The sequence below is a fragment of the Hibiscus syriacus genome, unplaced genomic scaffold (genome assembly GCF_006381635.1).
Source record: "Hibiscus syriacus cultivar Baekdansim isolate YM2019G1 unplaced genomic scaffold, ASM638163v2 tig00113021_pilon, whole genome shotgun sequence".
In the NCBI taxonomy this organism is placed as follows: domain Eukaryota; kingdom Viridiplantae; phylum Streptophyta; class Magnoliopsida; order Malvales; family Malvaceae; genus Hibiscus; species Hibiscus syriacus.
The window spans coordinates 7,757-79,845 of record NW_024063437.1 but is presented as its reverse complement, the minus strand read 5'-3'; the positions used below and the strand labels follow the sequence as shown (position 1 = coordinate 79,845).

At 34.1% G+C, this 72,089-nt stretch overlaps 2 protein-coding genes and 1 pseudogene across 2 annotated transcripts; all 3 read right to left on the bottom strand.

Annotated features, from left to right (window-relative positions):
* Positions 1-13,078: 13,078 nt before the first annotated feature.
* Positions 13,079-15,060, bottom strand: LOC120185215 (annotated as a pseudogene).
* A 22,809-nt stretch (positions 15,061-37,869) lies between these two features.
* On the bottom strand, positions 37,870-39,903 carry LOC120185216. The gene is made up of 4 exons (XM_039189506.1): positions 39,803-39,903; positions 39,032-39,292; positions 38,446-38,604; positions 37,870-38,345 (listed from the first exon to the last, which is right to left on the bottom strand). The coding sequence occupies exons 1-4, from the start codon at positions 39,803-39,805 to the stop codon at positions 38,100-38,102; spliced, it is 669 nt and encodes a 222-aa protein (XP_039045437.1). The 5' UTR covers positions 39,806-39,903; the 3' UTR covers positions 37,870-38,099.
* Positions 39,904-42,622: 2,719 nt separating this feature from the next.
* Positions 42,623-42,967, bottom strand: LOC120185220. The gene has a single exon (XM_039189508.1). The coding sequence runs from the start codon at positions 42,965-42,967 to the stop codon at positions 42,623-42,625; it is 345 nt and encodes a 114-aa protein (XP_039045439.1).
* Between the last annotated feature and the right edge of the window lie 29,122 nt (positions 42,968-72,089).

Genomic DNA, 72,089 nt, shown 5'->3' with positions numbered 1-72,089 from the left:
TTGGCACTTCTTGCACTGTCTGACCATGAACAGCTAAGCCCATCAACTGTTGCGGCAGGGGTCGTCATAATGGCTTCTATGGATGCCAATCAACATGTATCGTACCACCAAGTCATTGACGTAAATCTACATAAATATATGTGGATAAATTACATATTTAATTACTCATATATTCTCGTGGTTATATTTTGGTCATCTAATTATTTTATTTTTCAAAATCATGTCTAATGTCACGTTTTGGTTCCGTTTTTATCACCTGCCGTTAAAAATGTAATGGTAATATTGGTGTGTCATCATGTAGTAATACTACATTATCATTGAAAAAAATTGCCAACAGTTCTGTTTTTTCTAACTGACTTGTGATTAAAATGGAAATGAAAATATAATGTTAGGTATAAATTTAAAAAATAGTTAGATGATCAAAACAGAATCACAAGAATAAGTAAGTGACTAAATACACAATTTACCCTATATATGTCGTACATTAAGAATAAGACTGTTGAAAAAGGATGTAGAAGGTTCGAATTGCCTCATAATCGTACACGATATCACCCAAAAGCAAGGCACATCGGCGGTCTGTCACATTTTTGTGTCACTATCTTAATTTGAGCATAGTTCTCCTTAAAATGGCAAATATACTCGTAATGTTTCGCATTGGCTTAAACTAATTATTCTATATTCTGGTTTTAAAATCTACAAACTCACCACTCCAAATGCTTTGTCAGATTCATATGAGAACCAAATATGAATATAAAATGATTAATCTTTTTGCTAAGCTTCATGAAATATTGATTATTGATAATGTTGACTAAACAGAGGTTGGACTGGTTGGTAGAGTACATAAGCTAGTATAACGGCAAGAAAGGGCCCTGAACAGTGAACATACCATTTCCACTCTTTTCATTCCTTCACGAGTATTTGCTTGGAAGGTGGGTGGCAAAGACCTCAGCATAGCCTGATCAAACCACGGATTCCAGTCCATAATTGAAACATTATTTATTTCAAACCTATTATTGGAGGAAATCTCTTCATAATTTTACTTGAAGTTCATTTGAAGTTCTATTTTTTTACCTTATCCAAGAGAAAATTAAATTAAATTTTCTTTCAATTCAATTTTGATTTGAATTTTTATGTAATTCTTTCATTATAGAACAGATACAATTCAGGGTTCGTTTGTTTCACTGAAAACATTTTCCGCGAAAATGAAATCGGTAAAATGTTTTACAGAAATGTAAATCATTTTCCAGAAAACATTTTACAGTGTTTGGATGGTACATTGTAAAATGTTTTACATTGTTTGGTTAATTTTTCTAAAAACAATTTTCAAAATTTGTTTTTAATAAAGAAGATATACATATTGGATATGTTTTATTATTTTTTTTAAAGGTTCATTTTTTATATATAATTATATTTTGCAAAAATCTGTATTTTAGATTGTAGATACTCGATTTGTCCGGGGCCAAGTCAGAGCAGACCCGAAGCAATGAGAGCCCAAATAAGCCCAAACCAACTGGAGGCCCATCTCAAGCCCAATGAACAACAACTGCATGTAAAAGTGGAGAGAAATTGGGGTCGGTTCTTAGCAGTTAATATAATCAAATAGTGGAGGGATTAACTACTGAAAACTAAAAGAAATTAACCACTAAAAAAAGGGAGATATCATCAATTTTAACCGGGGGGACAAAAAAAGGATCACAGAGAGAAATATCAGGGGAAACTGAGAGCAAAAGCAAAGAAGACCTCCATTTTTGTTTACTTTTACAGAAAATAGAAAAACAGAAAGAACATTGTACTGGATTTTACTTCTATTTTGGATATCAAAGAAAATAGAATTCACTTGTTTCAACGAACCAACACAATTAAAAGCAAATTCTTTCAAGGTTTATTTTCTTTATCATTATGTACAGTAGCATTTCCTTCGCCAATTTTCAATTTTTATTTTTTTCTCGAATAAATCAATAAATAAATTACATTTTATATGTCTAAAAAGTTCCTTAGGAATCATAGCTTTAGGTTTTCATTCGAAATAAATAATAAGGAAATAGGATAGGGATTTACTTAGACTGTTCGAACGCAAGTAAGGGCGTACTGACTCCATTTTTTTCTTTGGTGCATGTTCTAATATCAAAAGAAGGATAAGATTAGGCTTTGTAAAATTTTCGAAACAAAACCAAAATAATAAGAAGAGGATGGGTCTAGATAGTTTACCTAGCAATGCGTCGTTGTTTGGTTTTGAACTCGTTGGCCTTAGAAGCTTGAGGGTGCACGGGGTCTTAGTGTCCTGGAGGTTTTAAAATGGTGATAATAAGAGAGTTTAGGGTCGATTTAGGTTTGTTTCTGGGTTAGACGGTAATCGAAAGTGACGATCGGGGTGTTTGGTTTTGGGTATCACGGCGGTGTTCATGGGTATGGAGGAAATAGGGTCGGTTTGTTTTTTTTTTTACTTCCGTGGTTGTCGATATTGTCATGTAGAGAAGATTCAGGCCTCACCAGAGTGGAGAAGCCAGGCGGCCTGCAATTATGGTGGTTGAGAGCGGCGCTGTGCATGGCCGAGAAAGAGATGGGCAGTGTATAGAGAAGGATAGAGGCGAGAAAGAGCAGGTAGCCGAGAGAAGAGTTAACATATTGTTGCTTTAGGTTTTTTTAAAGCTTAAACCACGCTTAGTAAAACATAAATGTCACTGCCATTCTTGTTGGGTTATTTGTTTGTCTAAGGTTCCTTCTTTTATAATATTTTTCTTTTGACCATCAAATATCTTAATTCTATTTTAGACTATTTTATTTTTTAGATTTAATCATTAAATTTAGACTTCTTTTAGTTTACTCTATAGTTTATTAAATATGTTTATTCTTAGTAATTGTGTTTTGATTTGTCATGTTTTACATTTACATTCGAGACCATTATAGTTTATATATGCATATATACACGATTTCTTTTTTATCATTATATGGGTCAAATTTAATATGGCATGTTATGTTTATGTTTTTATATTTGAGTCACATTTGTACATTATATGTTAATATGCATAGTTTATGACTTTTAATTAAAATATATGTACATAATTTTTTGTATGTAACATTGTATGCTATTTTTAATTTTGTTTAATTAATTTTGGCATGACATCTTTTTTTGCATAATTTGTATGATACCCTCATGTGCATAACTCAACTTATAAATACATAATCGGACTAAGGGTAGTACCCTTTTAATTTAAAATTGTCTTGAGTGGCTTGTCTTAACTGATTAGAGAGCCGTTTTGACTATTTTAAATTAAAAGTGTATCCCGAAAGTGAAACCAAAAAAAATTGATTCGTCACCTAAAATTTGGGAACTAAAGAAAAGGAAATGTTCGTTTATTTAAATTTATCGAGAAAATGTTGTTATAGCTTTTAAGATCTAGTCTCGATATTTGTAAATAATCGAACACTCTTTATCTTTCTAAAACGACTTGGTAATTTTAATTTAATTTATTTGAGTGCTTTTCAATATTATTAAATTCAAATCTTTGTTTTATGGGATCAAAAGTTAAATTAAGTTCGAATTTGTAAAGTTCATTGCAAAGACGTTAATTAATCGACTAGGTACCGATTTAGGGCGCTGTGGGGGTGCTAATCCTTCCCCACACGTAACCGACTCCCGAACTCGATTTTGGTAACGAATACCTTAACTTGTTGTTTTAATTAAAATTAATTTTTATTTAAAATAAAAAATATTTTTGGGTGCCCAATCACACCCTAATCAAAGATTGGTGGTGACTCTTTGAATCGTATTTTTCGATCGTAAAGAAAATCCAAAATTTTCGAAACAAGAGTTTTTTAAAATCACATTTGTTTTTAAATTAAAAATCGATTGAACGAGATAAGTTAATGTGGTTTTCAAAATATCACTTTTTCACCTTTAAAGAAAAAATCGTTTCGACAGCTTGGCGACTCCACTGGGGACTTTTTTTTAGAGAGTCAAGCTGACAGTCGATTAATTAATTGTCTTTGCAATTGAAAATTATAAATTCATTTTGATTTGGTTTTTGATCCCTTGTTTGGTTTTTAATAAGTTTTGTTTGTATTTTGGTTTTTTTTAATTTAATTCGATTAACAATTAAATAGTTGTACTGATTTGTTTGCTAATGATTTCAGATTAATTGTGTGAATTTAGGAAATTTTGATTGTTTTTATTTTGTTTTTGCTTTTCCTCACACACTGCACAATTGCATTTTCATGACATGAGCTAAAACTCCGCTCCGTCCTAATTAAGTAGGAGTGAGAGACTATGCCCTCATGTGGTTTTCACCTCTGTATGGGATAGTGGATTGCTCCTAGAGCTCACGCCTTATGGTCCTCGTGATGGTAATCACCTCCGTATGGACATAAGGTGGTGTGTTCCCTCGAAATTGAACTCGATCCCCTAAAGCCTGTGATGGGCTAGGATTAAGGGTTCGATAGCCCAAGGGGGCACCGGCAAGGACAATTCGAGAACCTATTACTTTATAACCGAACCCAACATATAGTGAACATAGAGCCTAAACTTAGGTTGAGTCAAACCCGAACCTTAAGAATCCCGTGAGTAGGGTACACAAGGAAAAGCTTTTTTGAGTCATTTATTTTCGTTTTTCGAATAAATGCATGCGAACTAGATATCATGTGGTTAGGTTTATTTTTCGAACAAGCATGCGAATTAAATATTATGCGGTTAGGATTTCTTTTTGAATAACAAAACATGGGGGTAGATATCATGTTGGGTAGGATCTGATAAAGCATGATTGGGTAGCCAGCATGTGTGGGTAGGATTCTTGAACAAATTATTATCCCGACTTAATTGCTTTATGCTTACGAACTGATCTTTTTTTTTTCTTTACTTTATTTTTTTCTGTTTTGCATTGCACCATCCATTTCATGGTGTTGATTTAGGATCGATGTCCATATAGAAGGCCAGTAATATGGAACGAATGGTTCAAAGAGAGGTTGAGAATAATGCAGATGTTATACGGTGGTCGGAACAATCCCAATTGACCAATGGGGACAGTGGGATGCCTGGATATGTGTCGGAGTTATTTGGTTACACTCACATCAACGTACGTCAAAATGATCTGAGTGAACTAAAAGAGGTATGGGGAAGATGGGAAGCAGCCAACAAAGAGATGTTTTATCAGTTTTACGGCGATATTCCTTATCTTCTTGATGTTCCTATCGACTGAAATCTGTTTAGAGCATTGGCGCAGTTCTGGAATCCGGCTTATAGCTGTTTCACATTTGGTAGAGTGAATCTGACACCAACAATAGAGGAGTATTAAGCTTTAGTCCGTTGTCTGAGGTCCCAAATAGATAGAATATATATCAAGCTACCAGTCACTCCTTCATTTAAGAAGAAATTACTATTGATGACCGGAATGAGTGAAGATTGGGTAGTCATAAACATTAAGAAGAAGGGAGACAGTGAGTGCATCTCTTGGGCTGCTCTGAAAGAAGTAATTGATCATCACTCTGATAAGAGAAAGAAGTTTGACTTGTTTGCTTTAGGGATTTATGGGCTCGTTATTTTTCCAAAGGTGTTAGGATATGTAGACGTATCAGTCATTGACCTGTTTGAAAGATTAGACAAGCATGTGGATCCTGTTCCAGCCATTCTAGCTGAGATGTTCCGGTCTTTGAGTTCATGTAGACACGAGGGAGAGGACGAAAAATTTGAGAAAAAGGAGCACACGTGAAAAAGAGAAAAAACATAGATCATTTGCTGGAAAAGCCGAAGAACACAAGAACAAAAGCATGGGGAAATCGTTCGTTTTTTTTTTCCAGAACAAAGCAAATATAAAAGAACGTGTAAACAACTAGCAAATTCAAATCTTAGTAATACTAAAAAATCCCAAGCATACCTACAGAACCAGGAAGAAAGTTATGGAGGACAAACCTGCCCAAATTGAGAAGGCTCAATTGGAGTTACACGATAATATCAAGAAAATGCAAGAAGACATGCTAAATGCGTAAAAGGAGATGTTTGCCAAGTTTGCGAGTATGTTGGAATGAAGAAATTCGGAACATGGAAAAATCCCTGTGCCAGGAGCTATAACTGAGGACCCACTTTATCCTCCAGGGTTCACCCCAGAACAATCTCAGAACGTTCAAGTGACCCCTGTTCATGTCGGGAAGGTGCATATTAATCCAGTCGGTGCTTCTATTAACGTACAACCTGGATCTAGTTCGTATCAGGAAGAACATCAATATCATCAAGTTCCGGACCTTGATGAAGAAGCTAAGAAGGACCAAAACAATCTGTTGGAAGAGAAATGAAAACAGTTAGAAAGAGAAATCAGAGCCATGAAGGAAGATACCAGTGTCTATGGATTCGACGTGAAGGAATTAAGTCTAGTTTCGGATTTGGTTTTGACTCCAAAGTTCAAGGTTCCTAATTTTGAGAAGTTTGATGGCACCAGGTGTCCCTCTATGCATATCACGATGTTCTGTAGGAAGATGACCATATACATAGGGGACGATCAATTGTTGATACATTATTTTCAGGAAAGCTTAATTGGTTCGGCAATCCGGTGGTATAACCAGCTGAGTAGAGCTAATATTAAACCGTGGAAAGACTTGGCTATGTCCTTTCTTGAGCAATATAAACATGTGAAAGATGTTAGGCCCAACAGGATGATGTTGCAAGGAATGGAAAAGAAGTCTAACGAGAGTTTTAGATAATATGCTCAAAGATGGAGAGATGTAGCGGTGCAAGTCCATCCACAATTGGAAGAGGAGGAAACAAATATACTTTTTGTCAATACCTTAAGGGCTCTTTTTTCTCGCATCTTATCGGTAATCCTTATCGAAGTTTTACTGATGTAGTTACGGCGGGAGAAATGATTGAAATGGCGGTTAAGAGTGGAAAGCTCGAGGGAGGAGAGTCTAGTAAGAGGCCACCAATGAGAAAAAAGGAAAACGAAGTCAGTAACGTGAGGCAATATGATTTTAATAACATCACTGTTTCCTGTCCTCAAGGAGTAAGGTCATCAACACAAAATGACAATAGACAAGGGGCAAGGGACAAGAGGAGAGAGATGTCTCAATTTGACCCTATCCCGATGACTTATAAGGAATTATTTCAGATTTTGTATGATCGGCATGTAGTTTCACCGTATCACGTGACACCAATGCAACCTTCTTTTCCCAAATAGTATGATGCTAGTGCTCAGTGTGAGTACCATGCCGGGAATATCGGGCATTCCATTGAGAATTGTATTGTGTTTAAGAAGGTTGTCCAAGCTTTGAGAACGAGGAATGTCATCAACTTTGGTGACAGTGAACAGCCGAATATAGCTCAGAATCCATTGACAAGCCATGCAGGGGGAGGAGTTAACGCAATTACTGAAGAAAAAAGAAAGAGAATTATAAGGAAGGTTAGTGAGGTGGTATCACCCATGAGTTGGGTATGGTGTCAGATGGTTAAGGTAGGATTGTTGAAGCCCAGTTTGATGGGTGAACAGTTTAACAGTGGAGAGGTATGCCAGTATCATAATAGTGAAGGACACAGTATTCAGCAATGTCCTGACTTCCTATCTTTTGTACAAGACATGATGGATAGTAAAGAAATTGAGTTCTTTAAAGAGATTGCTTCACCAAGTGGGTAGAAGAAGCTTCTTATGCAAATGTTACCCAGTCTACAATATGCAAATTCTTAAAAAAATGAGATTATTTGTAGATATGGTTTGCCAGAGAGGATTATCTCTGATAATGTGTTGAATTTAAACCATAAGATGATGGATTCGGTCTGTAACCAGTTCAAAATAAAACATCATAATTCCACCACTTATCGCCTAAAGATGAATGGGGCAGTAGAGGCGGCTAATAAGAACATCAAAAGGCTCATAGAGAAGATGATTGAGACCTATAAGGATTGGCATGAGAAGTTGCCATTTGCTCTGTTTGCCTATCGAACTTCTATACGGACGTCAACTGGGGCAACTCCATTTTCTCTGGTATATGGGATGGAAGCTATCTTACCTATTGAGGAGGAAATTCCCTCACTTTGGATTTTGTCAGAGTTGAAGCCCAATGAGGCAGAATAGGTACAGGCTAGGTATGACCAATTGAATCTGATTGAGGAAAAGAGATTGAAAGCTATTTGTCATGGTTAGATGTACCAAAAACGTATGATACAGACACATGGTAAGAAAGTTCGCATTCAAGAATTCCATGAGGGAGATTTGGTGCTTAAAAGGATTTTACTTGTTCAGAAGGATTTCCGAGGAAAATGGATGCCTAATTGGGAAGGACTGTATGTTGTCAAGAAAACCTTTTCTGGGAGAGCTCTAGTCTTAACTGAAATGGACGAATCAGAATTACCCTATCCAGTGAATTTCGACGCTGTTAAGAGATATTTCGCCTGAAAATGAAAAATTAAAAATTAAAAGAAAAATGAAGAAAGGAAAAATGAGAAAAAATGAAAAAGGTAAAGGAAAAATGAAAAGGAAAAAAACAATAATAAATATGAAAAAAGAAGAAAGAGAAAAAAGAGAAAAAAGAAAATGAAAAAAGAAAATGAAAATGAAAAAAGAAAATAAAAGAAAGGTTCAATATGAAAATCTGAAAATGACGTCTTGAAACCAAAGGAGGTCTCAAGTTGAAAACTCGCAAAGGGAGACTTGAGTTTTGTTTAAATTCAGAATTCGTGTATGGTGGAGGTTCTGAATTGATTTTGGAAGTGGAAAGAGCTCCTGATATGGGTAGTAACAATGACAGTTGGCAATCAGAGTTGAGACTAAAGATTAATGAGTCTCGATTGAAATAGCCAAGAGAGAAATTGAATGCACATGAGATTCAATATTGGTTTAGGGCATCCAATGATGAAAGATTTGGGAGTTTAAAAGTAGCTTCACACTCTTAAGCATCATCACAATTTTGGAGATCCTTTCGACAGAAGCTACACTCGAGTCATTCTAACGGTGTGTCAGTTCAAAAGCATTTGCATTATTGATATTTGAATATGCCTACTCTTTTGTTCTTTTGCTTTTCCCAGTTAAAAGTTTACCATGTAGTTACCTAAAAATTCTCTGCATTTATATAAATAAAGAGATGTATTTTCTTGTTAGTTTCCTCTTTGCAAGCATCTTATTTTGAAAAGTTAAAACATATAACTTAACTTGAAGTACATGGGATCATTTTGTATTATTGTGCAAAAGGTTTTGGAAAATGCAGGTATTCTGAAGCTGATGATGGTTTTAACATGTAAGCTTGTGTGGTTACGGGAAACTAAAATCTTGAAATTCATAGAAAATCTCAGCCATGATAAGAAGACCCAAAGAGATTGTCATTGATCAAGAAGTTGGTCATGAGTACTGGTGGGTTTCAAGAAAGAAACGAGTCGAGGTCCTGTTAAGTCGAGAGATATGGAATTGAGATTGTTAGCTGGGGTGAACTGGTCAAATGTTCTGTACCCAAGATGAAACCGAGTTCCATCAAGATCAAAAGGAGATAGAGTTCCTTCGAAGAAGAAAATGCATCAAATTGCATAATTGCATACATTTAGGCATGAATAGGATCATGACACTCATAATTGCATGATGACTTAAGTATCTACAGGTTTCCCAGGGATAGTTCAAGATTGAAGATATGGAAATATCAAGATGAGGATAACTAGTTTTGAGATCTTGAAAAGAATGATGTTTAGATGAAAACTGAGCCAAAGTAGATTCACGTATCCAATGGCTTCCAGTCAAGTTTTCATGATGGAGATGGATTTTCAGAAATTTTCTCAAATTCTAAATTTTTGAATATAATATTTTCAAGCATATGTTCATGATTGATAATGTTTGATTTTCAGGTTTGACTTTCGAAACAAGTCAATCTTAAGCCTTCACGGAAGAGTAGTGAAGCAAATCATCTATAAGCCTTCACGGAAGAGTAGTGAAGCAAACTCATTTTATGAAGATCGAGTTCTATACTCTCTAAAGGAATAGAGAGTGAACCCATTTGTTGAAGATTGTTCGAGTTCTATACTCTCTGAAGGGATGGAGAGCGGACCCGTTTTATTAAGATTGTTCGAGTTCTATACTCTCTGAAGGAATAGAGAGCGGACCCGTTTGTTGAAGTTTGTTCAAGTTCTATACTTTCTGAAGGAATAAAGAGCGGACACGTTTGTTGAAGATTGTTCGAGTTCCATACTCCCTGAACGAATAGGGAGAGGACCCGTTTATTGAAGATTGTTAAAGTCTTATACTCCCTGAACGAATAGGGATCATACACATTTGCTGAAGATTGTTCGAGTCTTATACTCCCTGAACGAATAGGGAGCGGACCCATTTATTAAAGATTGTTCAAGTCTTATACTCCCTGAAGGAATAGGGAACGGACCTGTCATTCGAAGATTTTTCAAGTCTAATTTATCCCGAAGTAACAGTGGAGTGGATTAACTTCTTGAGGTTTTCATGACCGGACAAATTCGATCATCTTTTGATCTTTGCCCAATTATCATTACATGAAAATGAGCAAAGAGCGGCAGCTGTAGATACTCGATTTGTTCGGGACCAAGTCAGAGCAGACCCGAAGCAATGAGAGCCCAAATAAGCCCAAACCAGCTGGAGGCCCATCTCAAGCCCAATGGACAACAACTATATGTAAAAGTGGAGAGAAATTGGGGTCGGTTTTTAGTAGTTAATATAATCAGATAGTGGAGGGATTAACTACTGAAAACTAAAAGAAATTAACAACTAAAAAAAGGGAGATATCATCAATTTTAACCGAGGGGGGGGACAAAAAAGGATCACAGAGAGAGATATCAGGGGAAACTGAGAGCAAAAGCAAAAAAGACCTCCATTTTTGTTTACTTTTACAGAAAATAAAAAAATAGAAAGAACATTGTACTAGATTTTACTTCTATTTTGGAGATCAAAGGAAACAGAATTCACTTGTTTCAACGAACCAAGGCAATTCAAAGTAAATTCTTTCAAGGTTTATTTTCTTTATCATTATGTACAGTAGCATTTCCTTCGCCAATTTTCAATTTTTATTTTTTTCTCGAATAAATCAGTAAATAAATTACATTTTATATGTCTAAAAAGTTCCATAGGAATCATAGCTTTAGGTTTTCATTCGAAATAAATAATAAGGAAATAGGATAGGGATTTACCTGGACTGTTCGAACGCAAGTGGGGGCGTACTGACTCCATTTTTTTCTTTGGTGTATGTTCTAATATCAAAAGAAGGAAAAGATTAGGATTTGTAAAATTTTTGAAACAAAATCAAAATAATAATAAGAGAAAGGGTCTAGATAGTTTACCTCGCAACGCGTCGTTGTTTGGTGTTGAACTCGTTGGCCTTAGAAGCTTGAGGGTGCACGGGGTCTTAGTGTCCGGGAGGTTTTAAAATGGTGATAATAAGAGAGTTTAGGGTCGATTTAGGTTTGTTTATGGATCATACGGTAATCGAAAGTGACGATCGGGGTGTTTGGTTTTGGGTATCACGGCGGCGTTCATGGGTATGGAGGAAATAGGGTCGGTTTGTTTTTTTTTTTACTTATGTGGTTGTCGATAGTGTCATGTAGAGAAGATACCTCACCGGAGTGGAGAAGCCAGGCGGCCTGCAGTTATGGTGGTTGAGAACAGTGCTGTGCGTGGCCGAGAAAGAGATGGGCAGTGTGTAGAGAATGATAGAGGCGAGAAAGAGCAGGTGGCTTAGAGAAGAGTTAACATATTGTTTCTTTAGGTTTTTTTTAAAAGCTTAAACCACGCTTAGTAAAACATAAATGTCACTGTCATTCTTGTTGGGTTATTTGTTTGTCTAAAGTTCCTTCTTTTGTAATATTTTTCTTTTGACCATCAAATATCTTAATTCTAGTTTAGACTATTTTATTTTTTAGATTTAATCATTAAATTTAGACTTCTTTTAGTTCAGTCTATAGTTTATTAAATATGTTTATTCTTAGTAATTGTGTTTTGATTTGTCATGTTTTACATTTACATTCGAGACCATTATAGTTTATATATGCATATATACACGATTTCTTTTTATCATTATATGGGTCAAATTTAATATGGCTTATATTTGAGTCACATTTGTACATTATATGTTAATATGCATAGTTTATGGCTTTTAATTAAAATATATGTACATAATTTTTTGTATGTCACATTGTATGCTATTTTTAATTTTGTTTAATTAATTTTGGCATGACATCTTTTTTTGCATAATTTGTATGATACCCTCATGTGCATAACTCGACTTATAAATACATAATCGGACTAAGGGTAATACCCTTTTAATTTAAAATTGTCTTGAGTGGCTTGTCTTAACTGATTAGAGAGCCGTTTTGACTATTTTAAATTAAAAGTATATCCCGAAAGTGAAACAAAACAAATTGATTCGTCACCAAAAATTTGGGAACGAAAGAAAAGGAAATGTTTGTTTATTTAGATTTATCGAGAAAATGTTGTTATAGATTTTAAGATCTAGTCTCGATATTTGTAAATAATCGAACACTCTTTATCTTTCTAAAAAGACTTGGTAATTTTAATTTAATTTATTTGAGTGCTTTTCAATATTATTAAATTCACATCTTTGTTTTATGGGATCAAAAGTTAAATTAAGTTCGAATTTGTAAAGTTCATTGCAAAGACGTTAATTAATCGACTAAGTACCGATTTAGGGCGCCGTGGGGGTGCTAATCCTTCCCCACACGTAACCGACTCCCGAACTCGATTTTGGTAACGCAGACCTTAACTTGTTGTTTTAATTAAAATTAATTTTTATTTAAAATAACAAATATTTTTGGGTGCCCAATCACACCCTAATCAAAGATTTGTGACGACTCTTTGAACCGTATTTTTCTATCGTAAAGAAAATCCAAAATTTTTGAAACGAGAGTTTTTTAAAATCCCATTTGTTTTTAAATTAAAAATCGATTGAACGAGATAAGTTAATGTGGTTTTCAAAATATCACTTTTTCACCTTTAAAGAAAAAATCGTTTTGACATAGATAATATTAATAATTGATTAAAAATATATTATAAAAATTTATAAATCCTAAGAATGTTTAATTAACAGTACATCAAATTAAAACAACAATAGGACATAACATTGTAATAATAATAATAGTGTCAAAAATATGACTTTCAATGTCTTCTCATTAGTACTAAAACCAAATGGATTGGTTGATGGATTACTGTCAAACTACATAAGCTCAGTAATTCGCTTGCATACAACAAGACAAAGACTTATCATAAATGGTGTCAGTATATTAAACTTTGCACCGTTAAGTATCGTAAGCCATAGAAAACTTTGATTCACCGGGGGTACGACTTCTCAAATTGCGACTCATCACAATGTGGGTCTAGCCAATCCCTGGGGGAACCCTTGGACATGTTGGGGCTTGCTTTCCCACCACCTACAAGCTCTTTCAAATTTTCCACCTTGTTCTCTCGCCCTGCCCCGCCGATAGAAGTATCAGCTTCTTTTAGTTTTTGTTTAAACCGTTGCTTAGACTGGACAGGTTCAGCTCCTGCTGCCTTGATTGTGATGGCGGTGCACCATGCGGTCCCAAGTAAATGTTCTCTCCTTTTTTGGTCTGCACAAGCAGAAATATAAACATGTTTACATATTAGCGTCTATTTGTCAACAAGACAAAAGGCTTCAAATAAATGAGTAGACTCTTGGCATCTACAGTTATAGATAATTGCAAATGACCTGCTGCGAAAGGGGTTTTGATGTTTCTACATCTGAAGTATCAGCTTTAATTTTTTTCCGGTTCTTCAATTCTCGAGCTAGGAATAACGAATCCATCAGTGTCTGATGAAAAATAAAAAGTGCATGGATTAAAATAAGATATCTCAGGTTAATCAATTTCAATGATATACCTTTTTTTCTCTAAAACAAAGTAAATATAAACAATGTCGCAGCACATTAACAAGTAACTTTATCAAAGCAAAAAACCGCACAACAATAAATCACTAATTCACTATGTTCATTGGAGACATGGAAACTCTCACCCTCTCTACTGATAACGATCAGAAAATGATGCAGCATATTCTCTCTAATCCTTAAAGATGACCCTTTACAAGAGGCCACTTAGCACAACCATCTATGAACTATGTGCCAAGATATAATGATCTGCACAACTAGTGGCGGAACATCCCTACCCAACCAAATGCCGCCGCCCTACAAGAGGTCACTGACTGAGGAAACATAAAGAACAAACTAATGGAAATCAGAAAAAAGTCAACAGCATATACAGGCACAAGAGACAGGAATCGGAATGTCAAGCAATTGCAAACCTGAAAGTGAGGAGTTAAAAAAAAATGCATATGTTTTTACTATCATCTTTCTATAGAACCAAAGGCAATAAAAGAACAATGAACAATTAAATCTTCATGAACTTATGCATCTGCAAATACAAACATGCTTTCTTTTGCCAGTTTATAAGTTTATCCAAGAGATGCCAAGTTATCTATTCTTTTACTTATCCCTCACACCGATATGCTCCACAAAGTGAAGCTTCATGAACTTATGCATAAGATCATCACATTCTATACAAAGGTAACCAGATACCAACTAAAGCAATAAAGAATAATACAAGATACTATAATAGCATGGCAATGAAGGAAACACATAAACCTCAACTTAATGTAGCAAGATATGGATACGATCATGATCCACCAATCAAGAGAAAATCAACAAAAAAATTAAAATAGATAATTATAAATACCAAATATTGTCCAATATTCATAGTGAATCGATTCAAATATCCAATTCTCTAACATATATCAGCAGAATCTAAAAAAACCCACATCTAGAAATTAAAAATAAACAAAAACCCAATTATAAAAATTTGATTTTTAGCTAAAGATCCAAAATCCTTCTAATTACCAGATTTTCCAGATAAACAACCAGAGAAAGAGAGAAAGAGAGCTAATATACCCCACTCTTCTTGTTCATGGGGTAAAGAAATGGTGTGCACTAGAGATGAGTCCATGAGATACTAAAGATCATGAATTTCAATGGAGAAAGGGCAACAAAGCCCGGAAAAAGAAAGAGAGATCAACAAAAATCAGCAGAACGAATCCAAAAAAAAAGGAGAAAGTTACGCAATATATAAAAAGAATAAAAGACCCATACCTGAGAAACGGTAAGAAATCAATTTTAGACTTCCCTGTGTGGAGTAAGGGTTGCTTAGAAAACAACTTACCCTTTTAGAAACGGTAAGCCAAAATACCGTGTATTTACCTCAGTTTTCCGTTGACCGTTAAAGAATTTACGTTGACTGAGAGTTTTACACGAACCAAACACTTGAAAATAGAGAAAACATTTTCCGTTAAAACCTTTTCTGTTAAAACTTGAAACAAAATTCTGATCCTTTAACATTATTCTTTTTTTAAAAGTAAAAAATTTAAAAGATTAAACTCGTGTATTTGCCTCAGTATCCAGGGATTTGTATTTTAACTTTTTAAACCTTTTCTGTTAAAACTTGAAACAAAATTCTGATCCTCTAACATTATTCTTTTTTTAAAGTAAAAAATTTAAAATATTAAACTCGTACTTATCCATAAATCCCGTGTTGATAAGAAAAGGAGTAAGAAGAAAAACCATATCTTTAAAGCCAAATATTCGAATTACCGAACAATGCAATGCACGCCGTCGCCTAGTAAAGACAATAGCAAATACATATTGAAGATACCAATTTTTATCCATTTGTTTTTTATTTTTAATATTAATATTATTTTATTTATACAATTATTATTATTATATTATTATTATTATTAATAAAAAATTATATTACAGACCCACATTACAAACCCAACAGATTGGCTTAAACCTAATAGAAACCCTAAAACCCATTTAGGGTTTAATCTCATCTCCAGCCGCCGCTCCTCTTCTCAACCGTTGGATCTGGCTTGATCCAACGGCCCACAGCCTTCCAGATGAAACCCTAGGGTTATGATACCCTAGGGCCACGCGGCCGTCGTCTTCACTGCCATCGTTCCACGTCGCTTCATCTGCTGCCACGACGCCCACCGAAGGCTTTTAGAAGAGCCATTCCAGCCGCACACGTCGCCCAACAGTGAGTCACCACTGGAAGTTTAGTGACTCACCAAGCTTTGGCCTTTTACCCGGTCCGAAGCCATCACCGGTGGTGGCTATAAAGCCACCGAGCCCCTGCCAACGAGGGAGAGACTAACAGCAAGCAACCAAAACACAACAAAAAAAGGAGAGAAGAAAGAAACCTGACCCTTGGAGCCTTGATCATCGCCGTAAGCCAAACGTTGGCCTTAGGAAAAAAGGGCCTTTATTTTCGTGTAAAAAAGAAACTTTCAGGCCACCGGAGGCGGTGAACGGCAGCGAGGTTGGCGGTGATCGGCGGCGAGGTTGGCGGTGGCGGACGACTGTCGGCAGGCGACGGAATTCCCTCAGATGAGGGAATTTTTGAGAGAAGCGAGAGAGAATTTTAATTATCTCTCTTAGAGAGAGAAATGAAATAGGAAAATGAGAAAAATCGGCCTAAATGGCCAGTTAAAAGGGTTTAAATACCTCTCCTCGAACGACATTGTTTTGGGGAGGGGCTTGTTTGTAATTTGATAAGGGTAAAACCCCGTCCGTAGTTCATCAATTTTGTAACTTTATATTTTAGTCATTAAATTAAAGTTATGATCCTTTTAGTTTGGCCTTTTAATTTATTTATTTTATAATTTAGTCCTTTATATAATAATAGATTTGGTTCTCTAATTTTATTAATTAATATTTTAACCCCCGAATAACATGCTTTAATTTGTTTTAATTTCATATAAGAATTTGATATATATTTATTTTAGTCACTAAATTAAATAAATGTAAAATAACAAGTTTAATCCCTGTAATTTTAAATAATTAATTACAAATTAGGTATTTAATTTTAATATGTTATAATTTAGTCACTAATTTTATTTTCATTTATTTTTAATTACAAGTTTTATTGCTTTTATATTTTAAATATAAAGTTTTAAATTTATTTATTTTAGTCAATGTTTAGTTATATTTTAATTTTATATGTTTATATTTAATTATTATTATTATTATTATTATTATTATTATTATAATTATAAATATATATATATAATAAATAATATTTATTTATTTATTTTATTTTCTATTAAAATCCTATTTATAAATTTAATTTTATAAATTACTTTTAAGAAAAATAATAATATTTTAATATATTTTTCAATATTAAGAAAGGACAGTCTTAAAGAAACTAGATATGCATTTTCTGATATTTTTAAATAAATAAATATCTTATTTTTATAAATTATATATATTTTTAGATAAATGTTTTATTAATATTTATTTTTCAATATTAAGAAATGGCAGTCTTAAAGCAACTAGATGTCCATTTTCTAATATTTTTAAATAAATAAATATCTTACTTTTATAAATTATATATATATATATATTAATTATTTTAGATAAATGTTTTATTAATATTTTTTTAAAATATTAAGAAAAGAGATGTCTTAAAGCACCTAGAAGCACTTTTATGATATTTCCAAATAAATAAATATCTTATATATATATATATATATTAATATATTTTCTTAAAATTATAGTAATAAATTTAAAATAACATAATTATAAATTAAATATATCTTTGAATTTTTAAAATTTCTAATAATAGAGATAATTTATAATTAATGAGTATCAATTTTTGGCGTTATAGGAGTGCTAATCATTCCCTAAACGTAATCGACCACGAATCCTTTATTTATAATTTTTTTGTTACATGCAGATCAATTTATCTTTTAAATTATGTTTTCTTGAAAACTATTTTAAAAGATTATTTTTAGGTATTTGACCTACCTAACCCAAAAAGATCAATGGTGACTCCCTAAACATTTTAAACCATTTATTCACATCACTTTTCCCACCAAGTAAAAATCTCGTGCCTGGGCGAAAACCGGTTACGACAGCTTGGCGACTTCGCTGGGGATTTGGTCAAGCTTTAAAATCAATTATAAATTGTCTCTATTAATTAAAAATGAAAAATTCATATTTATTTAATTTATAATTCTTTTCTTTCAATTTTTTTATATATTTATGATTTATACTATTTTTTATTTTTATATTCTTCTTTATTAATTGTTTTTATTTTATTTTCAGTTATTAAATTTCATTTTTATTTGTTTGTCAAAGGTTTGAATATTTCTCCTGACACGCAACACTTGCATTGCATAACATAAGCTTTATAATCAAGCTTGTCCCTTTTAAGTGGGAGTGAAAGTGACGTCTTCGTGAGAATTTATTCTATGTGTCAGACCTAGCAAGTAGCTTTCGGGGTTCATATGCTCTATGTCTTTGTGGGAATTTATTCTCCGTGTCAGGCATAGAGAAATGTGTCCCCTCGAATTGAACTTGATCCGCTTAAGTCTGTAATGGACTAGGATTAAGGGTTGGCAGCCCAAGGGGGCACTAACAAGGACAATTCGGGTACCTTTACTCTTAGAACTGAAACTATGCATATAGTAAACCCTAGACACTCTTCCGATCTGAAGCCATGCCGAAATTTTGTTCAAAATAGGTGTACACAAAGGAGAAATGACTTCTAACTTTTTCCTTTTAATTTATTTATTTATTTTCTTACTGAATAAATTGTATTTGAATTTAAATTATTTAAAGTATGTAGAAAGCATGTTTAAAATAAAAATATTTGGATAGAAATTATTATTAAATTAAATGTTTTTATTCCTTATTATTTGAACTAATTCATTCATTTTTATGTTTCTCTTTTATTTTTGCTATTTGCATAGCATCATACAAGATTAAAGGTATTGATCTTTGAGTTAATCGTCTCATTGGAAAACCTTCATCTATGGATAAAAAGTGTTCAAATCAAATAGTTCCAAACTCATAAGTAAGACAGTGGTCTGAAGACTTACAAAGACAAGGGGGAGACAATCCGCAGGATGATTATGTATCAGAGTTAGCAGGTTATGCTCTGGTTTCTCTAAAAAGAAATGATGTGCAAGATTTGCGAGACATTTGGGAGAGTTTGGATTCAAATAGAAAGCTGCAGTTCTATCAGTCTTACAGGGACATCCCATATTTGCTCCATGTTGAAGTTGATGATGACTTGCTTCGAGCCCTGATTCAATTTTGGAATCCAGGGTATAATTGTTTCACTTTCAATAAGGAGGACTTGGTTCCTACTATTGAAGAGTATATAACTTTGCTACATATAGAAGGGGCTTTGGAGAATCGAATTTATTCAAGATCAGTTAAAACTCAACCTTTTCGAGTTAAGTTAGCAAAGATTACAGGAGTACGAGAGGAATGAGTAGTAGCCCGTACGAAACAAAAGGGCGAGGGCAAAGGCATTGCCTGGACCAACATCAAAGAAATTATTCAGAGTCATCCAGATGATAAAGTATGATTTGATCTCTTTGCTCTGGGAATATATGGTATGGTCATCTTCCCAAAAGCATTGAGTAGTAGATTTGTTTGAGCAGTTACCAAAAAAGGTCAATCATGCTTCTGCAATTCTAGCAGGGACTTTTCGATCGTTAAGCGCTTGCAGAAGGCTAGGAGGTGAACGATTTTCGGGATGTGCACAATTGTTATATGTATGGATCCGTAGCCATTTTTGGAGGACAGAAAAGGTTTTATACCGTCACTTTAGTACGGACTACTCACCGTTGAAAGAGTTTCTGGAGCAAGAATGGCCGAAAGAAGTCACAAAAGACATGTGGATAAATGCCCTTCGAAATCTACAAAGCCATGACATTGTTTGGCGCGCCCCATGGCAAACTCAAAGGGAATTCTTTTACAAATGTGGTGATTACAACTAGGTGATGCTGCTCGTTTTGTGGGGAGGAATTGGATATGCACAACTTCTGGTTATAAGGCAGTACAAGGGTCGTCAATTTGTTCTTATTACTGCTGGATTACATTCGTCTGAGTTCACTTTTCATAGCAAAAATTAAAAAAGAAACATCATGGATGTCGTTACAGCTTGGAAAACAACTTTTTGTATTCGAGCCAAAACAGTAAAAGTAATGTTAACTCCTGATTATGATGAATGGAGATCTGTCAGGAAAAATGAAAATATTCCTCTACCTGACCAAAATGAGGATATCTCTATGGAAGATCACATTCGAGTAGTTCCATCAAAGATAGAAATCCTAAGAGCTGAGTTTGAAGCAGAAAGAGAGGGTTGGTCGAAAGAGCTAAAACAAATGCGACGAGATAAAGCTATGTTAGGCATCGATGTTGACTTTCATTCAGCACAATGTGCAATGCTGAGGGAAAACAAAGAAAAAGTTGAGGGTGAGTTCAGAACATTAAAGAAGAATTAACATGAGCTACACAAATCCCGGAGAGCATCAGGATCGAGCATAGCAACATCACAGATGACCAAAGAATTGAACATTGAGAAATACCATGTTGAAGATTTGAAAGGAAAGAATAGTCGTTTACTCAAAAGCCTTGAGAAAGGAAAGCAAAAAATGAAGATTTTGAGGTTGCCAAAAGGGAGCGAATTATAAAGCACAAAGCTGAAAGTCATGAAATTATGAATAAAATGCAGAAAGAAAGGGATCGAGCCAAAGAATTAGAAGATATGAAGAATGGCATGCTTGAAAGATTTGAGGATGAGAAAAATACCATGTTCAAGGGATTTGAATCTTAAATGAATAATACGATTGTCGAAGTTGAAGTTAGGGGCCAAATGATTGAAGAATTCGATGTTGAAAAGGGAAAATGGGAGTTGGAGATAAAGAACTTCAATACCAGACTCGAAGTAGACCAAGAGGTGGCCAACAATTAGATGCAACGATGCTGAAACAAGAATGTACAAATCCATAAGCTTAATCAAAGGACACAAGAAGCACGAACAAAACTTGAAGAGGATCTGGATCAGTCTAGAAACAAAAACACTGAGTTTAATGCTTACATCTTGCAACTTGAAGAATCATTATTCCAAGAGAAGGTTCATCTAGGACCTAGTGATCTTAAAGAAAGTTATGAGGAGAATGCTTCGTTACGAAGACGAATCCGAGATCTTGAAAATACTCTGCACAGTTGTCAAGTTAGAATTACTAAGTTAGAGCAAACTCTTGAGTGAACTAATGAACAATGGAAAAAATCAACTGATTTTTATGAAGAAAGAAATGAAGAAAGAATCAGTATGGTATTCGAGGCCATGGTACAAATGAGCGAAGTTGCCAGATATATTGGGGAGTTAGCTACTGAAGAAAATATTATTGATCATCACGTTGATCCAGTTTCTAAGTTTGGAAAGAAGATGACTTAGCCGATGAAGGAAATCATAGAGCTTAATAGGAAAGTTATGTCGTATCTGTAGTTATGAACTATTATAAAAGAAACTTTTGTATGTCGATGGAAGTTGTTCTATGACAGTTAACTTTTTAGGATCAATACCTTTTGCATACATTCATTTTGCATACATTCATTATTCATTGCATTATTTTCTTTATGTATAAATTTTATTCTTACATTAAGATAAACATTCATAAAATAAAATTCTAAAAATAACATTAAAAGGATTTTCAATCGCAGTTATCCTGGCCAAACGAGAAATTCAACATCACTACAATACTAGACAAGCTACTATGAAAATCATGGAGGATAAAATACAACGTCTCGAGGAACAACATAATAAAGAACAAGTAGAAATGAAAATGAAGTTAGAGAAGATTGAATTCAACATTGCAAATTCACATGACAGTATGATGCAGAAAATAAAAGAAATGCTCAGGAAGCAAGCTACCATTAGAAAAATTCATGAAAATCCTGTACCTTTTGACCAGGAACCTATATATCATTTAGGTTTCCCACCGGAACCAGTTTATCATTCTGGCATCACACCTATACAAATCCATGCTCGCACATCGGTACTTCAAGAGACCAAACCTAATAAAAGTCAACAAGTGGATCTCGTTTCTTCAAGAAAAAATATGCTTATATCAGATGTGAAGATAGGGGAATTTAATGCTGAGCATCTGATTCCAGATTTGAATAAGTTGAATGAGAAAGAAAAAGCCAATGAAGAATTGACTAGACAAATCAAGAGCTTAGAAGAAAGAATAAAATACGTAGAAGTAACTGAATCATTCTATGGGTTTGACGCTAGTGAATTGAGCTTGGTCCCGGACCTAATCCTCCCCATCAAGTTCAAAGTTCCTGAATTTGAGAGATATGACGGTACTACATGCCCTTCATCCCATATTACCATGTTTTGCCGCAGAATGGCAGGTCATGTGAAAGACGAGAAATTGTTAATTCATTACTTTCAAGATAGCTTAGCAGGACCAACCTTAAAGTGGTACTCAACTGACCAAAGCCAGCATTAGATCCTGGAAGGATATGGCAAAAGCATTCCTAGAACAGTACCGCCACGTGACAGATATGGTCCCTGATAGATGGACTCTCCAAAATCTGGAGAAAAAGAACAATGAAACATTCAGACAGTACGCTCAGAGATGGCGTAACACAGCGTCCCAAGTTCAGCCACCTCTATCAGAAAAAGAAACCACAGTGATGTTCGTCCACACTTTAAAGGCTCCCTATTTAAGTCATGTAATGGGGAACGCAACCAGAAATTTTACATATTTTGTCATTTCTGGATAACTCATTGAAAATGTTATGAAAAGTGGCAAAATTGAATCAAGTGAGGGGTCTAGTTCCAAAAGACCTATGTACCGAAAAAAAGAGAATGAAGTTAACAATGCGAACGCTTACAACAAGGATACCTCAAAAAGTGTTACGATAACCCAACCAAGGGTTAAGAAGGAGGAAACAAACACTAATCGAACGGAATCCAGAGGATCTCGTAGGGAAAATGGAAGGCTTTCCTTTACACCCTTACCAGTACCACATGCTGAGATCTATGATTTGCTGTTAAAGACAGATATTATACGGCCTTATCTGTTGATTCCCATGCAACCACCATTCCCTCCATGGTATGATGTGAAAGCACACTGTGTTTATCATGACGGAATTACGGGTCACTCTATTGAAAACTGTTTGGCATTCAAAAGGGTGATCCAAAATTTGATTAATACTGGAAAACTGGAATTCAATTCACCAGCTACATCAAATCATCCGCTGCCAAATCATGGAGATAAAAACGTGACCGCAATCTAAGAAGAGAATGGAAGGAAAGCAAAAACTGATGTTTCTGAGATTAGATCTCCATTTGATTGGATATTTCAACAACTCTCCCTATCTGGTATAATTCAACAAAGATTCAAGCCAAAGCATAATGAAGGTGAGAATTATTGCGAATACCATCAAGAAAAGGGACATGGAATTCAACTATGCCCTAAATTTAGGGATTTGGTGCAAAAACTGACGAATGACAAAGAAATAGAGTTCTTTGAAGAAGAACAAGGAAAAAGAGAAGATGACGTTTGTGCATCAGAAAATTCTAAACCAAAGCAGAGAATAAGTGATCCTGTGATCATCACTGTGAAATCCTCTACAGTAAACCTTGCACCAACAAAGTTGAAAGTGACCATCACAACTCCTTTACCATTTCCATACAAGGATACCCGCAAGGTACCTTGGAATTATACTACCAATGTTTCAATGGTAGAAGGATTTGTTTCTCTGGAAACAGCAGAAGAGAAATCACAGAGACTGGATTCAACATTTGAAGCAGTAAGTGAAGTCGGATTCTTTACAAGAAGTGGGAGATGTTACTCTCCCGAGACATCAAATGCATCAGAATAAGCAAAGGCAAAGGGAAAAACTATAGTGATACCCCAAAAGGTATTTGATGATTAATCCCCCGCCTACAGTCAATGAGCTAGTAACAGAAAAGCAAGCACAAGAATTCTTGAAATTTCTGAAACATAGAGAATATAGTGTGGTTGAACAGCTACATAAACAGCAAGCACGAATTTCAATTCTTGATCTGATAATGAATTCAGAAGCACACATAAATGCTTGATGAAAATGCTTAATCAAACCTTTATCCCTGAAGATATATCCCTCAACAAGGTTGACAGGATTGTGGGGCACATAGCCGCTGATAATTACATAATGTTCACAGATGATGAAATACCTGAAAGCGGAATGGGATCAGTGAAAGCTTTGAATATTACCACACATTGTCATGGTCATGTATTGCCAGGAGTACTAATTGATAATGGATCTGCTCTTAACTTAATGCCTCTGGTTACACTTCAAAGGATGTTGGTGGATAAATCACACATGAAGAGTTATCAGAACATAGTACGAGCTTTTGATGGCACTCAAAAGGAAGTAATGGGAAGAATGGAAATACCATTATTAATCGGACCAGTAGTGTACAATATTGATTTTGTGGTAATGGATATCCACCCTACATATAATCGTTTATTGGGGAGGCCGTGGATTCATTATGCAGGAGTTGTTTCTTCTTCATTGCATCAGAAACTGAAGTTCGTTGTTGACGGTCAACTAATATGTATAGGATCTGAGGAAGAAATCATTGCCTCTGTAACGAGTGATGCTCCGTATATCGAAACCAATGATGATGCTCTCGAGTGCTCTTTTCGAGCTTTGGAATTTGCCAATGCAACCTTTATTGCATAGGGAAACAAAATTCCATATCCCAGATTGTCTGATTGCACTAAAATGACTGTATGACAGACTTTAGGCATTGGAGCTAAGCTAAAACTGGGAAAGGTTTGGGAAAAAAATCTTCAAGGAAGTTCAAGTCCGGTAAATATGAAGATGAAGAAATATCGTTTTGGGCTTGGATTTAAGCCTAACTTTCAACAAAAGAACAAAGAGATGAAAAGAAAAAGCGAAGATAGAAAGACAAGGCTGAAAGAAGAAGAAATCCCTTGGGAACGCATGTTTTTCCCTTAGTTGAAGACCACGTTTAAATCAGGAGGAATGGTTAATGTAGAACAACAGCTTGTTGATGCTCTTAAAGAAGAAAAGTTGGCAAAAGATCAAATCATGGTTGAAGAAGCTATGGGAGGATTATTTATCAATATGATCACGAATGACAACAAGACTGGCAAATACTTGGCTGGGATTCGTCCCTGTCTTCCTGGAGAAACACTCAACAATTGGACTGCTGAAGATCTCCCTGTAGTTTTTAGTATTAACACAGAGTAATACTCATAACTAATCTCTATGTTTTAGCCCATGAATATAAAAAGTTTTTGTTATATTGTAAAGGCAGTTGTTAAGTTCACTTAATATCAAATACAAGAAGTTTTCTTAAAAATTCTCAAATGGCAATCATTTTTTACATTTTTTTTACATTTTTTTACATTCTTTTCTCATTTTTTATATTTATTTCATAAATTTACTATATCCTTTCGGAAATATGTCTGACTTAAATTTGCAGGTGTCACAATGTTAATAGCCTGATTATTCTTAAATTTATTAATGAGATAAATTTAGAGCGACCCATATGTTTGGAGGAAATCAATGAGTGTGAGGATGAAGTAGAATGTGATGTTCCTACAGAATTATTAAGACTAGTAGAAAAAGAAGACAAACAAATCTTACCTCACAAAGAAGAGATTGAGACTGTAAATCTAGGAACCAATGAAGAAATGAAAGAAGTGAAGATTGACACTACTTTGTCAGCCCAGATAAAACAAGAATTGATAGATCTCCTCCAAGAGTTCAAAGATATCTTCGCCTAGTCTTATCAAGATATGCATGGTTTGAGTACAAATATAGTGGTGCATAAACTTTCGATCAGTCCATAGTATAAACCCGTTCAACAAAAGCTCAGATGAATGAGGCCAGAAATGTTGTTGTAGATTAAGGAGGAAGTGATGAAGCATATTAATGCAGGTTTCCTACAGGCATCCAAATATCCAGAATGGGTAGCCAATATAGTTCCCATACCAAAGAAGAATGGGAAAGTTCGAATGTGTGTGGATTACAGAGATCTTAACAAAGCTAGTCCGAAAGATAGCTTTCCATTACCTCACATAGACACATTGGTGGACAATACTGCAGGACATGCATGGTTTTCATTCATGGATGGCTTTTCAGTGTATAATCAAATAAAAATGAACCCTGAGCACATGGAAAAAACAACATTTGTAACCATGTAGGGCACATTCTGTTACAAAGTAATGCCATTTAGATTAAAAAATACAGGCGTAACGTATCAGAGAGCAATGATAACTCTGTTTCATGACATGATGCATAAAGAGATTGAAGTATACGTGGATGACATGATTACCAAATCCCGAACCGAAGAAGAACATTTTCAAAATCTGAGAAAGCTTTTCTAGAGATTGAGAAAGTATCAATTAAAGCTCAACCCCGCTAAATGCACTTTTGGGGTAACATCAGGGAAGCTTTTAGGATTTGTTGTCATCCAAAAAGGAATTGAGATTGATCCAGATAAAGTAAAAGCAATTCAAGATCTTCCACCACCCAATACAAAAAAAGAAGTTAGAGGCTTTTTGGGAATATTAAATTATATATCTCGATTCATTTCTCAATTAACTGACAAATGTGATCCAATGTTCAAATTACTTCGAAAGAACAATCCTGAAGTCTGGAATGATGAATGTCAATAAACTTTGGATATTATTAAGAAATATTTATCCAATGCCCCTATTTTAGTATCACCAGTGCCTGATAGACCGTTAATTCTCTACTTAATAGTCTTTGAAAATTCGATGGGATGTGTATTGGGATACATGATGAATCTGGAAGAAAAGAGAAAGTCATTTATTATCTGAGTAAGAAATTTACTGATTGTGAAATTCGATACCCACCAATACAAAAATCATGTTGTGCCTTGGTGTAGGTTACTCGAAGACTCAGACAATATATGTTATATCATACCACTTGGCTGATATCTAGACTTGATCCCTTAAAGTTTTTAATGGAATCACCAGCTTTGACCGGCAAAATGGCTAGATGGGAGATATTATTATCCAAGTTTGATATCGTATATGTCAACCAAAAATCAATAAAATGAAGTGTCATAGTTGATTTTCTGGCTAGTCGTGTATCAGATGATTATCAGTCTCTGAGCTTTAATTTTCCAGATGAAGATTAGTTATGCATATCCATGAATGAAGAAGTCAGAACAAATGATGAATATTGGAAGCTTTATTTTGATGGAGCATCCAATGCCTTGGGACGAAGAATCGGGGCAGTGTTAATTTCTCCATAAAATATTTATTATCCTTTTACAAGTAGACTGGAGTTCTTTTGTGCCAATAATATGGCGGAATATGAAGCTTGTGTCATGGGACTGAAGGCAGCCATAAAAAGGAAAATTAAATTTCTCAAGATATACGGAGATTTATCATTAGTAGTGTATCAATTACGAGGAGAATGGGAAACAAAAGATCCCAAATTGCTGGAATACCGAAATTTTACCGTCGAATTAGTGAAAGAATTTGAGAGAGTCGCCTCAATTATCTCCCTCAAGAGGAAAATCAAATGGCAGATACTTTGGCTACATTAGCTGCTATGTTTCAGGAAACTAAAAAAGTTGATATGATGCCAATCAAAATACAAGTATATGAAAGTCCTGCACATTGCTACAGTGTGGAAGAAGAGGCAGATGGCAAGACATGTTATTACGATATCTTGTAATATATCAAATATCAAAGTTATCCTCAAAATGCATATGAGATTGATAAAAGAATATTTAGAAGAATGGTTGCTGGATACTTTCTTGATGGCAAGACTTTGTATAGAAGAAGCAATGATCAAATGCTATTAAGATGTGTAAATACTAGTGAAGCCAAAAGCATCATTGAAGAAATACATAGTGGGATATGTGGAACACATGCAAATGGTCTTTCCATGGCTAGAAAAATAATGAGATATGGATATTACTGGGCTACCATGCATACAGATTGCATTGATTATGCAAGAAGATGTTATAAATGCCAGGTATATGTAGATAAGATTCATGTACGTCCATCACCTTTATATTTAATGACAGCACATTGGCCATTTTCTATGTGGGGAATAGACGTCATTGGGGAAATCACACCAAAAGCATCAAATGGGCATTGTTTCATCCTAGTGGCAATTGACTATTTTATCAAGTGGGTTGAAGTTGCTTCATATGCCAATATTAAAAGGTCTACAGTTTGCAAATTTATAAAGAAAGAAATAATCTTTCGGTATTGGCTACTAGAGAGAATCATTACAGATAATGCTCTGAACTTGAACAACAAAATGGTGACTGAACTTTGTGCACAGTTTAAAATCAAGCATGCAAACTCAGTGGCATATCATCCAAAGATGAATGGAGCAGTTGAAGCAGCAAATAAGAACATCAAGAGAATCGTTACAAAAACTACTGAAACTTACAAAGATTGGCACGAGAAGTTACCTTTTTCTTTATATGCATATCGAACTACTGTGCGAACATCCATTGGGGCAACACCTTTTTCTTTAATTTATGGAATGAAAGCAATCTTACCAATTAAAGTTGAAATCACATCACTTCGAATCTTGAGCGAGGTAAAATTGGATGAGTCTGAATGGATCCAAGCTCGATTTGATCAATTGAACCTTATTGATGAGAAAAGATTGAAAGCTATTTTTCATGGACAGATGTATCAGAAACGGATGATGAAGTCTCATGATAATAGAGTGCATCCAAGAGAATTCCAAGAGGGTGATCTAGTGCTGAAAAAGATTTTGCCTATACATAAATATTTCCGTGGGAAATGGATGCCTAATTGGGAAGGGTCATATGTTGTAAAAAAGGCCTTTTCCGGAAGAGCGTTGATCTTGGCATAAATGGATGGAAAAGTTCTGAGAAACCCAATAAACTCAGATTATGTCAAGAAATATTATGCTTGAAGAAGAAAAAAAAGAAAAAAAGAATGAAAAAATGAAAATAAAAAAGAAAAAATAGAAAATGAGGGTCAAGATGAAAACCCGCAAAGGGCGTCTTGTTACCAAAGGAAGGATTTGAGTTGAAAACCTGAAAGGGCTGCTCAAATATATGTTGATATTAGGCATCTAGCAATTTAACCCTCTTAAGAGTTTGATATTTTGGGAGAAACTTTACATCTACAAGCATTCTGGCAACGTTTGATATTTTGGGAGAAACTTATGTTAATAATTTGTTGAGTCATTTGAATTTTTATCATTCCTATGTTTGTCATGACTTTGAATACATTTTTATATATTTATTATTTATTCCAAGAATATCTTTTTGAAATTTAATTTCTTTTATTCGAAATTCAATTTTTTTCACATAAACATCCTGTAAATGGATTAACATAATCTTGAAACAAACAAAATATTTCTAGCTATTACTTTATGTTAATACTTTTAAGTGCATGGAATCTAAAGTAAGTCTTATCGACATTTGCAATCACTGTTGAAAAGCAAACAAGTTATTTCCATCATAGAGTCATTTTAAAGCGAAATAAGAGGAAATCTGTTCTCAATTGGCAGATTATGAATATAACCCCTTTTTCATGCAGCAGCACAAAAATACTTCAAATCTACAAATTCTGGCTCTACATCGTATAAATACCTTGATATTTCGGTCCAAGCACCAACTGGAGCAAGTACCACGTTTTCGTAGTAGAAATAAGGAGGCCCAATAGCATATTCTAGAAGTGCTCTTTGAGTTATCTGATCTGGTTCGGTAGGAATCCCAAAACCAATCATTGGATTTGGCAGATGAATTGCATGATAGTCTTCATTAAGAAGCTTCTTTTCAAGCTTCCTCTGCTTCTTCCTTTTCCAAAAATCATAGCTCGAGTTTTGCCTTTTCTTGTAATTGGGGTTATTGCATAATGGCTTCATACCTTCTACCGGAAGAAGTGCGTCAGCATCCTTAGCTATTTGAGCATCACATATAGAATCTATCAACTCTACAATTGATGAATCCATACCACATCTCTCTATGGCTATTGAAGCCTCAGTCTCTGAGTACCCCATTTTTGTCAAGTATAACAGTTTATTCTCCTCATCATAATCAAAATTCAGGATTTCCTCAGTATCAGAAGAACTATCAATATCTGTGAAATCATCCTGAAAGATCGCTTCATAATCAGATGAGTAATTATCAGAATCAACATGTTGCATGAGTGCAGACTTTTCAAGAGCCTATACCATTGAGTTTTGTTCTCAAGTGGTTTTGTGACATCATACAAAAATTCAGGCATATCTACATCTACACTCTCCAAAGATGATAGATTCTCTTTTCAAAGAAGAAAGATTTATTGAATTTTTACACAATTGAAGAAAGACTGAGTTCACCACTTTGAAATCAAATAAATATGAACTTAACATTCATGCATCATATTTAGACATTTTCAAAATAAGGGCATTTTTATTCATCTTATCCATGTTAAATATTTGACAAGAATTTCAAAGATTTTAGCAAAGATTTGAATCCATTACTCAATGGATCAACCTTTCCAGAGAAAGTTCATAATGAGAAGAACTCATCTGAAGAAGGAGAAGAAGTTCATAATGAGAAGAACTTGTTCAACCTTTTGCTCGATTCTATCACATAAGGGGATAGATCATCATCAACATTTCCAGATAAAGTTCATAATGAGAAGAACTCATCTAAAGAAGGAAGAAGAAATTCATAATGAGAAGAATTTGTTCAACCTTTTCCTCGAATTCATCACTCGATGGATCAACTTTTCTAGAGAAAGTTCATAATGTGAAGAACTTATCTGAAGATGAAGAAGAAGTTCATAATGAAAAGAACTTGTTCAACCTTTTGCTTGATTTTATCACAGAAGGAGATAGATCAGCATCGACTTTTCCAGAAGAAGTTCATAATGAGAAGAACTTGTTCAACCTTAATTTGATTCATCACATATTGAAATTGAATCAACAATACCTCTTTTGAAGATCAACATTTTCAGAAGAAGTTCATAATGAGAAGAACTCATCTGAAGAAGGAGAAGAAGTTCATAATGAGAAGAATTTGTTCAACCTTAATTTGATTCATCACATATTGAAATTGAATCAACAATACCTCTTTTGAAGATCAGCATTTCCAGAAGGAGTTCATAATGAGAAGAACTCATCTGAAAAAGAAGAATAAGTTCATAATGAGAAGAATTTGTTCAACTTTTTGCTAGATTACATCACAGAAGGAGATAAATTGTCATCCCCAGTGGAAAAGTTCATAATGAGAAGAACTAATCCCAAAGAAGAAGAATTGGTTCAACATTGCTATCATAATCAAGTGAAGTCAAATGGACAAAAAATTTATCTTTTCATCTTTGCCCTATTATTGTTAACATAAGAATGAGCAAAGAGGGGCAGCTGAAGATACTAATTTTTATCCATTTGTTTTTTATTTTTAATATTAATATTATTTTATTTATACTATTATTATTATTATTATTATATTATTATTATTATTATTATTAATAAAAAAAATTATATTACATGCCCACATTACAAACCCAACAACTGGCCAAAACAGACTGGCCCAAACTTAATAAAAACCCTAAAACCCATTTAGGGTTTAATCTCAGCTCCAGCCGCCGGTCCTCTTCTCAACCGTTGGATCTGGCTTGATCCAACAACCCACAGCCTTCCAGATGAAACCCTAGGGTTATGATACCCTGTTGGGATTTTTGGAAGCTCGAATCGACAACCGGAATGGTTTACAAAGAGGGGTTGGAACGGTTTTGTGTTTAGGGAGTAAGGAGATTGAAAGATAGAGAATTGCACATCGATTTATAGTGGTTCGACTTTCTCAACCAAAGTCTACGTCCACTACCTTAGCTCCTCACCAAGGATTTTCCAACAAATTCACTAATTTGTTCTTTCTTTTGAGGATAAAGAGTAACCTTACAAACTCCCTAGTTTTTCTGGGCTAAACTATAACCTTTCCCCTAGCTTTTACATGGGATTAGCTAGAACCTTTCCCCTTTACAAAATGATAAGAAATGTAAACAAGAAAACCTCTCTAAGGTAGGTATTTACAAGAATTAAGCTCAAAAGAACAAAATATTTACAAGAGAAAGATGAAATAAGAATGAAAAACTATTCTCTTGTGTTTTATTGCTTGGATGGTTGTTCTCTTGCTTCTTCAAGTGTCCTTAGCTTGTCCTTATAGCATGGAATGTGTTTGAAGTCGTATATAGCCGTTGGGGATGTTTTGGAGCCGTTTGGAGATGAGAATCCATTAATAAAACAACTTGGAACGTGGAGGGAATCGGTACCCCCTCATGGGGAATCGGTTCCCTAAGTGCAATCAGTTTTTGACCTGTTAGACAGGAGAAATCGGTACCCCCTGGGGGGAATCTGTTCCCCCTGGGGGGAATTTGTACCCCCTGGGCAATCTGATTTTTATTCTCTTTGAAACAGTTCGAAATACTTTGTTTTAAAAATAGTTTAAGTATAAAACACAATTTTACACTTTAGTAAGGATTAAAATGAACTTTGAAAGACTTGGAGTAATATTTTGATATTCGAATAATTACATCGAATATACTTAGAAAATATTTTGTAAAATCTAAAATTTCATTTAACTTAAATTGTTATATCGAAACATCAAAATGTTTTCAACAATCTCCCCTTTTTTGATATAACAAAACATTTGAGTAATTTTAAGATTTTGAAATCAAGTTTGAAATTACTCCCCCTTACTTTAACACTTCTCCCCCTTTTTTTTAAATCAAAAAGACTCTAATCTTTGAAGTTCAAAATAACTTTGGAGAGTAAGCAGTAAATTTGACATTTTAAAAATCATTTGAAAAAAAAATCAAAGCTCCCCCTCAATAAATGCATTCCAAATAAAATTATGCTTTTAGGATCTTGACACTTAAACAAAATTGAATTTCAACAAAGAATAACAAACATGTTAGTAGCATATGAAATTCAATATATCCAAGACTAAAATACTTTATGCAATACCAATTGTTGAATTTAAGATCATATGCATAAAGTTTTCTAAAAATGTTACGCTTTTGAAAAATTTTGATATCAATTATTAGAGAGATATCATTTTCATTTAAAGTACATGCATAAATATTTAAATTTAGGTCAAAAATTTTAAAATTTATAAAATCAAAACATTTGAAAAGTTGATATCAATTGTTAGAGAGATATCATTTGCATTAAAACCAAGTTTGACCAAAATTTTATTATGATGAACTAAAAATTCTTAAAAATTAATATAACTTTAAAATGTTCATCATAATCATCTTTTCAACATACATGAGATTAAAACAATGATGCATAAGCATTTAAAACCAAAACGCATGCATGCTTAAAATCAAATGAGCAAGCAAATAACCAAAATTAAAAGCATTAAGCTTAGAGGTTACCCATTCGTTTTCATGTGTGGATAAAGCATCTTGAATATCATCATTTTCATCACCATTGCTCCCACACACCTACAAGAGACATTTAAGTAGATTTTGGTATCCAAATTGCTTTGGATCCTTGGACGTTAGTTTCAATGCCCCTTGTTCCTTTAGGAATCCACATTTGTCTAATTTTAAAACGTTTTCCTTTCTTCAAAGGACAAGTATGTTCCTTATGACCATGATAATGACAATGTGAGCATATTGTCATTATTGAACTAAATGAAATATTTAAAATGATTTCTTTTTCTTTTGTTAAGCATTCAAGCTTAACTTTTAAATCAAAATTTTCTTTTTCAAAACTTTCAATTTTTATTTTTGAAAGCTCTAAATCCTTTTTCAAAATTTCATTTTGGCTTTCAAAATCTATTTTTGTTTTTAAAAGAAAATCGTTTTCTTATATTTGGAGTTCATGGTCTCAAACTCCGAATATAACCTATTAAAAGCATCTTGTAACTCATCAAACGTATATGAATTAAATTCATTTGAGTTAGAAGATACCTCGGGCATTTCACAAGCCATTAGAGACACCACCTTTGTTGGTTCTTCTTTCTTGTTTCCATGGATTTCCTCAAGCTTATTCCAAAGCTCCTTGGCACTTGAACATGAAGAAATTCCTTCATAGATTTCATGATCAAATGCACAAAACAACATGTGCATGGCCTTGGCATTAAGTTGAGCTTTCTTCCGTTCTTTGTCACTCCTCTTCTTCTCCTTCTTCTTTAGAGAATAGTAGTCTTTCTCGATTATCTCCCATGCATCAAGATCATTGGATTGGATGAATACCTTCATTAATTTCTTCCAATGATGATAGTTGACTCCATTGAAGTATGGAGGTTTGTCGGTTGGTAGGGAGTCTTCCATGTGGAACGAGCCGGAGGTGGAAGCCATCTTCTCAGTTATGTCGAGAATTGGTAGAGATTCTTCTAGGATCTTCTCAAGGTGGTTAAACCTTCTTAACGAGTTAGGCTCTGATGCCAATTGTTAGGATTTTCGGAAGCTCAAATCGATAACCGGAACGGTTTGCAAAGAGGGGTTGGAACGGTTTTGTGTTTAGGGAGTAAGGAGATTGAAAGATAGAGAATTGCACAGCGATTTATAGTGGTTCGACTTTCTCAACCAAAGTCTACGTCCACTACCTTGGCTCCTCACCAAGGATTTTCCAATAAATTCACTAATTTGTTCTTTCTTTTGAGGATAAAGAGTAACCTTACAAACTCCCTAGTTTTTCCATGCTAAACTAGAACCTTTCCCCTAGCTTTTACACGGGATTAGCTAGAACCTTTCCCCTTTACAAAAGGATAAGAAATGTAAACAAGAAAACCTCTCTAAGATAGGTATTTACAAGAATTAAGCTCACAAGAACAAAATATTTACAAGAGAAAGATGAAATAAGAATGAAAAACTCTTCTCTTGTGTTTGATTGCTTGGATGGTTGTTCTCTTTCTTCTTCAAGTGTCCTTAGCTTGTATTTATAGCATGGAATGTGTTTGAAGTCGTATATAGCCGTTGGGGATGTTTTGGAGCCGTTTGGAGATGAGAATCCATTAATAAAACAGCTTGGAGCATGGGGGGAATCGGTACCCCCTCATGGGAATCGGTTCCCTAAGTGCAATCTGTTTTTGACCGTTAGACAGTGGGGAATCGGTACCCCCTGGGCAATCTGATTTTTCTTGGCTTTGAAACGGTTCGAAATACTTTGTAAAATTGTTTTAAAAATAGTTTAAGTATAAAACAAAATTTTACACTTTAGTAAGGATTAAAATGAACTTTAAAAGACTTGGAGTAATATTTTGATATTCGAATAATTACATCGAATATACTTAGAAAATCTTTTGTAAAATCTTAAAATTCATTTAACTTAATTTGTTATATCGAAACATCAAAATGTTTTCAACATACCCTAGGGCCACGCGGTCGCCGTCTTCACTGCCACCGTTCCACGTCGCTTCATCTGCTGCCACGACGCCCACCAAAGGCTTTTAGAAGAGCCATTCCAGTCGCACACGTCGTCCAACAGTGAGTCACCACTGGAAGTTTGGTGACTCACCAAGCTTTGGCCTTTTACCAAGTCCGAAGCCATCACCGGTGGTGGCTATAAAGCCACCGAGCCCCTGCCAACGAGGGAGAGACCAACAGCAAGCAACCAAAACACAACAAAAAAAGGAGAGAAGAAAGAAAATTGACCCTTGGAGCCTTGATCATCGCCGGAAGCCAAACGTCGCCGGAGAACAGAAAACGGTATTTTCTTAGATCTACTCCGATTATGAGTCTTTTAGGGTAAACTAAAGCTATATTCGGCCTTAGGAAAAAAGGGCATTTATTTTCGTGTAAAAAAGAAACTTTCCGGCCACCGGAGGCGGTGGCGGACGGTTGCCGGCCGGCGACGGAATTCCCTCATATGAGGGAATTTTAGAGAGAAGTGAGAGACAATTTTAATTCTCTCTGTTGGAGAGAGAAATGAAATAGGAAAATGAGGAAAACCAGCCTAAATGACTGGTTAAAAGGGTTTAAATACCTATCCTCGAACGACGTTATTTTGGGGAGGGGCCTGTTTGTAATTTGATAAGGGTAAAACCCCGTCCGTAGTCCATCAATTTTATAACTTTATATTTTAGTCATTAAATTAAAGTTATGATCCTTTTAGTTTGGCCTTTTAATTTATTTATTTTATAATTTAGTCCTTTATATAATAATAGATATTTTAGGTAAAATAATAGATTTAGTCCTCTAATTTTATTAATTAATATTTTAACCAATTTGATATACGAATTTGATATATATATTTATTTTATTCACTAAATTAAATAAATGTAAAAAAATATGTTTAATCCCTGTAATTTTAAATAATTAATTACGAATTAGGTATTTAATTTTAATGTTATAATTTAGTCACTAATTTTATTTTCATTTATTATTAATTAGAAGTTTTATTTCTTTTATATTTTCAATATATAGTTTTAAATTTATTTATTTTAGTCACTATTTAGTTATATTTTAATTTTATATGTTTATTTTCAATATATTTAATTATTATTATTATTATAAATATATATATAATAAATAATATTTATTTATTTTATTTTCTATTAAAATCCTATTTATAAATTTAATTTTATAAATTACTTTTAAGAAAAATAATAATATTTTAATATATTTTTCAATATTAAGAAAGGGCAGTCTTAAAGCAATTAGATGTGTATTTTATTATATTTTTAAATAAATAAATATCTTATTTTTATAAATTATATATATTTTTAGATAAATGTTTTATTAATATTTATTTTTCAATATTAAGAAAGGGCAGTCTTAAAGCAACTAGATGTCCATTTTCTGATATTAATAACTTACTTTTATAATATATATATATATATTTTAATTATTTTAGATAAATGTTTTATTAATATTTTTTTAAAATATTAAGAAAATAGTTGTCTTAAAGCACATAAAAACCCTTTTATGATATTTTCAAATAAATAAATATCTTATATATATATATAAAATATATTAATAGATTTTCTTAAAATTATAGTAATAAATTTGAAATAACAGAATTATAAATTAAATATATCTTCGAATTTTTAAAATTTCTAATAATATAGACAATTTATAATTAATGAGTACCAATTTTGGACGTTATAGGGGTACTAATCATTCTCTAAACGTAATCGACCACGAATCATTTATTTATGAAATTTTTTTTGTTATACGCAGATCAGTTTATCTTTTAAATTATATTTTCTTGAAAACTATTTTAAAAGATTTTTTTTAGGTATTTGACCTACCTAATCCAAAAAGGTCAATGGCGACTCCCTAAACATTTTAAACCATTTATTCACATCACTTTTCCCGCCAAGTAAAAATCTCGTGCCCGGACAAAAACCGATTGCCTTGAATTTCCATGTGCTATTAGATTACACATTAAGTTCATTGACTGACACTTCCTCTCCACACTTGGCAACATCCAACTGCAATTACTTAATTCAAATCCAATTCTCTTTTTACATTGTCTACTTTTAGTGTATTTGTGGCAGGCAAGTCCCAGCAAAAATTGGGTAAAAGTTTTAAAGTTCAACATATTGGCTTGTTTGGTCGTAGGATTCTAGCTATATTTCAGACACATCCTTTAGGTTCTCTTCATAATTTTACGGCTCTTTTCTGTCAGCCACATTTCACATGGGAAGACCAGAAACCAAACAAGACCTTGTTGCCAGCTTGCCATAATATATGGAAATTAAGGGTCCCAATATCAGATAGTCACCGAAGATCAGACGAAAATAGCATACCATTACTGACAAAGCTTCCTATAGAAAACAAGCAGCTCAAATAATTAATTCATGTCAACTCAATTAGAAACATTGCCATCAAAACTTAAGGTCCCATAGTAATCAAAGGAATATACGGATATGATAATTTCAAGTATAAAAGAAAAATATCGTTTGGGGTTGTAATCAGGAACCATGAAAATAAAATTCCACCGAAAGAGAAACAAAATCATTAATAGATCCAATCAAATCTGTCCCCGGGGGGTTAGATACAAAGCTCAAAATCCATTTTAAAACACTGCTAGCTTTCCCATCAAATATACCATCTTTTTTCTCCCTTACTATTATGCTGTACAATCTCAAGAAAATTAATGCACTTTCTCAGATCATGACAATGGTGGGGACTGCCCTCTCAACTAACACCAACTAAATTCCAAAATGAGGACTAATCTTCAAGAGTGACTGCCTGCACTTTCTTCAAACCCCGTTGCAATGTAGAGCATTCATTTTATCAACTGTTTTTAGCTATGGATTCTTTTTATTGTCTTTTTATGTACCTTTGTTTAGATTATTAACTGAGGGGAGCCCTCTGAGGAGCGCCTTTCCTTTTGCTCAATTGTTTACGAGGCCTTAAACTTTTGAGCACCCATGTTTTAGTCTCCTCTTCTGAAAGATCAGTCGATGTGAGCGACGACTGCTTTTCCTCCGAACTTGCTTCCAAATTCTGATTGTCTTTCCATGAAACATCGCGAAATTCTTGTATTTGTAAATCCATTTTATGGCTTTGGCCTCTAGGCTTCACATCAACGGCTGATACCTGCAAGCATTGATTAGATTATGGTTTACATTGCAAACGAGGAAATTCAAGTTGTAAGCTTGAGTTTTAAGAAACGAAACCCGACATGAACCTCATTTACCTTGCATGCAATGGAACAAAAACGGTTAGGTGGGTCTTGAAGGTATCTTCTACAAGCTTCGCAGGCAGCACCGGTTTTCGATTTCGTTGATGGCTTGGCATCTTTAGCTTGAGGCCTTGGATTCAAATGTACAGCCTTTTCACCATTGATTTTGTATGTCTATCGGATGATTAAAAAACATTTCAGTAAATAAAACTGTATATGATGATCATTCCAACTACGACTAAAGTTAATCAAAAAGAGAAAAAGTAAATAATAAGTTGAAAATGTGGATGAAAAATAACTAGAAAGCAATTCGGCACTAGAGCAACAGGGAAAAGCAATTTGGATGATTCTGCAAACATAATGATAAGAAAATCTCTCTTTTTGACATCAAATCTTGGTGTTTGCATGTATCTATCTTTCTATAATATAATTTAGAGGATCGATAATCACCAAATTCATATTCATCTATGCATATATCAGTAAGAATTGGAAAAAAATAATAACAATATTTCCCTATTTTACAGAGATTCTTCAAATTTACTTAAACTACTAATATACTGTAAATGCTTCAAAGCTAAAGAGTAGTGAACATATGAAAAACCTGAATTTTGGAACAGTCGAGATGCTTCTGCATTTCTTGAAGACGAACAACGTCTTGATATACATATTTGCAAATCTGAAGTGATCGGTGCTGGCTATGAGACTTACAATGCCGGCAAAACTCGAGACAACAGTTAATGCAGAAGACATTTTTTTCATTTTTTCTTAGGTCTTGATGATCAAAACAAGGACCAAAGAACTCACTTTCCAGAAGGGTACTAAGCCAATCTGTTTCATTCTTAAGGTACACCCCACAACCCACCTACAATACCAAATTCAATTCATTAACATCAAATAAGCCTTGAAATAATGTTCTAAAATTCTTGAAATTATAAAAGTTAATCCCAAGTTCATATCAACGGAAACACAATAGTAAGTTAATACACAACAGTTAAGATTCAACTTTTAATGTGAATATACCAATTAGAAGTAGAATTCATTCAAATTTCAATGAACTACAGCATTCAAGATTCTAAATTCCAAACGGGCACAGTAAAGTAGTCGGATTCATGAACAGAGTTGGAAATTTCAACAAAATCAAATTAAGCAAGAGGATTTACAGACCGTTTTCCATCGAGTATAGCATAGCTGCAATAAACACGAGATTGAAAAAAGATTGTACTTCTTTATATTTATCTAAATTTTCCTGGAAACCAAACAGACCCTTCATCCCTGATAGTAAAGTAAAATCAATCACCAAAAAACAAGAAAAGAAAACCCATCATTCAAAACTGCAAAATCAACTTCTGCAGAAAGAGACAGAAATTCTCACCATTTCTATGCTTTGAATCGGATATCTCTTTGCTTACTGTGATGAATACTCAAATGAATACAATTTGCAAAGCAAGTTTGAGAAGAAAACAAAGAATTGAGAGGACGTTGGAAGAGAAGCCTACATAATGTTGAAAGTGGGAAGGAAAATATAAGGAATGTGCAATGAAAAATAAAAGAAAAGGAAAGGAAAAAGGAGAAATTTGTGACAGCAGAAATGTCTGGCGAGGAAATGAAAGTGACCTACCGTAGGCGGGAAAGGTCAATAAATCATTCTGATTGGACAGTTAAAACTTGATCTGACGGCTATTATTGATTTGTTAAAAATATTAAATGATGGAAATCATCCTCGTCGTGCTTCAATAACCAATTAGTATTAGTAATTCTTGATCACCCACTATTAACATCACATTAATTTTACAAAGTACTTTTAATACAAATATAAAAGTTCAAATTTTCCATTTAGTATTTTAAAATTAACATCTATTTGTCATTTTATATATGTTTATTCTACAATTTAATTAAATAATTATCATGTTAGAGGTTCCGATTTAATTAAATAATTTACAAGAGTATTTGAATATTTATGTTTAAGAGTTTTTTGAATTACCACCTCATAATCTTTCTATACTAATAAAAAATATTTTTCTATATCTCATCATGTTAATTTTTTAAAATAAAATAAATTTTAAAATGTCATATTCAAATAATTATTTATCTCTTAAAACTAATAATAATACTAAGAATCTATATTTCAAAAAATAATTGTTAACCACACTTTTAGTATTATATACTATTATAATTAATCTTTTTGAAAATTAATTTAAATGTTAAAATGAAAATATATTAAAAATCAATTAATAACCCAATGGGTGCATGTAGATGCCACTTAATCGGTTCCTTTATAATAAAGATTTTGTTAACAAAATTAGTAGAAGTGGAAAAACTTTATTCAATGTACATTGAAAATAAATAAATGAAATGACAATCACAACATTTAAACACAATCTTATTACCATAAATAGAGGATTAATTAATTTTAAGGACTCGATTTGCCCTTAAAAGAGTGATTAGCGAGAATCATAATTCTATTAAAAAGGATTAAATCGAAAAGTAGAGAATAAGATTGCAATAATTTCTCCATTAATTATGTTTTGAGAAATCATTGAATTTCCCACAGAAAAGAAAGCAAAGATTTTTTTTTTTAAGATGTTGTACACTGACTTTTCCTTTACCCTCAATTTTCTCCATTTGGTCAGCTCTTCTAAAGACAGCTTTGCCCTTCCGATGCTTTGCATCAACAATGTTTGGTTCAATGAATTGATGGTTATTTTGTGATTTATTGTTTAAATAATATAAAACTTTTAATTTGTAAATTTTAAGATAATAGATGTTTAAATATTATCAAATCTACATCCTTTGAATATTATAATATTCATAAGATCGAATTATAATTTAATAAATATTATAATTATAACTAGTGAGCATATCTAGTGAGCATATTAAATGTTAAATTTATTCAATATTTTAATATTTAATAATTAATTTTTATAAAATTAAAATTATACGCCTTTAAATTATTGAAAATTTGTGGGGAATGGATGATGTATGTAGATGAAGACCACAATCATATCAAACGAATATATTATATAAAAAGTAGTTGCTACATATGCTCCGAAATTTGTTAAATCTCAACAGTTAATAAAATCAATTCATTAATTAATAACCTTAAAAAAATAATAAATAAATATAAACGAGAAAGGCATCTCTAGGAGTGATATCTTACCTGTTTAAAGACAACTTTAAAATAATTATAAATTTTTATACTTTAAAATAATTTTATATTATTATTTTCCTTATATGAATTTTATCATAAATTCCCTAAGTACAGGTGTAAGTAATTACCAGTTAATTAAATTTTACCAAGTCTATTATTTAAAAGAAATATATTTGAAATAAAATATTTTTTATTATTAACAAACAATTAATTTAATGAGATGAAATATTAAATCCCTTAAGCAATGTTAGAGATTCAAAATTTGGTGTTTGTGAATGGAATAAATTGAGTTAAAAGAGTCGCCATCATCTTTGTAGTATTTGTTTAGATTAATCATTAATAGATCGGATTCATGTGATTGAATTAAAAAGATGAGATATTCAAAATATTAATTTATTTTAATTTTTATCTAAGTTTACCTAAAACAATAGATAAAATAGTTAAAATATGCTCCAAATCCATTACTCTTCTCACATTTTTAATTTAGTCATCTCATTCTTATTTTTAGAAATTTAGTTCATCTACCTTTCATTTTTAAAAATAAGTGCAACCTTTAAAATCATTAAAATTCTTTTGTTCAATTCAAATTTGTTACAAACATATTTAAAAATATAAGTCTAATTGTTAATATTGTTTAAAAGTTTCTGTTGAATTTAAATTCATTACATCTTCTTTTATTATTCCAAATTAATATTTTCTTTTTTGTAAAATGTGACATCATCAAATATAAAAATAACAATTTTAATGGTATTAACAATTGAACTTAAATTTGAAGAGTAGAGACCAAATTCTTGAAGATAGTTGAAGGACTAAATTTCAAATATATAAAGAACACAAGAGCTTGTAGCATATTTTAACCATAAAACAATATAATGATAAAACTGAAATGGTTAATTTTTTTTTAAATCAAAAGAGGAAGAGCCTGATTAAGATCTAGACTTACAAGAAGGCGGGCCGCAAATGTCCCTTTCAAGAAGAGGCTGTAAAGAGGTCGGGGTAGATCAGAAATCTTCAGCGATAAATAACAAGTATCCGCAAGCTTGGTCATACTGCCTGCAGGAAAATTTCCTTCACGAGACGTCCAGACAAAGCTAGTCGGTGCCGAAATTTATCAATGGCTCTCACCAAAGGAATTGTGCTGGAGGAAGCATTCGGGTCAAGGATAAGCTTAATAACCTGCACACAGTAAGAATGTACAAGAAGAGATCTAAAACCATTTAACCAAGCAACATGGAGACCATGCCCAAAGCTCGACATGAGGCTATCCATAACTCCAATGGTTTTGTTGAAATCAAGCAGCCAGTTACCAGAGTTATCTCGCAAGAGACTACCCACAGAGCCAAGTCCCGAATCAGACAAGATTGCGCCAGCCACATTCAAACAAACCATTCTTGGTTCTGGCCTGTTCCACTGATAGTTACCATTTATTGTTACCAAACAATTCCTGCTTAAAATGTTTTTTTTTTTAAATTTAACATTTATAGTTATCAAACAACATAATTATGCTCAATGCTTAATCTTTACTGATATACCTAACAATTTTATACTATAGTTTCTATGCAGGTAAAATTCATTACTAAAATGCTAATGAAATTGCTTCTTTTTAACACTTAAATTTCCACTATCAAATTAAAATAATGTTAAAAGGCATCAACTCAGTTAAAAATAATATTATACAATAACAAAAAAACATAGATTTAGAAGAAAATTTGTGTCTATTTCGAACATTTGGTCGATTGGTCAAGTTGTTTATCTTTGTTTCCTCTTATTCCATTAAGCCATGGATTCTAAACATACTAGCAACATTCCCCTTCTTTCCTTATAGTCCCCCTTCTTCTCTTTAAATAGGACTAGAATTATATTTAGAAAAAATAACCACAAAAATTTTATATATGTATGAAAGTCCTTATACTTAGTACACTTTGTTCAGACAAGTCCTTATGTCTTTCAGACTAAATAAGTACCTAATTTTTTATTCTTTTTTATCAACCTATGCCCATGATTTAAACTACTGAATTTCATAGAGATCTTAATAAATGACACGGGAAATTCTACGGATTTGGACACAAACATAAGAAAAATAATAATACTATTTAAACTTACACATGTCAAATTTACTCATTATAACAAATCAACCTAAATCTTTAATTAAACACTAGCTATGTGATTTAGCTATGTTAACCAAGTATTTTGGTATTTAAAAAATGGATCTCACCCATGTTATAAACAAGAATTCATTTGATTGTAAAAAAATATGGACTTAAATTTAACAAAATGTATGCTTTTTCAGCATGATACTTAAAAGAACTCTACCTTGGACAAGGAGTGATAAAGAACCTCACCCATGCATGGTTACAGTAGCAAACATCAACTGTATGCAAATGGGACAAAAAACCCTTTTCTTGTGAATTTAATAACCTTTCCTCGTATCTTACTTCAGATGTCTCCGCTTCTGCTCAGGTCTCAGTCTTTTCTCGTCGTCCCATTCCCGATCATACATCCTAAACTTTGATCAATGAAATAGCAATTTTTTTTCTATATTCAATAGAATTTATGTGAAGGCCAAATATTACTGGCCTAATTAGCATTTATCCTCTGCATGAACATGTGGCACGGATCTGGCCTAATTAGCATTCATTTTCACAGGACGAACTATGCAAAGTATATTTAGATAAATATAACAATAATTTAGCTCACTTTTTAAGGATACGGATCTGTGTCTCGACGAACCATCTTTCCGGTTGCCTCTTTACCATGAATCCTCATCCCCGGTTCCTCCATGTAACCCCCACGCTGCATCATGGAACCCTTCCGTTCTCTATCTCGTAAATCATATGACAGTGACATTCCAATGGAGAGAGATGGGGGTGGTGGAGAGATAGGAGAATATTTACCGGGCTCTTTTTGCATATGCTCTCTTGATTTTCCGTCTTTTGGCACCAGTTGCATCAACATCATCCTCTTTCACAACATTTGCTTTCTCTCTCTCTCTCTCTCTCTCACCTACATGGAGGCAAAATTGTAATCAAAATCCTTTGCCCAAAATAAAAATACCTATATGATCTCACAGCCCTGATTTTCAAACAATGAGCAAATTAGAAGAGCATCTAGCTTCTTTTTTTAGCTCAACAGCTCAGAGCCAAAATTATGAACTCAAGAGACCAAGCATAAAATATAAAAATATATCAGGGACTAAACTTGAATAAATGACCAAAAGGAACAATGACTTGATAGATGTGGCATAACACTAATAGACAACAAAAATAATATAAGAATAAAGATGGAGCAGTTCAATACCTTCAATGACAACCCCTCTCTTTCTTCTCGCTTCCTCTTTCGAAAGTCATCCTCTCTTATGCGTTTTCCATCATCCTGGGGAACCAAGGAATTTTCTTCTGACCATCTCCGCTCCTTCTCTTCATGTCTTGGAGAGTCTTTGAGTGTGTCTTGTACTACCAAACTGTTGAAATTTCTTCAAGCAGCCGGCGGCTGCAACAAAAAGTGGGGTGCTAAATTTTTTTATTATTTTATAATAGGGATAATTACAAAATTGAGTTATTAAACTTTAGGATATTTACAAGATTAACCCTTAAGCTTCAACTATAAATACCCTATCTCATTTAGCTTCAAAATCATCCCAAAATCAATTTCGTTCTCCCAATACTAAAGAGTTTAGAGAGTTCTCTTGTGAGTAGTGAGTGTTTTGTAAACACCTGTAAATTTTATCTCTTTAGTAAAAGATCTGCAGCAGTCCAGAGACGTAGGTAAAAATTGGTTGAACTCCGTTATCAATTTCGGGTATTATTTTTCCGCTTTTTTCGCATTCTCATTAATCTGGTTATAGGGAAATTACTTGTACTGGGTTTATTTTCCCAACAACTGATAATCAGAGCTTTTGGTTGTGAATTTTGTCAATTTTTTGTGAAGTTACTATTTATTACTATTCACGTGAATAGTGAATTTCGTGAATAGTAAAAATTTTGTCGGCAATACGAGTTTGTCGACGGATGTGTTATAATACACGGTGGTTCGCACAAATTGTCAGAAACGATCCAAAGAAGCTAGATTCGAGTGGGAGCGATGGCTGCAGACAAATGGAAGGTGAAAATTGAAAAGAATGGCGAAGGGAAGATTGAAGATTTTCCAGAAAAATCTATATCACGACGGGTCTTATGTCGGCTCTCTCCAGTATGTATGAGAAGCCATTGGCCTAAAACAAAGTTCATTTGATGAGGCAATTATTCAATTTACGGATGACGGAAGGGGCATCAGTGGCTCAACACCTAATCCGACTACCATTATCCCCCAATGTTGCTTTCAATATAGCAAAGGAAAAGACCACGACGGGTCTTATGTCGGCTCTCTCCAGTATGTATGAGAAGCCATTGGCCTAAAACAAAGTTCATTTGATGAGGCAATTATTCAATTTACGGATGACGGAAGGGGCATCAGTGGCTCAACACCTAAATGAACTCAATACAATCACAACCAAGTTGAGTTCAGTGGAAATTGAATTCGATGATGAAGTTCGAGCTTTAATTTTCTTATAATCTCTACCAGACAGTTGGAATGCTACTGTTACAGCAGTCAGCAGCTCGTCGGGAAACAATAAATTAAAATTTGACTATGTTCGGGATCTGGTACTGAGCGAAGAAATTCGACGGAGAGAATCGGATGAAGTATCAACCTCCTCAGCCTTGCAAACGGAGTCTAGAGGGAGAACTTCAGAAAGAAATTCAAATCATGGCAGATCCAAATCCAGAAGGGAAAAATCAAGAACGGGGAAGAAAGATTTTACCTGTTATAACTGCGGCAAGAAGGGTCACTTTAAAAGAGATTATCGAGCACCGAAGAAAAATACCGGCGTACAGGAATCTGCCAACGTGACAGAGGAGACAGGTGATGCCATGATTCTAAGCGTCAACAGTCTGATTGAATCATGGATCTTGGATTCAAGGGCATCTTTCCACTCCACCTCATACCGAGAAATCATGGAGAACTATGTCAGTGGTGATTTTGGGAAGGTTCATCTAGCTGATGATGAAACCTTGAAGATCTTCGGAAAAGGACACATCCGACTAAAGTTGCCAAACCAGACAACCTGGAAGCTGACAGGAGTGAGACATATTCCTGGCCTCAAAAGAAATTTGATTTCTATAGGACAGCTTGATGAAGAAGGTTATAGTACAACATTTTCAGGCTGTGAATGGAAGATTACCAAAAGAGCACTCATCATTGCTCGTGGTAAGAAGACTGGTACTCTCTATGTAACCTCAAATTTAGAGAATATCATTGCTGCAGCAGATGCTGATGGAAAATCAAACCTATGGCACCAAAGGCTTGGTCATATGAGCGAGAAAGGGATGAAGACAGTTTTGTCAAAAGGGAAGCTGTCTGATCTAAAGAATATAGATGTCAGACTATGCGAGGATTGTATCTTTGGCAAACAAAAGAAAGTCAGCTTTGCAAAGATTGGTAAGACACCCAAGGCTGAAAAGTTATAGTTGGTTCATACTGGTGTATGGGGACCATCTCCAGTTCCATCTCTTGCAAGCTCATTATATTATGTCACCTTCATCGGTGATTCTAAAAGGAAGGTGTGGGTTTATTTTCTGAAGAAGAAATCATAATTCTTTGATACCTTCAGAAAATGGAAGGCCATGGTGGAAAATGAGACTGGTCTGAAAGTCAAAAGGTTGATGTCTGACAATGGAGGAGAGTACATAAATCATAGATTCAGAGATTTCTACGCAAACAATGGGATCAAGATGGAGACAACAGTTCCCATGACACCGCAGCATAATGGTGTAGCAGAGCGCATGAACAAAACTCTGAATGAACGTGCCAGAAGCATGAGGATACATGTCGGATTACCCAAATTTCTATGGGCTGAAGCTATCAACATTGCAGCTTACCTGATCAACCGTGGGCCCTCAGTTTCTTTAGATGGAAGAATACCAGAGGAAGTTTAGAGCAAGAAAGAAATAAACCTTTCACACTTAAGAGTGTTTGGTTGTATTTCTTATGTACACATAGATTCTGCTGAAAGAAGTAAACTTGATGCCAAGTCCAACAAATGTGTCTTTGTTGGTTATGGTGGTGATGAGTTCGGTTACCGATTTTGGGACTGAAAATCGGAAGATCATCAGAAGCAGAGATGTTATTTTCAATGAGAATGTGATGTACAAAGACAGGGCAGACATAGAATCAAGTAGCTCTAATACCGAAGCTGAAACAAAGGAATTTGCTGAGTTCGAGGAGATTTCTAGAAATGATGTTCAAATCAGTCCTGAAGCAGTTCAAGAAGAATCAGGCACACCAAAACTGAGACGTTCCTCCAGAATTCCTAAACCAACCCTGCGTTATTCGCCTTCTTTACACTACTTGTTGTTGACTGACAATGGTGAAGCAGAGTGCTATGATGAAGCAATGCAGGTGGAGGATTCAGTCAAGTGGGAGTCTTCCATGAAAGATGAGATGGACTCGCTTATGTCAAATCAGATGTGGGAATTAGCTGAATTACCACCAGGCAAGAAAGCGCTCCACAATAAGTGGATTTACAAGATCAAAGAAGAATACGATGGGAGCAAACGCTACAAAACAAGATTGGTTGTCAAAGGTTTTCAGCAAAATGAAGGTATTGACTACAATGAAATTTTCTCTCCAATCATAAAACTGTCTATAATCAGACTATTGTTAAAAATTTTAACTGCAGAGAATTTACATCTTGAGCAGTTAGATGTAAAGACAGCTTTCATTCATGGTGATTTAGATGAAGAAATCTATATGAGGCAGCCAGAAGGCTTCATAAAGGCAGACAAGAAAAACCTGGTATGCAGGTTGAAGAAGAGCTTGTATGGTTTAAAACAAGCTCCTAGATAGTTGTACAAGAAGTTCGATAGATTCATGAGTAGCATTGGTTTTACCAAATGCCATGTAGATCATTGTTGCTACATCAAGAGGTTCAACAATAGTTTCATTATTTTATTATTGTACGTTGATGACATGCTCGTTGCAGGCTCAGACATGCAAGAGATTATAAACTTGAAGCAAATATTGTCGAAGCAGTTTGCAATGAAAGATATGGGTGCTGCAAAGCAGATTCTTGGGATGAGGATTAAGAGAGACACAAAGTCGGGGACTTTGATGTTATCACAGGCTGAGTACATCAACAAAGTACTCTCCAGGTTCAACATGCAAGATGCTAAACCAGTAAGTACACCTTTAGGTGTTCATTTTAGACTCTCCAAAGAACAGTCGCCAAAGACGGAGGAAGAACGTGCACACATGGTGAAAGTGCCGTATGTCTCAGCAATTGGAAGTCTGATGTATACCATGGTTTATACCAGACCAGATATTGCTCATGCAGTGGGAGCTGTTAGCAGGTACATGAATAATCCAGGCAAGGTACACTGGGAAGAAGTCAAATGGATCCTCAGATATCTGCGAGGTACTACAAACAAAGCACTTTGTTTCAAAGGTGGAGATACGATACTGACAGGCTATGTAGATGCTGACTTAGCCGGAAATGTTGACATCAGAATGAGTACTACAGGGTATGTCTATACTCTAGGAGGAACTGCAGTGAGTTGGGTTTCTCAACTACAGAACTTAGTTGCTCTCTCCACAACTGAAGCAGAATATGTCGATGTTACAGAAGCCAACAAGGAGATGGTCTGGCTCCAAAGTTTCTTGGAATAGTTAGGCAAAAAATAAGAAAACAATGTCTTGTATTGCGATAGTCAAAGTGTTATCCATCTAGCAAAGAATCCGTCTTTTCATTCCAGGACGAAGCACATACAATTGAGATATCATTTTATCCGGTCTCTTCTGGAAGTTGGGATTTTGAAACTTTAAAGATCAGTGGAGCTCAAAATCCGGCAGACATGTTGACAAAGACGGTGACTACGGACAAACTGAAGTTGTGTTCAGCTTCAGTTGGCATGCTAGAATAACAAGACTAGAAATGATGATGCATCGATTGAGGTGTGAAGACAGATTAAAATCAGTCTTCAAGTGGGAGATTATTGAAATTTCTTCAAGCAGAGGGCTGCTGCAAAAACAAGTGGGGCCTGATCAAAATTTTTATTATTTTCTAATAGGTATAATTACAAAATTGAGTCATTAAACTTTAGGGTATTTACAAGATTAGCCCTTAAGCTTCAACTATAAATACCTTAGCTCATTTAGCTTCAAAATCATCCCAAAATCATTTTTTTTCTCCCAATACTAAAGAGTTTAGAGAGTTCTCTTGTTAGTAGTGAGTTTTTTGTAAACACCTGTAAATTTTCTCTCTTTAGTAAAAGATCTGCAGCAGTCCGGAGACGTAGACAAAAATTGACTGAACTCCGTTATCAATTTCGGGTATTATTTTTCCACTTTTATTTCGCATTCTCACTAATCTGGTTATAGGGAAATTACTTGTACTGGGTTTATTTTCCTAACACAAACCTTATGTCAGGGTATCATCCCTTCTAGTAGTAGCATTAACAGATTGCGGGACCATATGAGGTAAAGTTGGCGGTGGAGCCAAGCTTTGCACATGAATCTGGTCATCAGCATGGGAATGTCTCAGGAAAGGCGGGTTAATATACGGCGTTACAGGATACATTAAAAGATATTTAACAAATTCGGTTTAGCGCTACCAGAAATGTTGAGTAATAATAATGTAGTAGGTCTAAGTCATGAAGAAATATTAAAAAATTTGGCAACCGACAAACTTAACTTGTCGGTTTGTGTCGATCCAAATTAAAAATGTATCGATCCATATCAATATAATAGGTAAAAATATTGATAAAATCGGTCACGAAAAGACAATACCGGTAAATTCTTACCGGATATATTGAACGTGTCTATACTTTAATATAATGATCGACACTTTGTGAATTTAAAAGAGAAACAGTTTTAACGCCTATAAAGTGTCGATACTTTATAAAAATGTATTGATCCACAACGATATAACAGGTAAAAATATGACAAAATCGGTATCGAAATGATAAAACCGGTAAAGAGCTACTGGATATATTTAAAGTGTCGGCAGTTTAATATAAGTATCGACACTTTGTGAATTTAAAAGAGAAGCAATTTTAGCGCTTATAAAGTGTCGATACTTTATAAAAATGTATCGATCCACAACAATATAACAGGTAAAACTATGATAAAACTGGTATCAAAATGATAAAACCGGTAAAGCGCTACCTGATATATTGAAAGTGTCGATACTTTCATAAGTACGTGTAGTAAATTATCGATACTTTCAAAGAAATAGGTAATTATCCTATCGAAAGTATCGACACCTGACATAAAAGTATCGACACTTTGGTAGTTGTATCAATTAAATATAAATAACATATCCGATGAAAATATAAAGGCCATAGCTAAATATCCTCTGAAAATATATAGAACGGACGAGTTTTTGAAATCGAAGCGTAATTGTTACTGCATTTCAGAAGGCGTTTCTAAAGTGAAGTTTGTTTGTTTGTTACTGCAGTCGAATCGAAAAGTATGTTGTCGAAACCCTAGTTTTTTATTATTACAGTAATCACAAATAGGGTTTTTATATGTTGTTTAGGGTTTTGGAGTAAAGATGCATTTGTGACCGATTACAGGTAGAAAGTGATATTCAAGGTAAAATATAAATGTCGATACTTTTATTAAATATTATAGGTAGAAAATGATATTATAGGTTGTATAAATGTGCCAACACATTTTGTAGTGGCCATTCAAATTCTTTTGAAGAAAACTGTTTTACCACAAGAGTAGTTATCTATATTTGTATATTGAATAAAGTGTATGTAACAAGTATTTGATTTGATTTGCGTAAACTGATATATGAAGGAAAAAATGGAGTCAATGGGTGGAAAAATTGTTGGTAGCGCAGATGACTTTGAAATTGAGGCCGAGACTCGAAAGCAACCAAAGGGTGGATATATGTACTTCTAGTAAGTATCAATGTATTTTTGTTATTATTGTTGAAATGGTAATTGGATTAAAATATTTAAGAACTTTAAATTGATTACAAATTTTAAATGTTGACAGTATGACCGAATGCAAAAGGATGAACGAAGATGGCACACAGAGCAGTTCGGTATGTAAAATGAAATTGACATTGAGTATTATTTAGTGTTAATGTATTGATTAAGAAACGTTTATGCTTAATATTAGGTGACAAAAGATGTGAGGACTAAATGGAATTTGATGAGTGATGCTGAAAAGGAACCTTACATCACACAATCAAGGAATGATAGTAAAGAATACAAAGAACGGAGGAAAGCACATGAAAATAAGGTATTCATTAAACTTGTAAATACGTTGATACAAAATATATAAGAACTATAACATTATATATTGTTAAAAATGTAGGAAGTGTCGACAAGGTGAAACATTAAAAGGGTGAAATTCATTAATTAAACACCTTAAGGAGTAGGGTCAGTTGAATATATTGGGAGAAATAGGTTTTGGATCGTTGGTAGGAGTAAGGGATCGACCTATTCGGAGGGAATTATGTCGATCCTTGATGGCGCAATTTGATGTCAAACAATGTATTGCTAAGTATGGTGATTTTTCATTTCCTCTCGGGATCCCATGTGCTGCAGCCGTATTGGGGGTAGAAAATGAAGGCAAAAGTGTTGTAGAAGTCTGTAAGAGTAAGGACTGGAAAGCACTTGCCTCCAAATATGGTTTGAAGCAGAAGGTTACATATGCTGAAATTGAAGAGGAAATCAAAAGTGGATCTTACGGGGGGGGGGATGAGCTGAAGGCCAGAGTTCGATTACACCTTGTCGGTATCTTTCTTTGTCCAACGGGTGATACGTCAACGAACAAGGACTATATGAAGCTCATTTGCGATGAAGGCTTGAAGGGTGAATTCAATTAGGCTGAATATATCCATTCGAGATTGATTGAATCAATAATCACCTTTAAAAAGTGCAGCCAGAGATACCTCAAAGGGTGCATAGCAATCTTAGAGGTAAATGCGTTGAATAACTTTTTTGTGTTTTTATATAAAATGATAGTATAGTTATTATATAAAATTATAAATTTTATTATAAATGCAGGTTGCACTGTTCAATTTTTGGTCGAGTTGTGAGGCAGTGCCGGCTTATGAAAGAACCGGAGTGGCACGCATCCGTGCATGGGGGAAGGAAGAGGTAGTTAGAGTGATGGCGAAGTTGAAGTTGGATAGACCGAGGAAGCAAGAAAGGGTAATAAATGTAATTAAATAATATTAAGAATATAATTAATGTCTTAATATTGTAATTTTACTTTGAAGGTTATTGGAAAGGAGGTAGACGAGGCAGTGGAGGAAGAGGAGAAGAAAGAAGAGATGGTTGTATTGGGGGATGACGGTGAGGGAAAACAGAGTAACTATGACATTTTGATGTCTGAATTGGCTGATATAAAAAAAATCCAATTTGATATCATGCAAAGACAATCAAGAGTCGAAGAGAAACTTGAGAGAGTCGAAGATACACTTGAGAGGCATAAGGGGGAAGTGGAAGGAAAAATAGATGGAGTGGTAAAAGAAGTTGAGGTGTTGAGGGGTGAAGTGGTGAAATAAGTTGAGGTGTTAAGGGGTGATCTTAAGATGGTGATGGGTGAAAAATTTGATGGAGTGGTGAAGGAGGTTGTGGAATTGAGGAGTGAACTTACGGGGGTGAAGGGGGTGGTTGATCAATACTTGGATGAAGGAGATCAATCGAAGGGTGAAATAAAAGAGATGAAGAGCTATGTAGAGAAAAAATACGATGAACTGAAAAAATATGAAGAAGAAAAGAGGGAGGAGGAAGAAAAAAGATGGAAGAAATGAGGAGGAAGGAAGTCGATGTCATTTATACACCGGAGAGTGTTATAGCAGCAGATTTGGATTCGGAATGTCCTGCACCCCAGAAGAAGAAGCAGAAGGTAAGTTGAATAAAAGAAAACTTAATTTGATCTTTATCATGTTGTTGTGACAAAAAATTGTATGCAAAATTGTAGGTTGAAAAAGCGGATATTCCAAGCGGAATTGATGACATCGAAGCTACAATTTGTGATTATTTATGGAATAGTGAGTTAGAATCGGGGTAAGTGAAATATATTTCTTTGTGAGTGATATTTAAATATTTCATGACAATATATTAATTCTAATGATTCATACAGATATTCTGTAATCTCAATAGGAAATCAATTTGCTAGTGTATACGACGTTACAACGTTGAAGCCTACGGAATGGGTTGGCAGTGTATTAAGTAGAAAGTATAAAATGTTAAAAATTATTGAATATGTTCTGATTGTGTAATTAATTTTGTTAGGTTATTGATTTGCTCACCTGGACAGTATGTTACGATTCTCAAAAGTCACTCTGGAGGATTGACTACCTTCCATACCTCTTAGCGGTGAGTTAAATTAATAAATGTTGAAAAGTAGTGTTATAAACGGTAAATTAATAATGTTTGTTGCGTAATTGCAGCAACAGGAGTTGAATGCCAACAACAAAGAAAGTATTGAGAGTATTGCTACCTTTTGGGATCCCATATTGGATAACTATGTGAAATTCACCGGCTGTGAGAAGGTAAGACACCATACCAATTGCAAATGATGTTTTCGGATATAGAATGTTTAATTTTGTCAAATTGGGTGTGAAATTTGTTGCAGATCATGATCACAATAAACTACCATAATTCACATTGGTATCTGTTGGTGTTGGATATGGTAGATCGTGTTGCAACAATATATGATATTATGCTTACATCTGAAGCAGCTAAACAGAGAGTGAAGGATGCTAAGAGATTGATATTTATGTATGTATGTATGTATGTATGTATGTATGTATGTATGTATGTATGTATGTATGTATGTATGTATGTATGTATGTATGTATGTATGTATGTATGTATGTATGTATGTATGTATGTATGTATGTATGTATGTATGTATGTATGTATGTATGTATGTATGTATGTATGTATGTATGTATGTTGTATGTATGTATGTATGTAGTATGTATGTATGTATGTATGTATATGTATATGTATGTATGTATGTATGTATGTATGTATGTATGTATGTATGTATGTATGTATGTATGTATGTATGTATGTATGTATGTATGTATGTATGTATGTATGTATGTATGTATGTATGTATGTATGTATGTATGTATGTATGTATGTGTATGTATGTATATGTATGTATGTATGTATGTATGTATGTATGTGTGTATGTATGTATGTATGTATGTATGTATGTATGTATGTATGTATGTATGTATGTATGTATGTATGTATATGTATGTATGTATGTATGTATGTATGTATGTATGTATGTATGTATGTATGTGTATGTATGTATGTATGTAGTATGTGTATGTATGTATGTATGTATGTATGTATGTATGTATGTATGTATGTATGTATGTATGTATGTATGTATGTATGTATGTATGTATGTATGTATGTATGTATGTATGTATGTATGTATGTATGTATGTATGTATGTAAATTATAATGCATAATTTTTTTGGATCATAACTTCTTTTTTTTAACGCATATTAAAATATTAAATTTTTATAATAAGAAACGCATTTGGGTTGAATACTGTGGATCTCTAGGAAAGTTCTCCTTGAAAAATTTCAAATTTGTGGAGCATAAGAGGAATAAGCAATTGAATGGGTATAAGATGTTATCATAAATAGAAATCTTAATTTATGCAGGATTCATAATTGACATGTGTGGTTTTCAAATTTTGTAACAGATATGATTGCGGCATGTTTGTGATTATGTGGATGGAATCGATCGGTTCTACAGGGGCAACTGGTGATTTTGTAAGAGGAATTAAAAATTCGTTTGTGGTAAAATTATTAAAAGTCGTAGATTGAATGATGTGGTTTACAATACTTAACGTTCTGACAATTTGAATATAGGTTGTTGGAGAGTGGGATCGATCGCGAATATTAAATGATCTCGTAAGCCACAATCAAAATCAACGAAGACAGGAGATAACAAAAGTTGCCATGAGACAAGAGAATAACAAAAGGATGCAATGATGTAAATGTAGGGTTAATTTTTTATAAAATTTATAATTTTGTATAAGATTTATAATTTTGTATGTGAATGTAATTATGTATGAGATGAGAAAAGTTAGCAGTAGGTTGTTGTACATTTTCTTATACACATTAAGAGTCATGTTGATACGTACGATATATGGAGATTGTTGTAAAAGGTAAATTTACAATGTAGTTGGTAAAAATAGACTTTTTACTGAAAAATTAATAAACACTGATTTGTTTCCAACATTTTGTCCAGTATGATTCCCAAACGTTAAGTTTCCAAAAAATAAGTCAGCATATGTGTAATGTAATAGGTAAAATTTATCGATCCCAGAAACATATGCATCCATAAGTATAATGTAATAGGTAAATTTTCAATGTAACCGGTATAAATATCTTGGTTTTATGAGAGAATAGGTCTACAACATGTATCGACACTTTTTAAATTTTGTGTTAATACTTTTGGTCCAGAATGAATGCCAAAAAGGGTTTAACCATAAAGTGTCGATACATTTATAAAAAGTATCGATCCTAGAAACATATGCATCCATAAATATAATGTAATAGGTAAATTTTCAATGTAACCAGTATAAATATACCGGTTTTATGAGAGAATATGTCTACAACATGTATCAACACTTTTTTAATTTTGTGTCGATACTTTTGGTCCAGAATGAATGCCAAAAAGGGTGCAATCATAAAGTGTCGATACATTTATAAAAAGTATCGATTCTCGAAACATATGCATCCATAAGTATAATGTAATAGGTAAATTTTCAATGTAACCGGTATAAATATACTGGTTTTATGAGAGAATAGATCTACAACATGTATCGACACTTTTTTAATTTTGTGTCGATACTTTTGGTCCAAAATGAATGCCAAAAAGGGTGCAACCATAAAGTGTCGATACATTTATAAAAAGTATCGATCCCATAAACATACGCATCCATAAGTATAATATAATAGGTAAATTTTCAATGTAATGGGTATAAATATACCGGTTTTATGGGAGAATAGGTCTACAATATGTATCGACACTTTGTGTCGATACTAATTTAAATATCGCGTGTTTTCCCCCCTTCATTATTTATTCGATACAAACTCCAAATTGACAAACCCTAAACCTAAAGGCTTCTAAACTCTTTCTCTCCGACGAATACTAGCGTTATCATAACAGTGACGATCAGATATTCAAGCCTAGTGGGGAAAACATTCAACGCTTCGAGACAACGATTATTGGTGGATAGCAAAGTATAAATCCAAATCTAAAACGGCTCTAAACATTGCTAAACTGATATTTAATACAATTGTATATATGGTCACAAAGGGAGCAACAATTTCAACTTCACTACCATATGGATGTGTCATCACCCATCTGTTGAAGAAGAAAGAAGTTGATTTTCCATATGACGCCCCTGTTCGATTAACCCGCAAGATTGACATGTTATTTATTAAAAAACCGGGAGATGATTTTGTTGAAAAACTCGATTGGAAGCATGTCAAGGAGGTCGGATTAGATCAAGAGAAGGAGAAAATAGACCCTATTGGCCATGAAGACGAGCAACCAATTGGAGACGCAATGATGGAAGAAGCTTCAGTTGGAAAGGATGTCACAATTAAGACCGTGATGGAATCCATGGTCAATTTTCAGGAGCATATTGATTCCCTTGTGAGTGGAATGTGAGCCGATATTTCATCATTGCGCGATGAAGTCTCCATGTTGCTTGATGAATTACGTCAACGAAATCAAACGAGTTAGGTAATTCATTATTTATGTTTCTAAACATTTACACGTTCTGAAATGTATTTTATTTTCTTTTAACAAATGTGGACAACCAAACGGTCAATGAAGATGAAGATGACAATGACGATGATGATGATGATGATGATCCAAACAAGTATATCGTGTCTGCAACGCTGCCTTCAAGAAAACTTTTAATTTTTGATCTCAATGGTGTCATTGCCTACATCCCAAGACTGCCTGTAGGTTTTAATTTTGTTTTTTGTATCCATTATTTTAACATATAAGCGTAGAACTTTAATCTCATTTTCTTCATGTTGTAGATGTTGTCCTCAGAAAAGGATTATTTGAATTTATGCAATTTTGTGTAGACAATTTTGTTGTTGCCATTTGGTCTTCCAAGATGAGGTTAGAACTATTGAGCAATTGAATTACTATAGCCAAAATCGTTAATATACAATTGAATGTTAACATTCAAACTTGATTACAATCTCAGGCATAACGTCGACCGTGTACTTGAGAAACTACCTTTATTTTCTGAGCATTTTCTATTCGTTTGAGTAAGATGAATGTCATTACAGTTTGCTGACTTTTCTTTGTCTATGATTCCTACATATTTATGTTCGACTGTTTGTGAACAGGATCAAGAAAAATGTAAAACATACGATAATATTACCTACTGTAAAGATCTCAATGATGTTTGGAACGCGTGTCCTGATTTTAACGAGCTAAATACACTTTTGGTCGATGATTCAGCGGAAAAAATGATTTATAATCCGGTAAGTTGCATTTATGCAATATATTTTTCCAGTTAAACAGGTGTTCATACATTGATTATTTTAACAATTTATGTGTTTATATAGAAATACAATTACATATGTCTACACACCTTTGACGATGCTTCCCATTCTAACGAGGTATGACACATATTTATTCATGCTTATACGAATTTAGTTTATTGTTAGTAAAATTGCACCTCATTAGTTTGATAATTGAAATTGTTTATGTATGTCCTCAGAAAAAGGCGGAAACATACGAGAGTATTTGGAAAATTTGTTGAATGCGCCTAATGTTCCGGACTTCGTTAGAAATAACCCTTTTTCATCGGATTAATTTCGTTTTCGGTACATTATTTGAACATTGTTGTGTATGTATCTTTTGGTTTGATTATATTGTGTGTATATTTTCATTAATTATTCCATATTTGCTTCTCTGTATACATATACATTTGAGGATTGTTGAAATATCAATACTAGTTATTAATGTATTTTACATCTGCGTGCAAATGTATCGAAACACATTATTAAAAAAATGTTTTCTATGATCTCCACAACAAAGTTTTCATACTTAGAAATATCGATATATTTATAATCGTTTTCTATAATGTATCCAAACTTAAAGTTTCCCATAAAGTGTCGATCCATATATAAAAAGTAACGACCCAAAAAATATCGAAACCCATAATTATAATGTAATGGGTAATTTTTCAATGTAACCGGTATAAATATACCGGTTTTATGAAAAATATGTCTACAACATTTATCGACACTTATTAGTATTGTGTCGATGCTTTTTGTCCAGAATGGATGCCAAAAAGGGTTAACATACAAAGTGTCGATACATTTTCATAGAGTGTCGATCCAAAAGGGTTGCACGCATAAAGTTTCGATACATTTATTATAAGTGTCGATCCCAAAAACATCAAAACCCATAATTATAATGTAATAGGTAATTTTATAATATAATCGGTATACATATACCAGTTTTATAAGAGAATAGGTCTATAATATGTATCGACACTTATTAATATTGTGTCGATAATTTTTGTCTAGAATGGATGCCAAAAAGGGTAAACGCATAAAGTGTCGATACATTTTCAAAAAGTATCGATACCAAAAACATCAAAACCCATAATTATAATGTAATAGGTAAATTTACAATGTAACCGGTATAAATATACCAGTTTTATGAGAGAATAGGTCTATAACATGTAGCGACACTTGTTAAATTTGTGTCGATACTTTTTTCCAGAATGGATGCAAAAAAGGATGAACGCACAAAGTGTCGATACATTTATTAAAAGTGTCGATACCGAAAACATCGAAACCCATAATTATAATGTAATAGGTAATTTTGTAATATAACCGGTATAAATATACCGGTTTTATGAGAGAATAGGTCTACAACATGTATCGACACTTTGTAAATAAACCCCAAGTTTTATTGGCTATACTGTCAACATGATTAACCTGGATAATCCCAGTTACAAAACTGATTCCTGCCATGATTGCGGGAGACTATACTCTACAGATTGTTTGACATTTATGTGATGATGCGGATGAAATATTAAACGGTCTCGTAATCCACAATAAAAATAGACTAAGAGAGTAAATTTTGTAAATATAGGGTTAATTTTGTATAATTTACATTATACTCAAACTGAACTTGACTTGAGGACATGTTAGTTTATTATGTCCCTCACCGTTGTAGTATCCACATCGCCTAATTATCTTCTCGACCTTGTTCTTCAGTACTTCTTTTCGGCTTGCGTTGTTTTCGTTGAGGGTCACGAACGTTGTTTACTACAATGCTCCGGTTGGCTGAATCATTCAAACCAAATGAGTTTTCTAATTCTTCTATTAGTCTTTTCATCTCATCTCTTGCGGTTTTGAAAGACTCGTCTTTCTTTGATGCAATGTAGCATAACCTACTTGACGTTGAACGTAGAGCAGCGAACCGTGCCATTTGCATCACTTCTGAAGACACATTCAAGTCAACATAACTGGGTGTAGAAGCCTTCGCATCATTAGTCCACCTATTTTGAATCAAAGTCCCGATCAAATATGTGTAATCCAAGTGCTTCAAAATGTGAAGTTGATGGCGACACGAAAGTCTAATGGTCTCGAATGTTTTACAGGAGCAAATTAGGGTTTTCGTACGAGAATCAAAACTAATTTCAAATTTCCTATTTTTTTCTTTGTACTTTGACAAAATATATTGTTGGCATTCATCTGATAAGGACTGAATCTCTGCCTCAATCCGGTACAATGTCTCCCGTAGAAGTTCATCTTGGAACACACGAAAAGATTCGCGGGTAAAAATTGCAGCAGCATGGCGTTCAAGGTCGAACAATTTTGTGATCTGGAAGGGCTTCGTATGAGAACTTAAGTAATCCGCTTTCAACTCGTTCATACGCATTCTACTAATTCAATCTTCAATTTCATGAACAACATCTAAATATGTCTTCTTGTGTTTCAGTGCAATCACTAGTGAAGCATTCATAGACTCGCACCTTTGTGTTAAGCGAATATTGGCAAAGAAATGACCGGTTAGATATGCTTGTGCCCATAAGTGCTGTGTATTTCCCTTCTCAATTACCCATGGATTCTTTTCGACGTTGAATTCTGAAACAACCAAACACCATTGAATATCAAATTCCTCGGTTGTCCACCAGAAAACCATGCATTTTGAGAATGCTGTTGTAAATTTTGGGTCACCAATGTTAGCTTGTGCATTGCGAGAAAGATGCCAAGAACATAATCTATGCTTAGCATAAGGGATAACAGATTTGATATCCCTCTGCATTGCCCTATCCCCATTGGTGACAACTGAAATAGGTGATTTATTCATCATGGCTTCTAAAATATTCTATAGCACCAACTCGAAAGATTGAGACGTCTCGTCAGCGATTAATGCAGTGGCAAACACAATTGTGTTATGGTTATGATTGACAGCGACAATAGGCATAATTGGTCGACCATAAAAATTATCTTTGTACGTTGTATCGAACGCAATTACATCACCGAAGCATGTGTAATCCGATCTCGATGTAGAATCCAACCAAATAAAATTATACAATGCCCCTGATTCGTCTATCGAGTATGTCATAAAAAACTCGGGATCATCATGTTTCGTATAATCAAAGTAGGCAATAAGCGCATTCACATCCCCATCGACGATTTCCTTTGCTTTACCTCTTTGAAGTGCATTGTAGAGGTCTTTATGTGTAAATCCAACATTATGATGGTCCCTTGCCTGCTGCGTTAAATAGTTCATTACTTGTGACGTGCCAACACCGACCTCTTTCAATGTTATTGCCTCATCAATATCAGCCTTACTTACAGCTCTATTAGAACGCATAAATGGTGTCATAGCAGGTGTGCACAATGCATGATTATTTTCCTGATAAAACTTACTTATAACCCACTGATCATTTGTATTTGTTACTGTAACTACAACTCTAGCCTTACATCATGTTCTTGTGACTGGCGTATGAGCACGTTGACGATTAACAGTATTGACTTTTGATGCTCGAAACCCTTCTTTGGAACAAAAAAATTCTTGTGTCTTCACATTCCCTTCCACGTCAAGCCGTGTTATTCCCTTACGTGCACTAAACCCATGTTCCCGTGTGAATCCCTTGTAAAAGTACCAATCTTGATCAGGTGAACAGAAGAGCTGACCAACCAATCTGTCAGATTCATCAACATTATGTACTTCATGGCATTCCTCGGTTGGCTTAACATTATCTGCATCTGTATGATCCATGGAAAAAATTTTGTTGTGCAAGTTCAGTGGTCCCGGAGTTGATGGAGATGTAAGCAAAGGTTCATTGAACATGTTTCAGTCGTGCTGCTTTCAATAGGATGTGGTATTGGTAGTGGTAGTTAAAGGGTGGGTACAACATTAAATTCACAGTACATATTTAGGTATGTACAATAACTACCTAAATATGTGTCGATACATTTTATACAAGTATCGACCCAAAAAAATCAAAACAAATAATTATAATGTAATAGGTAAATTAACAATGTAACCGGTATAAATATATCGGTTAATTAGAAAATAGGTCAACATAATGTATCGACACTTGTATAATTTGTGTCGATACTTATTGTCCAGGATGAATGCACAAACGAGGTGCACGCATAAAGTGTCGATACATTTATTAAAAGTATCGATCCCAAAAACATCGAAACCGATAATTATAATTTATTAGGTAAATTTACAATGTAACCGATATAAATATACCAATTTTATGATAAAATAGGTCAACATGAAGTATCGACACTTGCTAAATTTATGTCGATACTTTTGGTCCAGAATGAATACCAAAAAGGGTGCAACCATAAAGTGTCGATACATTTATAAAAAGTATCGATCCCGAAAATATCGAAACCCATAAGTATAATTTAATAGGTAAATTTTCAATGTAATCGGTATAAATATACCAGTTTTATGAATAGGTCTAAATAATGTATCGACATGTTGTTAGTTTGTGTCGATACTTTTTTCCAGAATGAAATATGAATGTCCAACCAGGTGCAAGCATAAAGTGTCGATACATTTAAAATTGTATCTATCTAAAAAACATCATAACCGATAATAATAATGTAATAGGTAAATTTGCAATGTTACCGGTATAAATATACCATTTTACTTCGAAAATAGGTTAATATAAGCGCTACCTATTACATTATATAAGAGCTACCTAATATGTTATTGTACTTGATAATATTTCCGGTTAAATGCCTATTTTATTATATAAGCGCTACCTATTACATTATATAAGCGCTACCTAAAATGTTATTGTACTTGATAATATTTCCGGTTAAATGATATAACATTACCAGTCAAAATTTTAATCAGTCACTTGTTTAACCGATCATGTCGTTTTTAACCGTTTTTTAACCGGCGCATAACAGAACTACCCCCATCAGCATAAGACTTTTCCATGGATGTATCATATTGTACTTTAACTTCTTTCGTATTTGTTGCGTTCATCCTTAGCTTTATCACCAAGTCTATCCAAATTTCTATCAGTGCTCTCTCAACTGACCGCTCTCTTCCGTGTCTCTCTATTGATCTATCTCTTGAGTTCTCTATCAAAATATCATCTGCATGAGACATTTCAGAGCGCTCCAGTCTATATCTGTAATCTATATAATGTCTCTCACTTCCTTTATCTCTTGATATATCCAAAGGTTTTTCCAAAGTCCTGCAGGCTGTCACTTTATCAAAGCCTGACTTGTCAAAATCAGCTGATCTAGAGTCTGTGGACCTCTCCCTGTCAGATAATCGAACTTCACCATCCATATCTTTTGACTCGATATCTCCTTTACGACATTTACTTACTCTCTATCTCTTCCACAGGACTGGTTCTCTTTTGCAGCTTATCACTCGACTTTGAAGTAGCAACTGAACCATCATGCTTAGGAGAATAACAATTTGAGAAGATTGCCTTGATGCAACTGGGAATTCAGAGCCATCATCTTTCCCTGTAGCAATACTTAAATCAACAAGCTTAGCAACTTCAAAATCTGTATGATGAATGTAAGATGATGAAGTAGAGAAAAAAAGGAGATTTCAAAAGAGAAGCAGAAAAGATTGAAGAAATTCAAAATTCATTCAGTAGACTCATGCATAATCATCCCTTTCAAGTACATTTATTTTTATACAATTGTACTATGAAATCTAATAAGCCAGTTAATATATATTCTAATTATTTTCTATTACTGCATTATTGACATTGGGCTTTTCCATTGGGCTTCTCTATTGCTGGGTCTTCAAATGACTAATGGGTTAATGAACCCGTGCTCCTCACGTATAATTTAATTCCTCATGTAATAATCTCTAATTCTTCAACAATCCCTAACCCTTGTTCTGCATTTCCCCCAATCCCTTATTCACTTCCCTGATCGTCTTCTCTTCCTTCCCTTCATCCTTCTCCCCCGACTTTGATAATACCTATCGCTAGAGCAGATCCTTGTCCCTGAGGATCAAAGTTGGGAAACTGTCCCCGAAGAACAATGTAGTCCTCCCAAGTATCACATGATTCATCCATCGCACCAGTAATTGAGTAACATGTTTGTGGTTTCTATTTACGATTATTCTTCCCATGATTTGAGAAGGCTCAATTTTAATTTGACCTTCCTCATTCATTTCAGGAGGATCCGTAGAAAAAGTTGTTGATTCTCCAATATGCTTCTTCAAAAGACTAACGTGAAAAATCGGATGTAACCTGGATGTCTCAGGTAAATCCAAACGGTAAGCAACCTCACCAATCTTTTCTATAATTTTGTAAGGGTCATAGTATCGGGCTGCTAACTTTAGGTTTTTTTGCAGAGCCAAAGATGTTTGGCGATAGGGCTGTAATTTCAGGTACACTGCTTCTCCCACTGCAAAAGTTCTCTTAGATCTTTTCTTATCAGCTTTCTGTTTCATTTGATTGGCTGCATTTTCTAATTGTAACTTAACTAGCCTTAGAATATCCTTTATAGTCTGCATTAGGTCACTGACAGATTGCACTGGTGAATCTGTTTGCCACACCATTGTAGGGGGTGGGTAGCCATATAGGGCTTGAAATGGTGTTAGTTTTAGGGTTGTATGATAGGTGGTATTATACCACCACTTTGCATGTGACAACCATTTAGCCCACTGTTTTGGTTGGAAGAAACACAAACCCCTTAGATATTGCTCAAGACACTTATTCACCCTTTCAGTTTGTCCATCAGTCTTTGGGTGATAAGTAGTACTGAATAGAGTCTTAGTACCCAACTACTTCATTAGTTCTCTCCAAAAGAGACTAGTGAAGATTTTATCCCTGTCTGAAATGACCACTTTAGGCTGGCCATGAAGCTTATAAATATTTTCCAAATATAATTTAGCTACTTCAGTAGCAGTATAAGGGTGTGATAATGCCAAAAAATTATTGTACTTGGTGAACTTGTCAACCACCACAAGATACAATTTTTCTTCAAAGAAGTAGGTAAGCCTTCTATAAATTCCATAGTGATTACCTCCCAGGCCTGTTGAGGAATAAGTAATGGTTGAAGTAGATCAGGTTTAGCAACATGCTCTACTTTAGTTTGGTGACACACTGTACAAGCCCGTACATAAGTAGCCACCATAGCCTTAAGTCTAGGCCAATAAAAATAACTTCTAATTCTTTGATAAGTGGCCTGAGCTCCTGAATGACCTCCATGAGGTGAGTCATGTAGGGTTTGAAGAATTTGTAACCTAAGAGAGCCTCTAGTCCCAATATAAACCCTGTCTTGAAACCTGAGAATTCATTTGGAAAATTTCCAATTAGGATCAGCAGTAGGATTCACAGTTAAAATGGAAATCCACTCAGTAGCTAATAAATCATCTTTGTAACTCTCCTCCACATCTTGAACCCAAGTAGGAATGATTAGGGTAGTTTCCATGGTAAGACACTGGCCCTGATCTTTTCATTGTCTGGATAAGGCATCTACCACAACATTTGATTTACCTTTTCTTGTATTAGATAGTATAATCCAATCCCAATAATTTTGTCAATCCCTTTTTCTGAACAGCAGTAGTTAGTTTCTGCTCCAATAAGTATTTTAGAGGCTCGTGATCAGTTTTTATGATAAAAGGCTTGCTCTCCAAATAGTGTCTCCACTTGGAGACTGCTAATAAAATAGCAAGGTATTCCCTCTCATAAATAGATAGAGCAGCATGTCTGGGACTGAGAGCTTTACTTAGAAATGCTATAGGTCTATCATCTTGAGATAAAACAGCCCCTATGCCTCCAGAGCTGGCATCGGTTTCCAGATAAAAAAATTTAGTAAAGTCTGGTAGAGCTAAAACATGTGCAAGACACGTAGTTCTCTTAAGCTCTTCAAAAGTAGTCAAAGCTGCACTGCTCCACTTAAAACAATCCTTTTTCAACATCTGAGTCAAAGGTTTACTAATAGTACCATAATTTTTGATAAAACTTCTATAATAGCCTGTCAAACCCAAAAATCCTCTTAATGATTTTAAGGATTTAGGCAAAGGCCAATTTCTCATTACTTCTACCTTACTAGGATCAATAGCAACACCAACAACTGAAATAATATGTCCCAAGTATTCTACTTGGGTCTGGCCAAAGAAACACTTAAACATTTTTGCAAACAGCTGATTACTTTGCAAAATATCCAAAACTAATTGTAAATGTAGAATATGGTCTGTTATAGAGCTGCTGTAAACTAATATGTCATCAAAAAACACCAAAACAAACTTCTTAAGGAATGAACTAAATAATTCATTCATCAAAGCTTGAAATGTTGCAGGAGCATTAGTTAGACCAAAGGGCATTACGTTAAATTCATAATGGCCCTGATGAGTTCTGAATGTTGTTTTATAAATGTCTTCCTTTTTGATTCTGATCTGTCAGTAACCTATCCTTAGATCAATCTTTGAAAAATAGATAGCCCCATGTAGCTCATCCAATAAATCTTCAACAACAAGAATAGGAAATTTATCCTTAATTGTCATGTTGTTCAACTGTCTATAATCAACACAGAACCTCCATGTACCATCATTCTTTTTAATGAGAAGGCATGGAGAAGCAAAGGGACTTTTGCTAGGTTGAATAATAGAAGAATATAATATAGTAGTAATATGTCTTTCCACTTTAGCTTTTTGGTTATGAGGGAATCTGTAAGGCCTTAAATTAACAGGAATAGAATCAGACTTTAAGGTGATAGCATGATCATGGGTTCTTGTAGGTGGAAGACCTGTAGGCTCAGCAAAAATAGAACTGTATTTCTCCAATAATGGTTGAATAGCTGTAGGAATAGGCCTTGAACGTTCTACCATTGTCATCAAAACAACATGCTCCAATATAGCAAAATTTGAAACTGTCATCTTCAATAGTGTAGCTCTAAAAATCTGTTACAAAATATTTGAGGGTTGTTGGCCATGTATAACAATCTGTTCATCTTGATGTACAAAACTGAGTGTCATTTTGTTAAAGTCTATCAAAATAGGATTGAATAGCTTCATCCAATAAACACCTAGGGCCATATCACTTCCCCCAATTGAAGAAGTCTAAAATCATGAATAAAAGAATGTCTCTGTATTTGCCATTCCACCTTGTTACACATGGGTGCACTGTAAAGTTGTTGTCCATTAGCCACTGTAATAGCTAAAGGATATGTTGTAGTCACCTGAAACCCTGCATCATCCCACTGAGCTGTTAAGAAATTGTGAGTGCTATCATTGTCAATTAATATGTTCAGTGGTTTGCCTAGAATAGTGCATGGAATTCTTAGTGTATTGTGACTAATACACCAGTGATAGCATTCATAGAAATTTCTAGGCTCTCATATTCTTGTAACACTTGTTGATCTGTCTTATTTGGAAAAGTATCTGAGGATAGAACCGATTCTTCTTCATTCATCATATTCAATTGCTTTGTTTTACATTGATGCATTGGAGAAAATTTCTCACCACACTTAAAACATATATGGTTCTGTCTCATGTAGACCAGAAGATTTTGTTTTGGAGGCATACTAGCTGAACCTTTCTGTTGTGGGGGTGGCAAATGAGGTTTAAAAGTAGGTAATGGGTTTGGGAAGTGTGGGTTTCTAAAAAATGCTCTCCCTCTTTTGTTCTCATATTCCACAGGAAGCTCATACAATTTAGCTTGTCTGCAAGCTTCAGAGAGTGTTTTAGGTTCCAAAGCTTTAACTCTATGCTTGATATCTTCTCTTAACCCACTAATAAAAAGAGAAACAAAAAACTCTTCACCCATAGTAGGATTTTGTAACAGCATATGAGGCTGTAATTCCTCAAACCTATCCTAGTACTCCTCCATTGATCCCTTTTGCACTAACTTTGTAAATTCCTCAACTATGTCAGCAAAGGACCTATCACAGAATCTATGGCAAAGATCTACCTCAAATTCATGCCATGTCACATGATGCTTCTGCATGATATAGCCGTAGAACCATATTCAACCTTCCCCATTAAATACATTGTAGCCACCTCCACCATTTGTTCTTCTGCAATATTACATAAAGAAAAATACTTGAGGAATTTTTGAATCCACCCTCTAGGATTATTTCCTTCAAAAAAAGGCAACTCAATGTTGGGTCTATGCCACATTAACCCTGTAGTATTAGAAGAACCTCCAATGCCTCTTCTATCCTCTTCCAAATTAACTATATTGTTTTTAAATGCACTGTTCTCTCCTACTTGGATATCATTTTTAAAACTAGGTAAATCCCCTAGTTTGGATCTTAGAATTCCAGATTCCTCAGGTTTATAAGTAAACCTGGTCTTATCATTAAGCACTGTGACCATTACAGGTTGTTTTCCCTCTGTTTTAGAAGCGTTAGGAGACTGTACCTGATCATTATCAGACTGGTTCTGTTCCCCATTTCTACCAGTTAGAATCTTCAATAATTCCTCCATATACCCTTGATTAGTGGCCATCCTAGATTCCAATGAAGTAAGTCGATTTTCTTGATTCTCCCACCATTTAGGAATTTTTGTGTCATCTTGAGATTGCTTTACCAGCGTTGATAATCCCTCCAATTGTTTCTGTAAGGTTGAAAATTCTGGTGTTTCAGACATGTTCTGATTTTTTTGTCATTATAGTGACTTGCCAGGAAAATTTAGGCTCTGAGATACCAAATTGTGATGAATGCGAGATGATGAAGTAGAAAAAAAGGAGATTTCAGAAGAAAAGCATAAAAGATTGAAGAAATTCAAAATTCATTCAGTAAAATCATGCATAATCATCCCTTTCAGGTACATTTATTTTTATACAATTGTACTATGGAATCTAATAAGCCAACTGGCATATATTCTAACTGTTTTCTGTTACTGCATATTGACATTAGGCTTCTCCATTCGGCTTTTCTGCTGTTGGGTCTTCAAATGGCTGATGGGTTAATGAACCCGTGCTCCTCGCGTGTAATTTAATTCCTCGGGTAATAATCCTCAATCCTTCAGCAATCCCTAACCCTTGTTCTGCATTTCCCCCAATTCCTTCTTCACTTCCTCGATCGTCTTCTCTTCCTTCCCCTCGTCCTTTTCCCCCGACCATGACAATCTGCTTTTAATCTACAAGGACATCTATTTCAATGAATCATTAGTTGGTTTACCATTGGAAATGATAGCTGAACATTTGTAGTCCACCTTGTCTACCCTCTGAATGAGAGGGAACATCTCTCACTGGAAGATATTGCAGAAGTTTTTCCAACTTCTTTCACCAACTTGCCATCATCTTTACTAGGATCTTGCCATCATCTTTACCAGGATCTTGCTTCTGTGTCTTTGTCAGAGACCCAACAGGCGCAAAGCGTTTGGCAGAGGCTTTTAACTGACGAAGAACAAAAATGTGAAATGTGATAAACCATATATATATATATATATATATATATATATATATATATATATATAGTGCTATAATTATCCATAAGGGAACTTTAGATACCTCTAATTCAGCAGAGTTCTTCGCACGAATTTTAGCTGCGTGTTTATCCGATTTACTAGAAGAATCATCTAGCTGTTTCTGATTTACTAGAAGAATCATCTAGCTGTTTCTGATTTTCTAGTGATTTTGCTGTTCCAGCCTGTGAAGCAGGCAAGGGAACAGATATCACAGCATCAGAACCATTGGCTGATGTACTACCTTTTGTTTTCAGATCAGATTTACCGAGAGAGGTATTTTCTGTTCTTTCTGACCGCCCGTCAGTTTTTATCTTGAAATTGGGTCCTTGACCAAATTCACATCTGACTATTGAGTTCCAAAGGCAACTACCCGCCACCAGCGGCATCATTAACATTAACTGACGAACCATTTTGTACAGCAACTGCATTACCAGTAACAGGTTTTGAAGCCAATGATTGCGCAAGCTTCAGCTCAAGATATCCCATTCCAAATTCCTCATCAGTAACCCATGATGACTGCAAAGTACAAGAATATCCAACATGTTCATGCATGCATAAACAAGAAAAATAGACATGATGTTTTAAATTGACTAAGAATAAGCCTGAAACAAAAATATGTCCCCGATACTCTCTGTATCAGTCTCCAAAATGCCTCACATGCATTAAGTGCATCCCAGCAAGCAAAAATGTAAAATGTTAGTTTTTGTTCTTTCTTTATAGGACCGAAATCTTTGAGGTGTGCATTAAGTGCATCCCAGCAAGCAAAAATGTAAAATGTTAGTTTTTGTTCTTTCTTTATAGGACCGAAATCTTTGAGGTGTTTTTGGCATTGAAATGGGAACAATGGATAAACAGAAAACAATTCCCTTTTCCTTGGTGTATTTCCCTCCAATTTTCTCAGTCACCAAATAGATGCTGATAAGTATTTCAACAATTTGCCAAAAAAGTCAAATAATAATTTCTAAAAAACAAAAAATTTAAAAGGTATAACTTCTTTGGATAACATGTTTAGGAGGGTGTTCCACTTTAGGTATTAGCCAAGTTTTTAACACATTTAATTTTGCTTCTTCACTTCTAAAATCAATCAACAGAAGCATAAACTAAAAAACAAACCTCAATACATTTGTTGCCAAACAGTTTAAGCTTTTATACATAAACATAACTCATCTGACCAGAGTTTCTCTTTATGTAATGGTGCTGATATCATCTCATGCTTGCACCAGTGCTTCCTAGGCAGAAAACTGATAAAGCAATTTACCTTCTAGCAGCCAAAGCTCATCATTTTTAATTTTGGCCACCTATATCCAATAGGTTAAATAATATGACCACATTTCTTACCCGTTTTTCTAGGTTAATCCCATTCTTTCTGTTAACAGGGAAAACACCAGAAATTTTTGTAAGCATTATTAAAGCGTTACGAATCTCCATGTACTCAGTCGATTCCAAGCATTGGATCAATAACCTTGTGATTCTCTGGCTCCGTTTCCAATGTACCTTTAATAAAATAATAATAATAAAAGAAATCAAAACTCTTAAACAATTACAGAGAAGAATTAGCCTCAAAAATCAATATAAGCTTAGATAATGCAAAACAGACCATCATAGTCAACCTTCCCGAAAACAGCCAATTACTAGTGGTTCATATGCAGACATTTAATGTTTGATAAGTTACATGACTAATAATTTTTTTTTGGAGTACTCTAAATAACATAACAAGACAGGAGATAAAAAAAGAATTATACTTAGAGGTTGTTTAATGAGAAAAATTCACTTATCATTAATTTACTCAGCAAAAAACAAAAACCAAATCACATTGGATCCTTAGAAGATAATTATAGAAATATTCTCAAGATATGAGAACATTTATTTCATGTTCAATTTATAGAATTAGAGCTCAAGTAAAATCCCCACGTCCAATCTCAATAAAAGCATTCAAGGCAAAATTGGTTAAGGTACTAATCCAACAAGCCATCAGTTTTAACAAGGCTAAGAGTCAAAGTCAAACATAACCAAGCAAATGCCTATGAGGAAGTTTAAATCAATTTCAAGCTTCACATATATGATACATTTCCTCGGACAAGATGGTTCATGTGGACCACACAGGTTGCGTGGATCAAATGAAATAGAGACATCAACCTAGTAAATGTTTCCACAAAATGAACCTAGTGCACTAAGAAGTTCATAAGAAAAAATTGGTACAGCTGTTTTCTTGTACAAGATGTGTAGGCCTCACCCTCGCTATCGACCAAAAGGATATCTTAAGGAACCAAAATACATGAGGGCTATTATTTGATACACAACCACTAGAAAAAATAATTCCACAAACGATTCAAGATTATGGCAAGTGTATTTAATTTTTTTAAATTAAAAATATATAAACATAACACTTGTCATCATCTTAAGGCCGCTTGTGGAATTATTTTTTCCACTGGCGGTGTATCAAACAATAATCAATACATAATAGCTTTATGAACTGCCCATATGTAACACGCTGGCTATTTGGATATCTATAATACACAGCAAAGCCCGGCATATTTCCACATTCATGC

Coding starts and splice junctions, on each gene's coding strand:
- LOC120185216 (XM_039189506.1), bottom strand. Junction 38,605..39,031: donor TCGACTGTTCCAAAATTCAG/GTTTTTCATATG, acceptor ATCATCCGATAG/ACATACAAAATCAATGGTGA. Junction 38,346..38,445: donor TTTGTTCCATTGCATGCAAG/GTAAATGAGGTT, acceptor CAATGCTTGCAG/GTATCAGCCGTTGATGTGAA.
- LOC120185220 (XM_039189508.1), bottom strand. CDS start 42,967: ATGGTTTGTTTGAATGTGGCTGGCGCAATCTTGTCTGATTCGGGACTT.